This window comes from Onychostoma macrolepis, chromosome 21, assembly GCF_012432095.1.
Source record: "Onychostoma macrolepis isolate SWU-2019 chromosome 21, ASM1243209v1, whole genome shotgun sequence".
Taxonomy (NCBI): Eukaryota; Metazoa; Chordata; class Actinopteri; order Cypriniformes; family Cyprinidae; genus Onychostoma; species Onychostoma macrolepis.
In genome coordinates this window covers 18,636,649-18,696,860 of record NC_081175.1, presented here as the reverse complement: position 1 = coordinate 18,696,860, position 60,212 = coordinate 18,636,649, and the positions used below count along the sequence as shown (strand labels likewise).

Here is a 60,212-nt window from a genome sequence, read left to right as displayed (position 1 = left end):
CCGCAGAAGTGTGAATCTTGCCGATTTCCCCCTGCTGCCAACCTGTAAATTACAGCTATCGGGAGTAATTAGACCCGATAAAACCCTTCCAAGCTTCACCCCCCGCGTACCACCCTGACTCACTCGCTCTCTCTCTCTCACTCGTACTCTCTCTCTCTTGGCCTGCCAGTGACACGAGATAGGGGGATTTGAGAGGCACAAGGTTGCTGGCATTGACCGATCCCACCGTTAACCTGTCTCTGACACCTTCTCCCCTTATTACTCTGGCACTGCCATCCTCAACAGGCTGTAAGGGACAGACAGTAGACCAGACACAAGAAAAATACATCTCCAAAAAACCTGCACCTGCAACTCTTTGCAGGTACATTTAATACAGCAGAAAAAGTACAATTTTGCAATCTTTTATCAAGATGATTGTGCAAGAGCACAATTTTTTATGAGCACTTGAAGTGATGCCATTTGGCAAGTCAAGCTGTGTCATTTTTGGCAAGCTGACTGAGCGGAATACGGTGAATGTCACATTGCAGTCGTACTGTCCGTGCTAATAAAATATTGTCCCCCAAAGTGTTCAACTCACTTAGAACCTGTTCCAAATACCAAACTAAGCCTTTTCAATCCTTTTCCGAGTCTACACTTTACATATGCACTTGACAACCATCTTAACTGCCTAAATACACATTAAGTGTGCCATCTCGGACTGAATTTCAGAGGCTGGTACCACTTATTACAGGTAAGTGTCTTGTAATAATTTGAGGAAGTATTGCTGACAAGCTCAGATAACCAGTTGTTTTTGCATGCAGGAAAAACTGAAGAAAAGAAAAACAAGAACATGATACCCTGAGAAGATGCCTGCATGTGGGTTGGCAGTCAGTTTTTGCCCTCTCCATGTCCTCCTCATAAGTCCCGATGCACATCAATGCCTTCTGCTGCCAGGCCCAGCCATAAAGAAAACAGAGTTCATGGCCCTTTAAGTAACTCACCTAGTGCTAAAGGTCACACAGCCAGGTCTTGTCATCCCCACCCTCTCTGTCTCCCTGCTCCCTCTTCCTCCTCCTGCTCTGCCATCCCTCAGTGCCCACTTCCTGACCATCAGAGCCAATCGCCAACCGCCCTTGCCTCCTCCGCCACCAATGCGGAGCAGCAATCTGTCACCCAGGCACTGGAGGACGCCACCCTGCTGGCCCCCTTCCGTACACCGCCGTAATGGCTTCTGGCATCCCACGAAAGAAAAGTAATGGACAAAAAAGAAGAGAGAGTTGTGGGGATGGAAATAGATGGAGAAGTCTAAAGGGGCAGTTAGTTTAGAATCACTTTTCACTTTCGAACTGCCCCTAGCTGCACTCCCCGTGCACCTCCTCTCCATAAAACCCTTGCTCATCCACTCCACGCCACCCTGCTTTGGCCCCGTCGCTTTGCACGATACTTCAGTGAATAAATGAGTCGTTTTAATCCGACTGACAAGCTGGCATTACCCAACCCTGCCCTCCATCTGTACTGGCCGCCAGCTCAGCGGCAGGCCCTGGGCAGCTCCATGTGCCAATCCAACACACACACAGCTTATCCTGGCGGCCGCTTCAGGGACAGACGGGATAGAGCTCCATGCGGCTACTACCCATCCACACCAAAGAGCTATTTATATAAGAAAAGGATTAACTGTCACAATCTTTGATGGACAGCAACATGGATTGAAAAGGGGCTTGTTAATTATTCATTGATTTCTGGTGGTCCGGCATGTGGAATCTTTCTTGCTTCCTGCGTAGTCACATTGTGTGAAGTTAAGCAGTCAAATTTCAGGGAACTTGTTTAAGGAAGGGTCATCTTATGGCATTCATAGGGTTAAAATATGAGTAAGTGTTTACTTAGTTTGACACATTAGATAAGGTTTAAGAGGCTCTTACCATGGCATTCTTGTTGCTCAGTTGTTGGAGAATGTCGCTATAGCAAACAAGAAGATTGTAGGTTTGATTCTCAAGGAACACACAAATTAATTAATTGTGTTTCTCAAATTGTACGGTAAACCTGAAATGTACAGCTATTGGGGCATACAATATGTAGCACGCTTCTCAGGATAGTGAATTACTTAGTACTTTAATCAGTAGTAAAACTACAAACTTTGATATTATTAATGGGATACTTCTTTCAATAATGTTGTTCCAAACCTGTAAGACCTTCGTTCATCTTCGGAACACAAATTAAGATATTTTTGATGAAATCCGAGAGCTTTCTGACCCTGCCTAGACAGCAACATAACTGACAGGTTCAAGGCCCAGAAAGGTAGTAAGGACATCGTTAAAATAGTCCATCTGACATTAGTCGATTAACCGTAATTTTCTGAAGCTACGAGAATACATTTTGTGCGCAAAGAAAACTAAAATAACGACTTCATTCAACAATTTCTTCTCTTCTGTGTCAGTCTTCACCGTGCGTTCAGAAGACCACAACGTATGCGTGTGATGCTGCTGACGCAGGATTTGTCATAAAAATATAAACATTTATGTTTGTCTGTCAATCAGAATCAAGTTTTTAACAGTGCTCACATACTTATCTCACACGTCTAACATACAATTGACCATCCTTCTTCGTTAAGTCTGATCCCAGAAGCCTTGAAATGATAATTAAGCATTTCAAGGTCCTGTTTCAGATATTATAAAGTATAGATTATCATCCTTATGTTACGCGGCATTTAGCAGACCAAGCTTGATCCAAGTGAAAAAGAGTGTAACCCAGATTTTAGAGAATCACACATTCTCTTGCCTCCACTCAGGGGTTAATTCTGCTCTGTTGTCCTTGGCACACTGTGGGCATACTGCAGCATGGCATAGTTCTCTCGCTCGCTCTCTGCCTCTATCCTCTCTATCCTCTCCCAGCAGTGGGGGGTGGACAGAAACACTGGCAAATGAAGGCGCTGAAACCCTCTGCTCCATTTCCTCTCTGCTCTCCACTTGTCTCTCTGTTTGCTTTGCTCCCTCTTCTCTCTTGGCCAGGTGGCACCTCTTAAACATGGCCCAGGAACGTTTGAGTGGCCGATTAAGCATGGGGCTTTTCTCCCGTGTAGCTGTAATGAGTCAGGTGAGAAAGGGTGTACTCAATGTCAACCATCACGTCATCAAATTTCTGTTTTTACGCTGACCTAGGACCAGTGAAAGAGATGAAAATGAAACCTCTGTGATCATTTACCCGCTCTCATGTTGGCTCCCAACCTCTTTCATTTGAATAGGAGAAGTTTATCTTAAAGTGCTCTTTTCCATACAACAAAAGCATATAGAGCAAAATATATTGGTATAATATTCCCTTCCACCGTTCGAATCTCAATCATTTTTCTGGTTATACAAATACGATGTGTCACGGTTACATTGGAAGGAACCTGGAGCAATGCATCTTCGCATATTTTCAGCAAACAACATCTTAAATTTGGTTTTGTTCCTTACACAAAACTGTACATGCACACAAAAATGAAATTGTAAATGACGACAGAATCTTCATTTTTTTCTGCAAACTAGTTTCTCAACGAGGAAACACAAAACTGTGGATCAGCGCCGTTTCCAGCATTACCACTCCAATGTGAGACTTCCTGCCGAGCCAATGATGGCTTAGCGTCACAACAGGAGATCATGACTGTTTGAGTAGCCAGTGCTAAACCGCAGCTGGTGACTTTCTGCCTTTTGATGATGGGTGTTCACATCAGAAGGGCTTGTAAACAGAAGGGAGTGTTTAACAGCCTTTTGTTGAAAAGCTGATCTATCCTTATTTGCACGGCTGTAACAGTACTGTGCCGCAAACTGTTCGCTAAACTGTCTGTTGTTTGTTCTTCTGCGAGGCGCTCGTAATAAATCTCAGTAGGGGTTGACGACACTCATATTTAACAGCCACGGCGTTGATGAAGCTTTTGGGGCTTGAAGTTTTAAAAAAAAAATTTTTTTGAAGTACAGCTATAGAAGTTGTTTTCCTTTATAGTGGCATCCAATCAACTCCCAGAGACCAAAAACGCATCAATTGATTATTTAGGTTACGGCCTGACTATGACAGCTGTGTAGCAGCGGAGCCCAAATAGAAATAAATCATTGACTTTTTTTTTCTCAATTAAGTAGGTTAATAACTGAAAATGGTGTGTAATGTTTTATTTAACTTTGGGGCAGGGACAGTGAAAAGGGCCAGCACATGTTGTGGAGGGCTGAGGGAGGCGCAGCGAGCTTCATTCGCTCTGGGGTGCAGGCAGAGCTAAGGACTCAGAGAATGATACCCGCCCCTTAGGCCATTCCATATTAAACAAGTGCTTTGTAAGTGTGCCGTCATTACTATTCATCACAAATAAATACTTAAGCACAGAGAGCTTAGTGCCCCGCTGTTATACAGTTCTCCATTATTACTGCGGCCCGGCCGTCTGGCTGCCTGCTCGGCTGCACTGTGCCCAGACTCTTCCTGTGTCCTTCAGCCTTCTGGAGTGAGAGAGAGAGAGCACAAGCGAGAGAGAGGGTGACATATATGCCTGTCCAGCCTGCCTGCCAGTGCCCTTTAAGCAGGTAAGCTGCCAAGTTATGTGTCTCATGGGCTTTGCTGTCCACAAACTGTGCTCTCATACCCCCTTCTCTCTTTTTCTTTCACTCGCTCTCTGTCTTTCCTGCTTGCTTTCTCTCATGCATACACATCTCAAATCTCCTTTTCCTTTCTCTTTATTCGCCTCCCTGTCATAGCCAGGTAAATACAAACTCTGCAGAAGAAAATGCACAAGCACCATGAGGGGAGGTAATGTCACCTGCAGTATTCAGATTACTGGATAATTGCTGAAGCCTGTGCAGTGTACTGATTTGGTCCCACTTTATATTAGGTGGCCTTAACTAATATGCACTTACATTTAAATTAATAATTTTGAACAATGCACTTATTGTGTACATACATGTTACACTTATATTTTTTAAAAGACCTATATGTAATTACATCTGTAATTAATTTCTGTAATTACATTTATAATTACACTGTTGACCCATCCCTTACACCTTAACCCACCCTTACACCTACCCATACCACCAAACCTGTCCCTAACCTTACCCGTATCCCACCTCAATAGCAGCAAAAGTGTTTTGCAATACAATGTGAACACAATAAGTACATTGTACTTATTTTTTGATGCAAGTACATAGTAGTTAAGGCCACCTATTATAAAGTGTGACCCTGATATTACTATGGGTAAAGAGTGTTCTAAAGCCCACTTAACTGTAGTAAAATCACTGAAACTGACTACAGTGGCTAATTGCTTTTATAAAACGCCAAATTGTGTTGTTTATTGGCTGTGTCCATCTGCCTTGCTCCCTATTCAGGTAAAGTTGTGATTAAACAGTGGCGACACGGACATACAAGTGAAATGGTTTAGCAAAAAATGGCCTTCTTCTATCCATTGGTTTTTGATTGGATGGAGACAAATCTGAATGCAGACTTGAAGTCAATTCTAAGAAAAGGCCAGGATTAAGTGGACTAAATGATTGGAGAAATCCAGCATACGTTACCAGGGAGAAGTCAGTTGTTTAACTCAATCAAGTTTTTGAAGAACAATTACAAGGTCATAAATGTTTTTTTTTGTTTGTTTGTTTTTTCAAATTAAATATGAATAGATGAATTGTTCACAAAAAGATCAACAACGGGAATTTATAAAATATAATTTTTTATTTCATTCCTACTATAATAATTATTTGCATTAAATATTTTTATATGAAGGAACTTGAAAAAAAAAAAAAAAAAACAGGCTTTCAAGGCACCATAATGTCTAATGATCTTAAAACAAATTCAAATGATCTTTAAAGATATCCAGGCAAATATTGAGTGACTTAAATGCTTATTTCCCAGTAGAAAATGAGCTGTAAGTTGAATAAAGGAACATTTATTAATGAATAGATGCAAGCACCATTTCGATTATTTTAACCAACTGCTTAACTGCATAGGATTGTGGGATGGTTAGTGAAGAATGTTCTCTTCAAAATACAACCAGATGAAGACAAGATGAAGATCTTAGTAGACAAGATGTTATGCAAACATTGCATTGCATTGCCTTCCTACCCTTGTAAACTGCCTCCAAATGCAGCATTTTTTTTAGCTTTTGAACAGTCATAGATTAAGCAGTCAGTGTTGTCCAATTACAGTCAATTTACAATGACTTTAAAAGCAGCTCATTCAATAACAATGTATCCGTTTTATAATAATCGTAACTTTTACATTTGGTTCCCCCAAATCTTGAACATTTGGTTACATCTTTGACAAGCATGCACACAAAGACTAGGCACGGCGCCGGAGTAGGCCAAACTCCAATCCCTCTTTGCTATGGATTTTTTGGAAGGTGATTTAGCTCATTCTCTTTGCATCCGTCCCAGGCACAGTACGCTGGGCTGGGTTGGCCGTGCTGCCGGCTGGCTGGCAGAGTTTGGCGCGCGGACTGCGCTCTGGATGTGTGCTGATGAATTGCAGGCGCGATGCGGGCCGGCAGCCGGCGAGGAGAACCACCAAGCGGCCGTCAGGCCCCATCAGCGTCTACCTCTGTGAAGGGGAAATTGTGGAGACAGCGCTGACAACTTAATTTAACACCGAGCTAGAGTGAGACTGCGCACTGGATAATTGATAATGCTGCCACACACACACACACACAAATAGACGCAAACACTGCAAAGCATCCTATCAAAGTGACAGTGAAGAGAACCAATCCTTTGCTAAAACTAACCCGTGATTTGTAATCAGTATTTCTGCCATCCAAAATAATTGAACAGATCATTTAACAGGCAAAACAGAAAGTGTAACAGAAAATCTAGTTACTGTTTCAGATAAAATACTATTAAACTTTCAAATCTTCATTATTTCATCCTCAAACGTGCATTTATCAGCCCAGTACTTTGTAAACATGACTTTGATTCATGGCAGAGTGATAAAAAAAACCTGCATGCCCTTCTCCCAGAAGTTCGTAAGGTCAGCCAATCAGATTGGAACTGCCGATTTTGACCATCTCTTGCCATTTTTGTGTCCAGTTTGCATCAGATGGTCAGTGAACAGACTGTGGGAGGTCCACAGCTGGGAAACCGAAACAGTTTATATTTTATATTTGTTTAACAGTCGATTTTATCCAAAGTAGCACATTCAAGGTAGGCTGTCCGTCTTATCAAAAGAGTAAAAAAAAAACATGCATCAGTTTAATTCTTCAGCTGTAGTGCTTTAAACACACATCATGTTTACGTCTGTATTCGTCAATGAAATCAAAATTCAGAAGCCTGTACTCATATACCTATGTTTTTTAAAACAGCGATTTCTTTTCTCTTGTGTGCGATGGATACGATAAATTCGCAGGTGGAGATGGAGTGCAAGCATTTCCCGTGGGCCTAACACATATATACTGTTCTGAAATATTACATCAGTTTTTGTAGATAAGCAGAGCGGAGTGTGAAGGCTTTGAACAGACCTACTCTGGTCCCTCCTCACACTTCAGGCAGCGCACAGCACTGAGAACTAAATAAAACCCGGGCCTAGCGAATCCCTTCAGCGAGTCAGGCAGCCATAATCCCCTTTTAATTTCCTTTTGGAGCCTTCGCCAGGGCTCCGTCTAAAGCCGGCTGTCCGTGATGACACAGTGGCCCTGGTGACAGTGCAGGGCTATGGGGGTCTTTACGGGGATCCAGGCGAGGAATATACAATAACCAAGCGAGGTCTTTTCAGCCTTTATACGGCCTGCTTTCTGTTTGCCCAGCACTCCGAGGGGGATTTTCTATGTCATACACACATACAAACACACTCTCTCCCTTCTACCCCTTTTACACACACACATGAACGCACACTTCCGTCTGTGCACAAGGCCTTGCACACACACACGCTTCTTTGGAAGCAGACCCAAGGTAAAGTTTCTCTGTATAAAGCTATTTATATCTTAATTTATACAGGTTGGCTGTGATGTATGGGTCACATGGCCCGCTCCGCTCAATCCCTCTCAATCCCACAATGCCCAGTGTAATATTTCCTCTTGAACAGCAATTTATTTTTCTCCTGTAGAGGAGTTATTTAAAAGAAAAGGTCTCATCATTAAAATGTATGCTTTTGCAGCACGGCTGAGCTAAAGGGCAGCCGGTGAACGCAGAACACTCCCTGGTCGCCGACTGAAACGAGACGGGAAGAGTCCACGTAGACCAACACACCCTGAAAAAAGAACTCGAGAAGAGAGAGAGAGAGAGCACATCTTTGTAACATATTTGCCCAAAAGGTGGGTTCAGACCAACAAAATGGAGAGGGTTAACATTATCCCAGGAGATGAATGGATTTCTCCTGACATTTACCGTTGAATGGGGTACCGTATATCTCCCACATGTAATATTACTGAATGTGAAGTTATCTGATATAGTCAGATATACGGTCTTTTTTTAAGCATCTAGTTGCTGTGCTTTATAATAAAGGGAGTTCTTTCCATAAAATGTCATTGGAGGCTCTGTGTCGTATGTAACCCTCTCATCACCTGAAGACGTTCTCCTGCTTGAGTCTGGCGTTTTTATCCCATCCACCAGCTGAAGTAATTAAAGGGTTATTAGTAAACAGATACTCATGCTCACTTACCACTGCCAACTGTCTCATACCATCTGCTGCTGTGTGTGTGTGTGTGTGTTTGTGCACTTGCCTTTAGGAATAGCTGGAGGAGCAGGCGTCTGTGTTCACTGTGTAGGTATCACACCGTTCTAATACACTAATATCTATCTATCTATCTGTCTATCTATCTATCTATCTATCTATCTGTCTGTCTGTCTGTCTGTCTGTCTGTCTGTCTATCTATCTATCTATCTATCTATCTATCTATCTATCTATCTATCTATCTATCTATCTCTATCTATCTATCTGTCTGTCTGTCTGTCTGTCTGTCTGTCTGTCTGTCTGTCTGTCTGTCTGTCTGTCTCTGTCTGTCTGTCTGTCTGTCTGTCTGTCTGTCTGTCTGTCTGTCTATCTATCTATCTATCTATCATCTATCTATCTATCTATCGTTCTATCTATCGTTCTATCTATCTATCTATCTATCTATCTATCTATCTATCTATCTATCTATCTATCTATCTATCTATCTATCTATCTATCTATCTATCTATCTATCTATCTATCTCTATCTATCTATCTATCTATCTATCTATCTATCTATCTATCTATCTATCTATCTATCTATCTATCTATCTATCTATCTATCTATCTATCTATCTATCTATCTATCTATCTATCTGTCTATCTATCTATCTATCTATCTATCTGTCATTCATCTATTATCTATTGTTCATTAATTTGTTAGTTCCATCCATCCATGTATTATCTATTTACTGTATGTCAGATCCATCCTTTCATCTATCTGTTGTTAATTCATTTGTTAGTTCCATCCACCCACCCATCCATTCTATCTATCTATCTATCTATCTATCTATCTATCTATCTATCTATCTATCTATCTATCTATCTATCGTTCTCTCTTCTGTTATTCATGTACAGTATTATCTGTTGTTCATTAATTTGTTAGTTCCATCCATCCATCCATCTATCCATGTCAGATCCATCCATCATATCCGTTGTTAATTCATTCATTAGTTCCATCCATCCATCGTTCTGTTGTTCTATCTATCATTCTGTCGTTCTTTCTTTCTATCTATTGTTCTATCATTCCATCTATCATTCTATCCTTCTATCTTCTATCATTCATTTATGTATTATCTCTCTATTTATGTCAGACCCATCCATCTATGTTATGTGTGTGCGTTTATATGTATGTGTGTGTTTGTGTTTGTGTTTATGTGTGTGTGTGTGTGTGTGTGTGTATGTGTTTACTTATGCTTTGGTTCTGGCACTGTGTTGATTCCAAGGCAACCATTACTTTTTTATTGCATTTTCAGGCAACTGCATTTTCTCGCTTTGCCTGTATTCTCCACCTTGCCTCTCCACCCCCTCCCCTCTCCCCTCTCCATCCTCGCTGTTTTTTTTTTTTTTCTGTAATATTGAAGGGATTAACCCTGCTGGCCCCTTGGTGGTTACTGTTTCATTTTATTCTTATTAAAATCTTAAGAGCCTTCTTTAATATTCCTGTATGATACTACCTCAATAATCTAGCTCTCTTCCTCTTTCCCTTTGTGTGTTTTTATGCCTGTGTGTACTGGTGAGTGTGTGTGTTTCTTTTTCTGCCTGCTATATGTGTTCACAAGTGCACAGCTGTCGATAACCAGTGAGCAGCGTATAATAGATATGATGATTATGAACATGTGCTTGAATTTGTTCACATTTATTTGCATGCCAGTGATTGTATTTTATAGTAATCATAATTAACTTAATTCACAATCCTTCCCATACACTACGCCTGACACATGTAATGATTTAGCTTTTTTTTTTTTTGCAGGCCTTTAGCTCACCCGTTTTGCTGTAATACTCCATGCTGAGTGGCAAACAGCTATCTACAGAAGACTGCATTGATTTTGTGACACCTCAGGTTTGAGTAGAGTAGCGAACATGAATACTGTTGTCACAGCAAAGCTTGCTGGATCATTCTCTCATTTCTGCATCAGTTTCCATGACCTGAGGCAGCTTATGTAGCAATGTGTGTTCTTCTAGCACAAATCATAGAGAGTCTGAAGGTGCGCTGAGAGTTTTTGTCATCTACTAACTGTCATCTGTCAGTTACTGCTAATTTCTCCTCTATTTAAAAAAAAAAAACTGCAGAAGTTTAAAATTACATGGAATTTATTATCGCATGTCCATTTTTTAATTATTTTACAAAAGTAAAATGTTATTTTATTTATATTTATATATTATATTTATATTATATTATTTATATTTTTTTTATTATACTGCTTTCTTAGACATGAAGCCTATTCCTCGGCACACCTGTTTTGGTTTGGAAAATAAAGTTAGTTTCATTTTGGTTTTCTTTCAAGTGTTTTTTTTCATTTCTTGCATTTATCATACACTTGTAACTGAGTTTTTTTTTTGTGTGCTAATTTTTATTCCATGTCAGTATGTATGACTTCTGAGTGTTGTATTTAAAAATAAGAGAAGCTCCTTTTATTTAAATTAGTTCAAAAAGCTTCGCTCAAGAACACAGTAATGTACAGTCCTCCCACCCTTACATATTTTAGTGCTTGTAAAAGACAAGAATATTTCTCCTCTCTATTCACTGGCAAACAGAAACCAATTCCTCCACCCCCTCTGCATCTACCGCACAGAGGTCGAATTGTCAAAATGACTCTTTTTATTACAGTTCATAAACACAGATTCCCCCAGTGGCCCCGGGAAATTTCACATAAACTTTGATCAAACAGACGTCAGCTTTCTTGGTTTTAAGCACCTGTCATAACGTGTGAAAATAGGCCCGCTCAATCACAAGCAAAGAAAACAGTGGGAAAATAGAGCAAATGCCACAGCGTTACCGTTATATCAAGTCATTATTGTCCAGAATACCCAGGGAATGGATCTCATATGATACAATAAGTTTCTCTTTCATTGATTTTTTTTTTCTCTGAATCTCTTGTATGAATTCTTCCTCCCTGGTAAACTTTGTGGCTTAAAGTTAATGAGTCAGAATTCACTGGTGCATTTATGAGCCTTGAAAAATGCCTGAAAATAGACAGTGGAGAGGAGTGTGAGGAAAAAGGTCTCATGTCCCTCAAACTCCCGTGGCTGTATCTCTCATAGTTAATGCTTCGTTCCTTCAATTTAAATATAAGGAGTCAAAGCATGAAGCCATTATTGGTCATAGGTCCATGCAGAATCTGCACAATTTTTTCTGTGCCTTTTTAGTGCTTCTGTAAATCTAAATAATAATTAGTAGTAATAATTAGTTCACCAGAAAGTTTGCCAAAAATTGTTGTTGGAGTGTTCATGAGAGCTCAACAGAGAGGTATCAATTAGAGTTGTACGCCCTTTAGAATTGAACTGAGAATGTCTTTTCAAATCTAATTCGCTTCCCGAATTTAAATTTTTAAATTGAGGTAGAAAAGAGAATGCAGAATTGCAATTCAAATTTGAATATAAGGAAGTATTTTATCATGAATGCATGATTAAAGTTTGACAAGGCTAAAAAAAGTTTAAAATTTAAACACCTCTTCTCCCAGAATGCCTTACCTGCACTGGATTGTGATTCATTTAACTCCTCCTCTTGTCATTCCAGTCCAACGTCCTGCACTGAAAAAAGTGATAAGTTGACTTAACTTAAAAAAATTGAGGAAACCTGTTGCCTTAAAATTTTTAAGTAAATGATAATTAAAAAAAAAAAAAGTTAATTGAATTGTCAAGTTCACTTAACTTTAAAAAAAAAAAATTAGTATGTACTTAATAATTTTAAGGCAACAGGTTGCCTCAATTTTTTTAAGTTAAGTCAACTTTCACTTTTTACAGTGTGTGGGGTGTGGTCAGTTTCATTCAAATTCCAACTTATGAAATGATTCAGTTCACACTGAGTTTTTGAATTGCAAATGGTCCAAATACATGAATGAAGCTTTCGTTTGAGATGAATCCGCTGAACTGGTTCATAAAATTGAATGATTGGTGCAGGATCTGGTTCTTGATCCTGTTACTGCAGTTGACTGGAGAGGAAAATGATCAATGAAGACTTCCTTGTGGACCAGTCATAGTCAGTGCTAATATACTTCCAGAACATTTCTGGTTTTGGGTTATGTCTTTAGGTTTGGGTGAGAAAGAATGGCAGAATGAAAACATTTTATACAAATTATTCACACTTCTAATAGTCTTGAAAAGCATTACTTTAGTACTGTCCTAGTCTACTTTATATAGACAGTGCCCAAAATGACACACTGATAACTGCAAACAATGAGTGTGTGTGTGGGTAACCTTAGAATCATAGAGATAGTGGTGTGGCTGGCAGCTGTAGGTAGGGATATCAGAGAGCACCCTGCTCTCCTTTCGGCCTTTTTGTCTGAACGTCGGGTCTATTCCCTGACTCAGAGGCCTCATGGGCGTCCTCAGTGGCTCTTTAAGATAGCAGTAATTACTGAGGACCCACAGCAGCGCTTTTGATGCGTATTATTCAAGTGTTGGTTTGCTTCTTCATATGAGTAAGGGAACAGGCGTGGGGTTTTTCCTAACCTATCATACCGCTCAGTCTTGTCTCTCCAGATCTTCTATCTTGTGGTCTATCTTACCCCTACGCTCCTTACTTTCGTGACTCAAGTCTTCCTTTCACTGCTTTTCTATTGTTTTCACTATCAGTTGCCACTCCATTCTTTCTCTCTTCCAGGGATTAACAGTGCCATATCTTGCCCTCATCACTGGCTTTATTTCATTCATGTCTCTGCTTGTATCTTACTCAGGTGCTTTTTCTAGATTGTCAATGCTAACATGAAGAGATGTGGGAATACTAGATGTGAGCAGGGATCTGACGATATCATGTATTGATATCAGGGTTAAATTATGACAGTATTGTGATTTGTTTAGTTTATAGTTAAAGTAAACTGATACATTCTGATCTTTTATTCACATATCTCTGCACTGGACCTTAAAAAATTATCTTATGCTCATCAAGGCTGCATTTATTTGATCACAGATACAGTAAAAATACATAAATTAGCATGTAAAATGACTGTTTTCTGTGTTAATATATATTGAAATGTAATTTGTTTCTGTGACAGCAATGCTGAATTTTCAGCATCATTACTCCAGTCTTCATTGTCACGATCCTTCAGAAAATATTCTAATATGCTGATTTGCCGCTCAAGAAACATTTCTTATTATTAACAATGTTGAAAACAATTAGGATGTGTAATATTTTTACAGACGCTGGTACATTCTATATAAAAATCACAAGAATGGCATGATTTTTAAATCGAAATATTTCGTAACAATGTAAATTGTTTTGCAGTCACTTTTAATTAATTTAATGTGTCTCTTACTCATCCCAGACCATCAATGTTTTATAGTATTGTCCTTTTTCACGACCCTTAGTATCTACACCGGAAGAACTTGAGATTGACAAATGTTCTGAAATAAACATCACCTCGGAATGACTACTAAACACAGACCAGCTCAAGACTGATCTTCAGAAACGGTAAAACTGATGAATGCAAATCAATGCAACATATTTAGAAAACAGAATAGTGAAATACTGATATATTTGAACTGCTTAAAAATGCATAAGGCAATCAAAAGATGATTTAAATTAGTAGGCCGGAGCCCAGAATATACAAGAATGTACCAGATATGTAGAGAATAAAATTCACATCCATCACTTAATGCATAAATATGGATATTTGTAAATAAAATCATTTTATTTCAGACAGATGGGGACAATGAAGTGGGTGAAATGGCTGTGCAGCGCGTCAAAAATAGAAACGGGGCGTCCGTCAACTGTCGCAATGCACTGCAACGTCCGCGTCCAGTGTAGACAGCTTCGAGAGCTGATCTAGTTTTGTAGACACAGTGTAGACAAGGTGTCAGCCAATTAACTATTTCTTCTTGTGTATATTTTATAAAGCTTTCACAGGATTTAAATTCAAGAATGAATGACAATCTTATAAGTGACAGGCTTTTTGTTGTGTGTTTATGTGTGCATCCTAATATGTTTGTATTGTGCGTGTGAAAGCATGTGTGTGTGTAGTATGTGTCGGCATGAACAGGTGTGTTGGTGTGAATTATAAAGGATGCTCAGCACACCCTCAGTGTTGTGGGAGGTTGAACACTCAGTCTTGGCACACTCAGGTCAGTGGAGATCTGCCTCTGTGCTGGATCAAAGAGAGCTGAGCCTGTGTCACACTCTCCAGCCATGATACTAATGCCACAGTCCTGGCAAACACAATGCTCCTCTCCCATCTCCCATCTCCCACTGTTTCTCTGTTTATTCTCTCTCTCTCTACCTCAACACCTGACATGTAATAAATAGACCAGAGTTTTCCATTGTTACTAGAAGGAAATGATTGAAAGAAAAAATGTCATTCAGAGAATTTGCATCATTTATTTTTGACTAAATATCTAGTTGGACCTGTCATGATTTTTTTTTACTAGCCTTATGAATAAAGATTCATTTTTTTATATTTTTTTTATTTATTGTTTTTGTCAGATTTTTTATTTTCAATAATGGTAAATGTAAAATAATATATAAAATGTATTATATTATAAACAATATCATTTTGTTGACATATGTATATGATATAAAATACAAATTGTAATATAGAATTAATATAATTGATAATAAATAAAATATAATTATAATGATATTAATATATATTATATTTTAAATATTATTATATATTAATATATATATATATATATATATATTACACAATAAACACAATAAAAACATAACATAAAAACATGATTTTTGACATTTTTAAAAACCGAATTATCTGTTTTTGCAAATAAACTCTTCACACACACACACACACACACACACGCACATATATATACTGTTTTTCATGTTTTTATTGTGTTAGTTAGCTGTATTTTTTAGTTATTTTTTTAACCTAATCAAAATATACAGTTATATATTATATACAGTTATTTTTACTGTTTAATGCAATACGCAGTTCTCTTTTGAGAATGACAATTTATAATCTAATATAATCATCTGAATTATTATCATAATAGTTATAAGATAACTGAACAATTTAAAAGTTTAAATGGACTGTAGCTCAAACTATCTCTATTCTTAACCTATTCGAGTTTCTCTGTATATCTCTTTGTACCCATAATGTTTTTCACCACTCTCAGCATAAAATGGATGAGGAATGTGAAACACATCAGATGCATTAGCCGTTGTTCTGTGTTCCCGATACAGATCAAATCAATAACAAGTCTGAAGTCAGAGAGTCAGTCTCGGGCCCTTTCAAGTGTCTGTTTTTCTTCTGCTGGGGTTTGAGAGGCTCTTGTTTTATGTCATGTCTTGTGCCGAAGTCTGTGGGACTCCAAAGGGCCTCTCACCTGTGTGAGGAGAAGCTGTGAACCCATCAAACCGACAGGGAGCTTTGTGAAGACAGGCATGAAGCAGACTGCACCCACAGCACACGTCACGGCCCGTTAGGAGAAGCCGAACGCACTAAAGAGGTTAAACTGCCGCGCCTGGCAGAGGCAATTTTATTGATAACCATTTGAAGCCTTTTTTTCCTGCCCGTCTCCGAGCCTTACGTGCCATCACGCTTTTCCGTCTTTATTCCGTTTGCCACTCTCAACTGACTTCAAATGTGGGAAGCCTCTCCCTCCGACAGAAAAGAAGCTGCCGTTGCCTCTTTCCCGCTGTCTCAGCCGTGAAGAGCTGCAGTCTGATCTGGCAGACAATCGTCGGCAAATTCCCACATCTCTCTGATGTATGTAAATATTTATAATATCAGGTTCTCTGATGATCAAATGCACGTTGGTTAATAGTGAACTTACGCTAGTGGCTTCCCCCAATTGTCAGACAGAATGTTCCTACAGTTTTTTTTTTTTGTAACCGTGTTTGACTTGTTGGAAAGGGGGAGTCATTGTCAGTGTTAGCCTGGTTAATCTGCTTTCCTTTCCATCTTTTTCTCTCCCAGCTGCTCGGGCGCTCCATCATTTCCTCGTTAGCCCCTGGTCCCTGCCCTGGCCTGAAGTCATCGCTCAGTTAGGCAGCTGGCAGGCCAGCCCTGAGGGTCCCCAGTGGTGAGTGAGGAGTCAAGGGTTGGTCACTGGATGTACTGTCCATTCCTTCTAGTGCCCTGTCCAATTAGGAGCTATTTGAAACAAATAAATAACACTCTCAATGCACCACTGCTCTTCCTCCATGCAGTCCAAAGGTCTTTGGGTTGTAAGTCTTCAAAGTAATTTGTTATGAAAAGCATGCTTTTATTATTATTATTATTATTATTATTTATTAATTTTTTTGTAAAAGAGGTAAATTAATACAAATTGACTGGAAGAGCAGATGCAGTGTCTGTGAGACTCTTCCCTGTGGGCTTTCTCACAGACTGCCAGGGCAGCCCTGAAGTCCCTGAACAAGTATTAAACAACCCCTGACTCAACATCTTCATCACACCTCTCATTGCATTTCTGCATTCCTTTTCTTTCATTTGAAATAGATTAAATATTTATTTTATTAATGATCTAATTTAATACATAATATACTGTAAATAGTTGATATATATCTGTCTTATATATCATAATTTAATTTCTAACAAAAAATATGTATAAATATATTTGTAATAATTGTTAGTTATGAATGTATATAATAATTATTATTATTATAAAATATACATTATACGATATATATATATATAATTTCACATATAATGTATATTTTTAAAAAAATAAAAATTGGCCCTTATGACTGGTTTTGGTCCAGGGTCACATATGTGTAAATGTATTTGTAATAATTGTTCACAATAAATGTATCCAGTAATAATTATTGTTAACATATTAATTATACTTAAGTGTAAAATTATATATTTTAATCATAAGATTATTAAGGATCTAATTTTATAATACATAATATACTGTATATCATTTAACCAAATAACAACAAATTATTTATATATATATATGTGTGTGTGTGTGTGTGTATTTTACAACAAACAATAATTTCTAATTAACTTACAATAATTACAAACAGTATGTATAAGTGTGTATATATATATATATATATATATATATATATATAATATTTGTTAATTATACATGTATATTATATGTAATATATAATATATAATAATAATATTATCTATATATATATTAAATTAATTGACATTATAGTTTTTCAATATATATTTTTTGTTTGTTTGTTTTGTTTTTGTTTGTTTAAACATGTTTCACATATATTTAAAATAAAGACTGTCATTGAAATTTCAGGTTCATCTCCCCAGGAAGTGTCTTTCTCACAGTCCTTACAACCGTATATTCTACACAATAACACAAAAGACAAAAAACAAAACAAATAAAAACACATTGCCCACCCCTCCCTTTGCCCCCTTCCCCCTCACAAACCCAAAATGCATTCTCCTGCCAGGCTTCACACGGAAGGGTGTTAAAAATACATGTATACCCTTCCTCATCCTTTATTCATACCCATTCCTTCCTTTATGTTTATGAGACTCAGGGGCTTGCGGGGTCCAGTGTTCTGACCCAGGGGTGCGCAGAGGTTCTCCAGAAAGTTCCTCTTTCTCAAACCTAATCCACTTTAAATGAGCCCAAACACTGAAGAACTACTTCATATGTACATACCGGATGTTGGAATTGTGACAGCGTTGCAGCAGTCAAAAGTCCACAAGGATTTATTAGTAAAGAGAACAACAATATTCATTACTGTTATTATTAATATTCTTATCCATAATATAATTTTTTGACAAATGACATAAATATGAAGCAAAGTTCTGCTTGTGCGGATTATGTAGGTCTACAGGGTTGTATTTCTCCCAGCCATTGGGTGTCAGTATAGAGAGGGATGTTGTTAGTGCCCCTCTGTAAGGCCTGGGGGTGGAAGGGTTGGATGTTGTTAGTGCTGTCTACATCCTCCGGGGTAGCGAACGCTCCCATGGGACAGTTCTCTGCTTGTTCACTCATCTGTGTGATGGAACAGCGCGAGCAGGGGGTTACCGACGGCTCTACGACGGTTCGCCCTTATTGATTAGATAATCAGCCTGTCACCTAATACCAGTGTTCTTTACATTATCCCCTGCTGGGACGAACATGACTGTTATTGCTGACTGCAGGGGATCCCTGCAACAAGCACCTTTTATGTCCACTATTCTTTTCTGTGTGGACTCTTTGCTCTTTTTCCCGCTTCTTCCTCTGCTGGACTGCGGGAAGAGTGTTTTCATTATTTGCCAAGATTGGTATGTCAATCCTTTTGCCCCTGACCCAAGTTTAGAAATGCTTTGGGTTTTATTGGAGGAATGATTACTGAGTTATCTCGCTACCTCACTCTGAGGCCTTTATACCTCCACCCTTCGTATACCTTCAGGCAAGGATTGGATTTGATACCCAGGACAGTACCTTGGGATCCGCTCGCTGTCTACTTTCTGTCTCTTTCTATTGTTTCGCTGCCCCCCCCCCCCATTTCCTAAATGTGTCTGTGTGTGTTGCTGATTCAGATCTTTTTTACACTTTGTTTTTTTTTTTTTTTTATTCCAACAGTGTTTTCCAGCATTTCCCCTCGTCTCTCCAGCCAACTAAGTTTATGCAGAGGACAATTGTGAGTAGGGTAACACAGCGACAGTGTCCCAACCACCTTCCCCTGGGGGTCACGGGTGTCGTGACCCTGCAGCAGGTGCCACTGATCTCGTTGCCCATCGCTGTCCCAGTTTCCCAGATTTCTGTCCACACCTGCGCTAGGGTGAAGATTTTCCATTTAGTGTGATCAGAATGATTATTATTCTTAGGAAACTGATTATTTTGATTAAGTGATTTAGGTTTTTTTTTTTAATCCTAAATAATACTAAATGTAAATGAATGAAAATAAAATTTATTTCGGAGCTTTATGTAGGTATGTTTTAATTGTAACACCGAGTTAATATTATTCCAGCCATAAATCAATACCTTTTCCACATTTCTGTATCTTAATATTTAATATTAATTTGAATCTAATTTAATGCTTTAGATCTTTAACTATCCATGCTATTTCTCTGCTCAAATAATGTACATATTTTATGTATTATCTCTGTTTTGGTAAATGGTTATTTTACCCTAACAATGTATATTTTATTATTATTAAATTGTATTATATTACTTTTTTACATTTAAATACATTTAAATGAAGTGTGAAGCAGGTTTGTTTCAAAGAAATAGAGAGAAAGGACATAATGAACGTGCAGATGTTTCTGTTCCTTGCACTGAATTTCATTTGAAGCAACGTGACAAAAAATGGCAATCGTCAGAAAAACATGGGAAAAAGACAGTCGTCCAAATCACGATGCAAATTGCACTTTGATTGACTCTTAATTTCATCTGAAGGCTGTTTTGTTTGGTTTTTATTCTGAGTCAATGAGCTTAATCAGAGTCACTGATCCTGCGGCTCTAAGCTCTCCGTGTTGTGTTTTTGTTTGTCGGGAGATCAGCGAGACTCTATCCGCACTTCATTAACCCTGAGCCGGGGACAATCCTCGGTAAGAGCCGAGGGATTTACCACTATCCTTTCACATGCAAAAATCTCTGCGTCTATTAACAAGACCGAGGAGCTTTTCTTGCAATCAGCTGCGCACTTCGCAAGAATAACCCTTTTCATAAAGATTGAGGGGGGTCATCAGCCTCCTTTGGATCATGTGTAGATCCATGTGATAATTTAAATGTTTGATCTGAATTGATATGTCTTTTTTTTCTTTTCTTTTCTTTTCACTTGTGCATGTGTTTTAAAGAAAAGCGAACATTTCTTAAATTGCTTTTAATGCCTTGGTGAACATTTTTTATTGCGTGTATTTCAATTGTTATTTTATTAGCATTATTGCCATAGTTTTCCATTTTTATGCTTTAGATATATTGTGTGCAAAACAAGCATGCAAATTAATTATTTTGAAATTGTACTTAAAAAATAATAAAGAATATATATATATATATCTTCTTCTTTTTTTGCGCATTTCCCCGCCTCAATAACATGCCATTAATTTTTGAAACGTTCTTAAAATGCTTTCTCTCTCTCTTCTTAGTGATTCATGGACAGGAGCCCAGCGATGAGACGCAGGATGACATGTGCTATATGCGAAAGTTTGCAGCAGGAGCCCGACTGATCACATGTTATCGACGTTCAATTAAAAGCTATTAAGGTCTTTTGTCTGCTCGTTAATATCCCATTCAGCCGCCCTGTCAGAGCGGTCCCTAAACCCTGAGCTTTACGGACCGGTCTCATGGTTGGGTTAAAGTCAGTCTTAGACTCACGGAGGGGGGATGAAGGGGGGTCCCGTCATGCCGCTGACCAGATGTCCCCTTGCTGATCCGAGCCGCAGTCAGCGCTGCCCGGTGACCAGCTGTTGGGGCCGTTTGGCAAAGAGCAGCAAACCAACACTCTCAAGAAAGGGTATGGAAACAATCCATTTCCAAATGGGATCATTTAGGGCACTTAAACAATTACACACTTAGGTGACCATTAATATTTCATCCACATATTGTTTATGAAAACTAAATGAAAAGACTCCGCTTGCTTAGTGATGCATGAGGCTGTTTTAAGAGTGCAAAAAAGCCTGTCACTTTACTCTTGTAGACAAGACAAGTGTTGAGTGTGTGTGTGTGTGTGTGTGTGTGCGTGCGCGCGCGTGTGAGAGAACGAGATCAGTACCCACAACCAACGTCCAATCTCTCAGTATTTCCCTTTTATCGTGCTGCCAATAAAATGAACATCGTTTTAAATTGTATTGAGACCGGCTCATATGATTCATGATCAAAATGATATTTAAAATGTGACCTATTAATAAGAGGTAGTCGCGTTAAACTTTAAGATATGAAGGTAGAATTAAGTTCCCAAATCTCCAGGCGTTTCTGAAAGGTTAGGGAGGTGAATGTTCACTTCCTTGGGTGCGACATTCTTATTAACTTTTTTTTTTTCGTAGGTTCGACAAATTAAATCCACGATGCTAACCAAATAGTGTGGGGTTTGAGCAAAGTGTCTGACAGTCATGTTTAAAATTATTCAAACACATTTGCCAGTTATAGAGTTCTGTGAGCTCGAATTTTATGATATTGCTATCACAGCGTTTGTTTACGTTTATTTTCATAAGCAAACTTTTACTTTTCATGAAATTTCTAGATACCTTTTCAAAGCAGTGACTTGACGTAACCGGTGTAACTAATATGCGTATTTTATTGGTTTTTCTATGTTGAAACTTTGTCCTTCGTAACTTTTAAAAACGAAACCTTTTAGGACAATTTAGCCTGCGTTTATGGATAATAAACCATGAATTATTTTAACGACTCGTTTTTTCCCCCCACACCGTGTTGACCTATTTATTTGACAAAATAAATAAAATATGACATTTATCTTTTCAATTATACAAATAATAAAATTATAATTTAGTGTTGGCCCACTTATCGCGTTACCAGAAATTCACAATGTGTATTATTTTCGTGCAATTACTCCTGAATTAGAATTATCATTCAGGTAGTTACATACAAAACAAAAATGTTTATAGTAGGCTATCCATGTCAAATTGACTCTGGTTCTGGTTCTTGTTGCAAAGCACAGGATTGTCAAGTTTCTTAATTCATACATTTGCGTGTCAATGTTCAGGTCTGGCACGCGCGTTATGCACCTGCATATCTTTTATATTGGCTGTTGGTTTAGTGTAATTGAATTGTCTATGAGAACACGAGTGTGTATTTGTTTAGGCTACCTCCACATTCTCAGTCAGTGGTAAATTAATGAAAGATCTTTATTAGCACATTTATAAAAGTAATTCTCCTTGCTCAAAGACCACCCTCCCCCGCACATCCAGCAGTTTTAAGAGTTTTCAAGAAGTTCACACCGCTAAGCACACGGGGGCACGAACGAAAATCATTTGGAATTACGAGAATCATTACTTCACAAATCATTATTCTCAATATACAGCTTCACCAGAAAGAATGACAAGATATTTCAACGGCTTTATACAGAGTTATTGCACAATGCCTGGGTGAACACTTTGCATGTCATCTCCTTTCAGACGTCTTATTGATCACAAGTGATCTGAAACGAGGACTTGGCGTTTTCCCGTCAACATCAAAGTGATACTACTGGCAGTTGTGCAGGAATATAGAAACGAAAAAAGCAGCACAAAAATAATCGATTGATAATCGATTAATAATCCATCCCGTCCAATCCACCTGCTTGTTCTGTTTAGGCGTAGCACTCCGTGCCATTCAACTGTTTGTCAAATAGAAAAGTGACACTTCTTCATTTAAGTAGCTTTTTCATTTTGTAGAGACGTGTCGGGTTTTAATGTGCTGCTCACGTCAGTCTCACCTGTTAAAGTAAGGCTTGGAAATATGATACAAAAAGAGAAAATTCGAGATTTGTCTTTCGACATAAAACAAAATATTCTTATTTACACCTCTTGTCCTTTGTACATTTTAGAGGGTCACTACAAAGCCCACGATTTATGACCTGGATTTCATCTCAGGATAATTAAATATGAATCTACCATTTAAATATTCTTTGCGTCAGGGATGCACCAACAATTCACATTTGTAATATTGACTAGTTCAAATAATAATAATAATAATAGTCATTTGTGAAACGAAATGTCCCTGTAGTATCATGTCCCGTTATTACTGCGTTCATAACGGTCTGTATTTGTTTTCTCCAGATTTAACATTTAGGATAAACCAAAAAATATAAACATAAGTTAAAAAACATAAGTAAAATAAATAATTAAATAAAGTTTAAAAATGTCTCTAATCACTTTTTGTGTGTCAGTTTGTTTTTGTGGCTTCGTAAAATTTCTCGAATATTTTGTCACCAGTAAAATAGTTTTTTGATGGTGGAGTTCAAAGCTGCCATGTATTGTAACGAGTCCGAATCGTGCCGTTCATCGTGGTGGTGTCGGTCTGGGTAACACACCGGAGAGGGGGGGCAGAGGCGGCGGCTCGTTGGCGCCCTGGAGACCGTGCAGAAGAATCCGGGGAACGAGAGGACGCTGCAGCGCCGGCGGGGGCGCCGAAGGTCCCCTGTATAAGTAGAGCGCTGCTCCAGGGTCCAGATTCGACACCAGGCTTTGAGGGTAGAAATACGGCGAAGGGAACATCCTTTGCAGCGCAGAATAATTTCCAGCCTCCGCTAACAATTCCAGTCCGACCGCCGTTTGCCTCTTCCACTTTGTCCTTTTTTCCAAGACGAAAAAGAGTGATGTTAGTAGGCTATATAAAAATCAAATTGAAATTATTCTACGACTAGCGTTTTATCTTCTGGTAGAAGCTGTGACAAAAAGAAAACAAAAACACACAGAGTAGCCTACGTGTATTGTCTTGCATGCTTGTTCCCAAGCGAAACATAAACCCAAACCCAAAGAAATCCTCTGTTTCTAAGTATCACACAATTTAATAATAATATGATTTACGTTAAAATAGAACATCGTTAGAGCTTTGTCACTTACATCAAAAAGATTAATTCGCCTATAGGGGAACGAGCAATGGAAAAATAGTATTTTGATATTTAATTCACATTAATTGTGCAAATAATATAAACAAGATATAACGTAAAAAGCAGGCAGCAAATGTCACAAATATTTCAGTAATTCATTTTATTTCATGGACGCATGCAACATTCGTGGATAAAATACTGTATATTAATTTCAAATCTTTTAACTTGCTGCGAATACAACTGGGAAATATGCCAATAAACTACTTGTAGAAGTTCAATATATCTATTTTGATTTTTGATAAATTCCTTTTTATTTTTTATTGCGTCTTATTTTTGTTCCATTTTGTAGTTCTTTTTTAAGCTATAAAATAAGAATGATGTGAATCTTTAAAAATGAAAAGCTAAATAATTTATGTTTAAACCACATTTATTTAAACGATATTTATTCTGTAGCATTTCCTTCACTTTTACCGATGCAACCACATCACCATGGCATGTATTATTGTCTTTGGCAGGAGACTTATAAATCAAAGGAAAATAACATGGTAGGCCTATAATACTCCCAAGTAGGCTACTTTTTCTTTTAATACGGTAAAAATAAACGAATGCCAGCACGGCAAAATGAACTTATAAAATGACATGGATATCAGAATAATTACTATTTCATTTCTGCAATTTCCCCCCCCTTATTTAATGTTGCTGGGATGTACTCAAGCATTTGTTTCCAGCTGACCACATGCTCACCTCCTGTTCTGGTACCAGGTTTTGACCTGCGTGTCGGTCAGGTTGAGAGAGGCTGCCAGCTCCATCCTGTCCTGCACACTCAGATACTTCTGACGCTCAAAACTGCGCTCCAGCTGGGCGAGCTGATGGTCAGTGAAGGCGGTCCGCGCTTTCCGTGGCTTCTTCAGACGAACCTGCGGGCTGTCTCTGCTGCTCGAGATCTCCCTGTCGCCCTCCTCTTTCACTGAAACATCACATTGAACGAAAGGGCACTGATTAGCATGAGTTAGTTAGCCCAAGTGTTTCAGCACACCCTGCTTTGGCAAGTTATCACATGTTCTGGTGTCAAAGGTTTCCACATATCCTCTGATGGTCCCGCGCGTGCTTGTAATTCTGTCATGCATTTTTCAGATTTTATTTTCAGAATGTGAATACACGATGGTTGTGATATTTAATTCACCCTTCTCTCCCTATCTAAACCAAACTCTTTTCTCTCTGAAGCCAGAAAGAGAGGGACACGACGCGAGAGACCTTGCCAGTCGAGTAGTTGAGTCGTCTCTCAAGGAGCACAATAATCCGGCTAATTGAGCCACAAGGGATGGAAACCTTTCAACCGAGACCGGAGAAACTTCACAGGGCCGGGGATAAGAGCGAAATAAAGAGCGGACCGACCCTGTGCGTTACAAATCTGATTAGCACTGGGACAAATTGCATCAAATCCCTGAAATATAAGGGGGTAGAAAGGCAAAAATCAAAGCGGCTCACACACTCTTTACAAGCGCTCTGGAGATGGAATGGCTTTGATTTGGAAGGCATTAATTTTGATCACCGCGCCTATAGACTTGCCAAGCTAGTAATGTCATGATGTGAGAGTAGAAGTATATTTGGATTCATAGCTGAAGGTAGGCGAATAGTTGAGACCCATCTTGCCCTACTTCGACAAAGAGCAAGATTTTGGTGATACAAAATTATCAGAATCAGCAACGACGATAGCAGTCTTCAGTAGGCCAAACACATGGATACCAACAACCATAAACACGTGCATATGATACTATGTCTTTCTTTGTAATAATAATAACAAATTGTTATAAAAATAACATTCATTTTCTTATTTAATAAGGGCATATTCCCACATTTATCAATCGTCATTGACCTTTGTGTGTTAGCATCGTGAAATCAACCTAATGTTATGTCACAGGAAGCGATCTTTCACTGTTTTTTCCCCTCAGATGTAATTTCACCTGGACAAATCCTTAATGAATCTTGCTGATGATGTTTATCTGTTCAACTTCCTTTGCCCTGCACCTAACAATAAGCTTTAAATTAATAAGCAAGTTAAAATGTAGCTACAATATAGTGAATAGTTCACGTAAACAAAAATGAGCAATTCTTGCACGATTTTTGCACTAACGACAAAAGCATTTATTGATTTAAAAATATTTAACATGTATTTTACGAGAGTTAATTGTAAAATGTTTTGGATTATAAAATGATTATTCCATGTGCATTAGCCTATTTCTATCTATCTACCTATCTAGTCATATCACATAATCGGTTGTCCTTTATATAAACAATGCCAATAAATGAACGAAATGAATGAACAATAAAGCATGAAAACCGCATTTTTGCAGTTTCATTATAATTCTAGTTTAAGCTTTTTATTTTCTATCCCCAAATTATAGGGTAGCCTATCAGAAAGCCAACCTGCTTAAACTCTATGCTATATAAATGTGTCAAGTTGTAGTTTATGTGCAATTATTTTAAAATATCATTAAAAGCGAAGTGATATTTTTACCTTTGTATTCACTGTCTGACGATGAGTTACTGTGGATCTTTTCAATGAAGTCGTCTGCGATTTTAGATGCCAGTCTCCCTGCCTCCTGAGTCGGCTGGCCGTTACTGGAGTAAGGAGCACACGCCGCTAAGGGTTTACAGTCAGCCAGAATATCTCTTATTAAGAATGATGAAGTGACAGTCCGAGGTTGCGATCCAGCGGAGATCGGCCCGTGCTGCAAATGGGACGCGAGCCCGAGCGGGTGACCCTGTCTCTGCGCCGCATCCTCACCGCACTCCCGCCGCGGGGATGGAGGAGAGGAACAACCGCTCTCTAAGTCTGACCTGGGGCTGAACTCCAGCGGGGACCGGCATTCTCCTACCAAACTGTCCCCCTTCGCGATGACTGGGCTTCCGGGCCTGTGGGATAGCAGGGAGTCGATTCCAAAACTGGAGCCGTTGGTGGACGCTTCCATCTCCACACTGCTGCTTGCGTGAAGCCTCTGTTCAGATTATCATCTGTATTCAAGCAAGTTCTGCGTGAATGGCGCTCGATTTAATAGCGATCTATCCAGGAGGAAAATCCAAAGCAGAATCGGAAATGAGAAATATTCATCCCCTGTCTGAGAAAAAAAAAAAAAACTTTCTTCTTCCTTGAGGACTTTTAGTTTAAGTTTAAAAAGGAAAAGGAGGTTTCTTGAGGAGGTTCTGTATGAAGTACACACAGACCCTGCCTCCAAAAAAAATGTTTTTTTTTTTTCTTTAGCTCCTCACTCACTCCTCAAAAAAATCGATACAGCCTAAATATACTCTCGGCTGGCAAATTTAATTAATTTTTTTTTCAATCCCGGTATTTCTCGAAGACGCGGGACGCATCGATGGTAGCTTTGAATTATTTATCAAATTATTTCAAAAAGCTGTTCTGAAGTAACAGTGTTAGTGTAAAACCACAAGGTAGCCTACTTAGAGGGCGCGCGCATTTCAGCACCACGGACAGAAGCGAAGCGGCTTCAGCTCGAGCCTCGCGTCTATTGAGCAGCTGAAATTTTCATCAGTTCAAAGGTAGTTCGCTGTGGCGAGCAGAGTCGAATCCGGAAGGAAAAGACAAGTGCATTCTGTGCCGGTGCAGGTGATGCAATGCGAAAGCGTTGGACGGTAGAGCGCTGAAAAAATGCTGTGAGAAGACAGAAGCGCAAATGAGGTAATGCAGGTTAAATAGACACATTGGGGAACGGAAAGTCAGATAAAGCCTAACAAATGAACTTGTGCACAACTCAGTGGCTAGGTTTTTAAGGGCACCCCTTCCACGTGAGTCCCCAGCGACTCGCTTCCATTGGTTAGGAGGTGTTTTGGGGTGTTGACTGGCTTGCTAAGAGGAAACCGGACCCCCCCACGCCCAATAAACCCCTCCCCACAGGTCGCCCACTTTGATTAAAAGAGACACTGAATTCATTAGGAGACTCGGATCCAACTGTTTACAGGCAATTTTCACACTGTTTGCTTTCATTACATCATTGATGAGCCTTATAATGGGGTTATTATGAGGAGTGGGGAGGTGTTTTCTCTCCTCTTCTCCTAGCGCGCGTTCAGTCACGTCTTGACCACTTTCTCACAATTCGGCCATTTTTCTCAAATAATTCCCTTATAGTTTCTCCCGTTGAATTTAAGCATTGATTTTGATAGATTTCATTTTAATTACAATATTTTGGCGCGCAGTTAGCTACACTTCTAGTAGGCTATAAAGTTCTGTCATTTATTTTATAAAAAGGGTCAATGATGTGACGTTTATTTTAATTCAAAATATATTAGTCATTTAATTCATACTCAAAATGACACACCTGTGCTATAATTAACATAATTTAAGTTTCTGTATTTAGGTCATTTGATTTTTTTTTTTTGTATTATTATTTAAATTTATTTTCTTTTTGAGGGACTTTAAGTATCAAACATTTTATTGGTGAACGCAATTAAAAAGATGAAATTCTGAGAACGAAAAAAAAAATGTTGACATACGCAGTGGACTATGTCGCAGTAATATATGTGGTAATATATACAATATTACCTTTATATATATATATATATATATATATATATATTAAATATTTGTCCGCCAAATCAAAGGCAGCTTGGCATAATCAACATACAGGAAGCCCTTTTGGTGTCATGTGACATGAAAATCATAAAATAGAGAGGGCCCCTTTAGACCCTCATGACTGTTTCATTATATTTTATTAAGTTACAAAATTTACATAGACCTTTATAATGAACAGAAACTTTTTATTATGGATTTAAATCTTGAAATTTGTCATTTAAAACGGCATAATATAGAAATGTTTTTTTTTTTGTTTGTTTTTTTTAAACATGCTTATGAAAAGAATGATTACGTTGTTTACACTCGAGTGTACTGAAGATGCAAGAAAGTATTTTAGTATTTTTTACACACTTGAAACATATAGTATATACTCGTATATATCGCCTAAACAATAAGCTGAACAGTATTCTTGTTTAAACTGTAGTGACACTACTATCAACAATGTACAAACCAAAGAAACAACAATAATTCTAGTAATAATAATGACTGGTAATATATATATATATAATATATATATATATACTTATTGGCTAATAAGCCATTATTACTTTTATGATTAATCATCAAGATCAGAGTAAAAGTTTTATTTGTGCTTATATATCTTAAATTACAAGGCAGTCTGTTGCATTGACGCTTGATACTTTAGTGTTCTTTTCTATTTCCAAAGCACAAAACGCGATTATCGAACAACCATGTCGTTTAGTTCATAACAAGTATCTAATCGTAATGTATGCAATGTTAATGAGCAATAATGAGGGCGACTGCTCTTTCTGAAAGCCCAGCGTGACACAAAACTCTAACATGCATGAAAAACTATTGTCCTGCCTTTCACGTCTTTCTCTAAAACAGTTAGCCCCTCGTGTTTTTTCGACAGGTCCCAATAATCGAGCCCCCCATCAGAACAGCAGATTGGAAGCGCTATTCGGCCGCAGACAACGGCAGGTTAGTGAATCCGCTCTCCGCTCCCAAGGGGTGTCAACGCGGCTGCAAGCTGTCACAATGAGGCGGGGTGCAAGCGCACTCACTTTAGTTTAGAGACACATATAAGGATGCCCACTGCGTGTGATGGGGATTTTTCTTTTCTTTTTTTTTAGTCTCTGTGGCAGGCCATGACAGGGGTTATCTATGGCATGTTTTGAGCTTTATTTGTAAGATAAACAAAACTCAGACCTCTTAGTACAGTGACAACAGGTGCACTAAAGCTTAATGATTAAAGAAAATCAGTTTAAACCTAAAATGTTAAATGAAATTAATCTATTATCAAATAACCCATATAATTAACAAATTGCTTAATGGCTGCTTTTTTAAGGCTATACTGCACTGCATTGGTTTTCCTTCAATTGTCCAAACAGTCAAAAGTCTTAATGGCTCAAGCAATCTTTTCATTGAAAGACACAGCACACGTCCTCCGATTTACTTGCAAAGTCAATCCAAATTTATTTATTTATTACATGTCATTAAATAAAATTGATTCAAATGACTTTTTATGGTCAGGCCACGTGTAAGCTTGTATAAGTAATGGGTATAATTATTAAGTAAATAATTATAAACACATAAATAGTAATAACATAAATACACTCTTAAAAGGTGCTTCACAATTCCATAGAAGAAAGAGATGGTTCTTTAAAGAACCTTTGACTGAATGATTCTTTGTGGAACCAAACATGGTTCTTCTATGGCATCGCTTGAAGAACCTTTTAAGCATCTTTATTTTTAAGAGTGTATACAATATAAAAATCTACACATTTCATATATATATATGCATGCAATGTTAAGACTTTGAACTTTTAAAAGCAAGATTCTGGAAGAAGTCGTACCGACACCTTATAACACTGATTAAGCTTTAGTGATTGACATTGGCCATACAAAATCCCGGAATGATTCAGCCACAGTAAATGCCACAATGTTACACAAGTTGGCAGTGCACAGAATGAACAATTAATGCAGAGGACAGAAAATCAGGAGCTTGACACACCAAATGGAGATGCACAGAAACGCCCTCTAAAAATCTGTCACTCAGACACTTGTATTTAACGTACATCCTCTGATTGTTTGAAGATTTGAGGGAGAGGCAGAGGAGATGAGTGGCAAGAGGCTTCAAAGTCGTTTGATCTCGCCTCACCTCGGGTGAAAACAATGTTTTGAATTTCATTTATTTATTCTGTTCCATGTTTGTTAAATATATATTTGGATATGTTCAGGAAAGTGGTACGACGTTCCTGGATAAACTTTGGCATCGCTGTCATTTCGAAACATTGAGTAAAACACGCCTTGCGATAAAAAAGAGACATGTAGAAGGAAAGAAATGTTGACTTAAGTCAACAAACAAACATTGTTGGGAAAAAAACGGGCACACCCTGGACCAGTCAGCGATGCAAATGATGCACCTTAAAGCCATCAGGTGCGAGATTTGACAGAAAATAATGAGAACCGCTGAATCTTTTATAAGGTTAACACTCACATTTCCCAGTCAGCTGTCACACAAGAAAGACTTTAGCGCATTCACGCTGGAGAAATATACCTTTATTGGCTCATTAAAGCTGACAGGGGGCTCGGGACCGCCAGCACTCAGGCTCGGGACCGCCGGTGCGCCACCCCGTTTTGTGTCAGTAATTTGCAGAGGAGATATACCTACCTTGAAAAAAGCGAAGGGGAAAATTATGAAGGAAGCAAGAATGAGAGAGCGAAATGGCAGAAGCCGGTGGGGCGAGTGCCGAAAGATGGGGGTGCCAGAGGGTGGGGGGGTTTACGGAAGGGCCTTGGGGGAGGGTGGAAAGATCGCTAGCACGCCAGGAGTCTGATTTTCTCCTAATTGGAAGCATTGGGCATTGTCAACTGAGGATTTTCAGTCGCTCACTGACAGGTAGAGTCGTCAGGATGATAGCCCACTTGTCAGCGCAAAACACCAATAAAAACAAACCACTTTTGATTTAATTGGAGGCCTAGCCGTAGTGGGCTAGGACTGAACGGGTTGGGGGTGGTGGATCGCTTCAGGGAAAAACCGGTGTGTGTGTGTATGTGTGAGTGTGTGTATCGAAGGGATGTTTGACAAAGAAATCATCACTTTGTGTAAAACCACCCGGAGCAGTGGCTCACATCGTCGGACAGAGGAGAGCAGGTCGTCGTTATTCTGTGTGTGTGCGGGAGCGCGGGTGGTCACTTCCCATGGTGCTGAGGTTACAGGAAACACAGAGTTTGATTTGGTCTCTGGAGGCCAACAGGCTGTTCAGCACTCATCACTTCGAGTGTTTCTTCTCAAAAATGCACGCTCAGAGAGATATTGATATGGTGATTCCTCAGAGAACCAAGCAGAAGAAGAGCTGACCCTACCCAACTTCTGCTACAACCACCTCACCGAGTACAAAAAAAAAACCCTTTCTGCCTCTCATCTCTGCAGGTGGAATCACATTCTACACCACCGACCTGAAATCACCGTATTCAGCAATCTGATGTGAAAATTTTAATGTGAAAATGTTGTATTTGTTTGCTATACAGGGTTTAAACAAACAATTGGACATTTTGAGTGCTGTTTTCTTTTAATGGAGTGGATATTTCGTAGCTATTTAATCCACGCTGAAACAGATGAGAGAATATGGACAAATCTAAGCTTTGTTGGCGATTAAACTTGAAAGCATCGCATTAAAATGTACAATATCTAAAAAAGACCAAAGAAAGAACTACTTACAAATTGACCCCTGACCTCTGACACTATCCTTCCTCCATGTCCAAGTTCATCAGCAGCCCAGCGACTTATGACTCTAGACAGAGTTCAAGGAAGACATCTGCCAAGACACAGAGAGAAATTGTGGTGAAGAGCAAACAAAGAGGCACATATATGCAAAAATTCAAAATCTCATTTTTCACACAAATGTTTATGCTTATGCAATTTTTTAAAAATCTTTTGATTATTTAAAGGGATAGTTCACCCAAAAATGAAAATTCTGTCAAACCCGTATGAACGTTTATCTTTGCATGTTGAAGACTGACACGGAAGAGAAGAAATTCTTGAATAAAGTCATTATTTTTGTTATCTTTGTGAACAAAATTATTCTCGTAGCTTCATAAAATTACGGTTGAACCACTAATGTCACATGGACTATGGCCTTGAACGTGTCAGTTGCATTGCTGTCTACACTCTCAGAAATAAAGGTACAAAAGCTGTCACTGGGGTGGTACCTTTTCAAAAGGGTCCATTTTGGTACCTTAAAGGTACATATTAGTACTTAAAGTGTGCCTATTTGAACCTAATAGGTACAAAAGTGTACCTTTTGAAAAGGTACCGCCCCAGTGACAGCTTTTGTACCTTTATTTCTGAGAGTGTATGCAGGCTCAGAAAGTTCTCGGATTTCATCAAAAATATCTTAATTTGTGTTCCGAAGATGAGGGTGAGTAATTAATGACAGAATTTTTGGGTGGAAAAAGAACCACAAATCTCTCAAAAGATTTTTTTTTCAGGAAAATCTTTAAAAAAAATGCATAAGCATAAACATTATCAATGGATCAGAATAAAACAATGTTACGACTCAAAAGTTTTCGAAAAACGCCTCTTATGCTCACCAGGGCTGCATTTATTCAATCAAAAATACAGTAAAAACAGCGATATTGTAAAATATTATTACAATTTGAAACGTCTGTTTTCTAATACGGTATATTTTGTAACAAAACGTATTCCAAAGCTGAATTTTCAGAAGCCATTTCTCTAGTCTTCAGGTTCACATGATCCTTCAGAAATTATTCTAATATGCTGATTTGGTGCACGAGAAATTTTTCTTATTATTATCAATGTTGCAAAGAGTTGTGCTGCTGTTTGTGGAAACAAATATACTTTTTTCTAGAATTTTTGCAGCATTTATTTGAAACAGAATTCTTTGGTACTAAAGTCAAAGTTTTTACTGCTACATTTGATCAATTTAAGGCATTCTTGCTGGAAAAAAAGTTAAATTTCTTAAAAAACCTTTTGAAATATAGTGTATATATTAATCATTTTAGGCATTAGAATAGTCCACAAATGCTTTAGCTTAACTTGTTGCTTTTTCTTTGGGAAATCATAATCATAATTACTCATAATCACTATGCCTGTTTGCCATTGTGGCCAGCTCTTTTTTTTTTAAGGCTAAGTAAATGTGGAGTAGGGACAGAGCCAAGGTGGTTTTTCATTAAGGGTTCAGAGTTCAATGTTAGCCCATTGCACAGCCATTACAGAATAATGGGGTTGGTGGGCATTGCTGTGGCTGGTGGTCCCATCCAGCTGCCACTGGGAGACACACACAAGCTGTTGGACAGAGGTAAAGATGCCCCATATACCCTGGCCTCCAGGGGGTGTCAGAGTGCACTGCCCCTCATCCTTATCCCCTCTGTCAGGGCATTTGGGAGGGTTTTCACAAGCCGATAAATCATTGTTAAATGTTATCATGAAGCCATTGGGGAAACTGGAAGGAAACAGGAGTGACATGTAGGCGTTCATGAAGGTGGTCTGGTAAGCCTGCCAAAGACACAGGGAAGTGGTCGGAGTTAATGCAGACCTATTTAACATTTATATGGAGCTCATTTCCAGTCAGCATTAGGTTTGTGCGTAATTGTGACTTTGACAGCTCTCGGTCATTGAACATGACACATGTTCATGAAGATGACATGATGGTTGTACGAATGGCCTGTCTTGTTATCATAATGATGTATTTCGGTACTAATGCACAGTGCATCATCCACATGCCAAAGTCCTCAAATTTAATCCGGTTTATATCTTATCTGATGCGCAGGTCAGAACATCATAATTATCACACCTGTCATTGTTAGGACTGGTTCCCAGAGCCCCTCACCAGTACACCCACCCCCAGCCGTGACTTTTATTGCTTCATTAGTGCACGCCACATGTTTTAGAGCACACTCGCCTTTCACTCACCAAGCAGAGATGATCACTGTGATCTAGAGGGTGGGAACAGAGACCAGTCTCTCCTCAGCAGCATCTTTACCTTGAAATAAACAAAAGCACTTAATTAAAATTACATTGCTGATTAACATATATAAACAAGACAGTGTTAAAGATCAGCTTAATGTGGATAATATTGAAGGACTTCCATCCTTTTCCTGGTTATTACATGCAAATATATGAAATAGGAAAATCAGAATGCCAGCATTTATTTTTAGCATTTTATATTTAATTATTATGTAATAATAAATTTAATATACACACATATATATATATATATATATATATATATATATATATATATATATATATATATATATTTTTTTTTTTTTTAAATTAGACTATATTAACTATATAGAATTTATAATTTTACTTAAAAATACACTACTGTTCAAAAGTGCCCTTTATTTGAACTTACTGTTTATTTTCTATTCATCATTAATCCCTAAAAAATAATATCATGGGCCACAAAAATATTAAGCAGCTGTTTTAGGCATAACTGTTTTCAACTGTGGTGATAATAATAATAATAATAATCAGCATATTAGAATGATTTCTGAACGGTCATATGACACTGACATCTGGAGTAATGGATGCTGAAAAATCAGCTTTGCCATCACAGGAATAAATTACATTTTAAAAAAAAGTGTTATTTTTAATTGTAATAATATTTCATAGTATTAAATTCTTTACTATATTTTTCACTGCATAAATGCAACCTTGGTGAGCATAAGCAACGTCTTTAAAAAACAACTTTTGAATGTTAGTGTGTATACACACACACACACACACACACACACACATACATATAGCACTCAAATCAATATTTAAAACAGAATGCATCCATAATATTTCTAATTTACACCATAACTGAGCCTGCCCTATAGAAACTTATTCCACGTACATATCCGAAAAAAATGATTTAGATCAGTACACAGTATACTTGCAAAAATTATTTAGATCAGTAGTATGCTTTAAAAAAAAAACTGTAGCAACTATTTATCTTTGTACTTGTTTATACAACAATTTAAAGCAACAGACCATCGATGGGGTGAAATGTGACAACTTTTCTGAACTGTACAGGTATTTGTAGATTTTCACACTCTATGTGTGTGTGTGTGTGTGCATACATGTGAAAGAAACAGCGCGAGACAGAGGTAGAGGGGTGTGGGGTGCCGAGAATAAGACCCCAGCAAATGCTCATTAGAGTTGACCTTGGCACCAGGAGCATGCGTTTGATGGATCGGGTACAGGGCCAAACAAGCCCCCGGGGAGCCATGATCTTATCTCTTATTGTACACACACCTCCCTCCTACTGACCCTATCCCTGAGCACTCACACTGCTCTCCTCTCCACGCATCACAGGCAGAATAAATCTGTGCTTGACAGAGAGAGAGAAAGAGAGAGAAACAGTGTCAAGGCATGGAGGGGAAAAGAAGATGGAGGCGAGACAGAGAGAAAAACACACAGAGGCCCTGAAAAACCAATAGCTCGCTGAGGTGTCATTAACCACACAAGTCAGCTGTACTTCTTCAGTCGAGACGTCGCTTCCCAGAGCCAAGGAGACGGTAGGCCGCAAGGCGGAGATTGGGAAGAGGGCGGAGGAGAATTGAGGAACAGAGCAAAATATGGAAAGAGCTGATGAGTCTTCATTGCAATGAGTCTTTAGTCCTGTGGGACATGAAGGGGATTTTGTTCCCAGAGCTTCAGCCATCCCTCTGTTCTTCCTCTCCTGTCGCAGCGCTCAAATTCTTCCCCTGTAACTTGTAGGCAGGGGACAGGCATGAGGCAATCAATACCTGCAGGAAAGAAAAATCTAGCAAGCACTATTCACATGGGCTTCTCCCACAGCCACTCACAGAGATCTTTTATTCCTTTCTACTGTACCTGAAAGAGATGGAGCTCCTATGGGTTTCTGATGGAACAGGAGAGGAAAACGACTCTTTTAAGCATTTCATCTCAGATGAGCCACAACCTGAGAGTGTGAGCTTAAAAAAAAACGAGTAATGGTCCGCGGTGGACTGCCGAGACCAGAATGGAAGAGGAGGCTTATGATGGCTATAAGCATTCATAACGTGATGCTTTCAGTGCTTCTTTGATGAAAGTGGATTCTCCTGGAAAACAAAGTTTGATACGATTATCTTCAACAAGCACTGTGATGATCACTGTGAAGCTCGCTATTGCTAAAAAGTTTTTGAAAAGAAAACAAATATTTTTTATTCACCAAAAAGGTATTGAAATTGTTAAATGGATCAAAAGTGATAGTAGACAATATTTCAAATACATGCTTTTATTTAATTTTTTATTTTTTATATACTTTTATTGATCAACAAATCATGAAAAAAGTATCAGGATTTCCACAAACATATTAAGCAACTGTCACTACTGATTATAATAAATGTTTCTTGAGCAACAAATCAGCATATTAAAATGATTTCTGAAGGACACTGGAGTAATGATGCTGAAAATTCAGCTTTTCCATCACAGAAATAAATTACATTTTAAAATATATCAAAATAGAAAACAGTTATTTTCATTTCTAATAATGTTTCACAATAAAATGTACACGATTGTGTAAATTCAAACATTAAAAATAAATCAATTGCTTGATTTATGATGATGATTCAATCCATTTTTGATACTTTATCAAATCATGAAATATTTTGCCACAGCGTACTATAATTACATTCAATTTGGTATGTTTTATGCAGTACTTATTTTCAAACACGTGCTAAAAAAATTATCTATTGTTTCCTGTAAAATATCTAATAATCATCAAAACAAATTTGACAAATTTGAACTTCAAAATTGCTTGAAAGAATATATTTTTAGGGAATTTATCTTGAAAATATATATTTTTCTTGTTTTAGGATAAACCTCATATTTAAAAAAATAAAAATCATAAATATATTTAATCATGTAGCGTAATTGATAAAATACTGAATAAGTATATGATTTATTGCTGTGTATCTGGAGTGGCAATTTACACAATTTTACATCATGACCAGCTGCTCCACTGAACATAGATCGGGGATCTGATTTGATGGATTTATTTTTTATAATAATTATAAATTCTGTAAGTGATGCACTAAATCGATACGTCGCAGTGCATTTTTATCTCTTGACAGATGTTCATTATGAATACATGTCTGAGGTTATTATTTTAGAGTTATTTATCTAACATGCCGAATGCTTTTTAGTTTGGGGCAGGTCGGATGGGTGAGCTGGACCATTAAAGCAGTTCTCTGAGCAGACGGAGAGAGACACACAGATGCCAAGCCCAGGTTATCACACTGATGGAGTGAGCCAGCTGCTGGCCTGAGGTCAGTGACTCCTCTGAGAGCTGTGAGGAACGTCATTGAAAAATGTATTTTCTTTGTTTATGTGGCACTGACCATTTTACACATGGGCTATATCACCGTTTAGTCTTAAACGCCTTTTCAAGTCAAGCAAATGAACAAAAATACGCAAATATTTTCACGCTCGTTTGACACATGGTGTGAAAAGGACAAAATTGGCTTCCCAGAGGAAAGATGAATCCACCCCCCTGTCCTAAGTCGCTGTCTCTCAGTCTTCTCCTGTCTGCTTCTTAACAACTGGGTGGGCTTGATGTCTTATCTCTGATATTTCTCCACTCTGGGCTCATTTCTGACAGCTGGGGATGGATACACAGCAAGAATGTTGCTGTAATTGCATCTGGTTGCGTCATGAAAAAGTAATAATGCACTGTCAAGGACGTCAAGGTGTCAGCGTTCAGCGGAACTGATAAGTTGTCGGCGGACGTGAAAGTAAAGCCCCTTTCCAGAGCCAAGCCACCGGTGGGCTGCGGTAAGTTACGAGGAGGGAATTTAGCCTGAAGGACATTTGCCAATTACCCATCTCTTTGTTTAATTGGAGGAGAGGTGGCACCGATGCAGAAATGCTTGTTTAAAAAAAAAAAGCATTGTGAATCACAATGCCAGAATTCCTGCAGGCTGCTACGAAACTGTATGGTTTCCTTCAGTAGGGCTGCATTTAGTCAGAGGCAAAAAGCAGAGATGAATTGACTTGAGAAGTGAAATTATATACATAAAAACCCATAGATCAATAGAAACAAGTTAGGCACTAGTGTACCAGTCACAAAACACTTATCAAGGTGAAGAGATTTCTGATTGCAGTACTGTTTTGTGTATTGACCCTAGTCAGGGTAGAGCCATATTTCATTTTTGGAAAGAATGAAAATGAGGCTGTGAGGGATAGAAGTACAGTGCATTCAATGGATTGTTCTGTTGTTTAACAACATGCCAACTGTTCAGCTGATGAAACACCTTTCCAAAAACTTTCAGTAGACAAAACCTCCATGAAAGAATTTTGAAAGTTGTGAGTTTTATAAAAATGGCATGTGATCTAGAAGAGTATACACAGTACATGCAATTGTAAAGTCTGTAAGTCTATACCTCGCATCTGTCCAAAATTCAATAAAGCGTCAAAATTTTGCGGTCAACATTGTGTATGTGTCAAAACACTGCAAGAATTAGTTATCACTAGGAAAAAAGCAAAAACAAAAACGAAGTGTATCCAGTTTACCTCAAAATGAAAACCGTCAGTGAGCTGAACTTGAGAATCAAATCAGTCCAATTCACGAACAAATCATTCAGAATGATAACTGGATCAGGTGTGGCTCATTAAAACAATTTGGTTATGAATGAAGCATTGCTGCTTTTTCTCGGACCACTATCATAATACTTTTACAGTGCTTTTGCATCATTTTGGAGCTTGACAGCTTCAGTCTTATTCACTTTCATAATATTGAAATAAGTAGCCAGTATGTTCTTCACAAACTCATGTTTTGTGCTCTCCGTCAGTTTGGAACAGATAGAATTTACATTTTTGGCTGACTATCCCTTTAATATGCTGCTAGCCTAGTTCCTGTGCTACTTCATTTGATAAATCTATTCTACAGCACAGAGCTGGATTTAGACTAGAGTAAAGCAATTTTGCGTATGTTAGGATTCTACCTGCATTGCTAAAAAGACCAGCTTAGCCTACCACCATGAATTTCCAAGCAGGTTTATACTGGTCTAACGGATTGACCAGCATGTACACTGCCATTCAAAAGTCTGGGGTCAGTACGATTTTTTCTTTTAATCAGCATGGATGCATTAAATTGACCAAAAGTGACAGGAAAGACATTTATAATTCACAAAAGATTTCCGAAAAATGCTGTTCTTTTGACCTTTCTATTTATCACATTATATAAAAATATTAAGCAGCACAAATGTTTTCAACACTGATAATACGAAATGTTTCTTGAGCACTAAATCAGCATATTAGAATGATTTCTGAAGAAACTTGTGACACTGAAGGCTGCTGAAATTCAGCTTTGCGTTTTGAAATATTAAAATGGCAAACAATTATTTTGAATTGTAATAATATTTACAACATTACTGTATTTTTGATCAAATAAATGCAGTCTTGGTGAGAATAAGAGATTTCTTTGAAAAATATATTACCAAATTTTACCAACCCCAGACTTTTGAACAGCAATGGAGTTTTGTTGATTTAATTAGATAAAAACCTTAGGCAGGATACCAGCACACTGGCATCCACAACATATGCTTTTTTTAATCACTCACAAAATGTTTAGACCGAATTTCATTCCTCCTCAGTTCACCTGCTCTCAAACTCCAGATTTACTCGCAATAGGCCCAATGCGCATTCCATCCGAAAGTTAAACAGATTCTGCAAAAGAAGAAAAGAAATAAGGGCAGAAGGGCTGCAGGCTTTAAAAAAGAGATTATTTGGGCCAAAAGCCCATAGATTGATCCTATTGTATTTTAATAATGTGTCTATGGACTCACTTAGACATGCAAAGAGAGAGAGAGTCACCAGGATTGACTCCTCATAAGGAATCAATGTTTGGAGAATGAAAGCCAGGGGGCAAAGTTCCCTTTAGTTCCCAGAGTTGTAAAAGAAAGCGTTAATCAATTCTCACACCATTATCATGTCGACTGCTCATCTCCCTTCTCTCTTAACCCATCACTCAATCGTCTCACCACCTTCTTCCCTTTCTTCCGCTTGTGTACATTTGGGATTGTTCGGGCGTTTGAGATTAGCTGACCTTATGGTCACTAGGGTGGTTTCAGACGCGCACACACTGGCAAACAAAAGCATACACTTTTTCTCCCACTTTCTCTCTCCCTTTGCATGCTCCCAAGCAAACAGTAACGTGACCCTGATGGTTTTCGCTTCAGGGCTTTCTGCTGCCCCTGTGTGGCAGAGTTCATCCCGGACTCTCTCAATAAACTCACAAAGGCCTCAGTGTCCCACGAAACACGCTGCCACTCCCCCCCGGCGGCTCAAGAAAGGTCCGTGCGCACATCCACGGTCCCCATAAGGCCCTGTGTAATTAAGTGCATATGCTCGTTAGCAACCTGTCCTTCTCTGTATTCCCTCAACTTTGCATATACCTCTCTCTATATATCCCCCATCCCCCCTCCTTTCCCCGTGGTTTGTCAGATGAAGTGATTGCTTCTCTCTCCCACCCCCTCAGTGGTATTTAGCTATTCTCATTTGCATGTACATGCCCTTGCTGTGCGGCCGGCGAGCCGCTGAGATTGATCAACAACACAGCGGCATGTTTTATTACATGTCAGTCGGAGGCAGGAACCAGACGCAATGGGCACATACACGCGCACACACATGTGCAGAACTAGGTACATGTGCAATGTAAACAGTCCATCTTCATGAACACGTACACACACAGACACAAGCGGACATGTAAATCTGAAGTGTGCATACGTTTGAAGGGATATTGTTGAAAAAATGTCATTCTGTAATCATTTACTCACCCTCATGCTGTTCCAAATCTGTAGGATTTTTTTTTTTTTCCTTCTGTGGAACACAAAAAAATCTCACAATGATGTTTTGGACCCCATTGACTTCCATTGAACAGACAAAACCTGTTTGATCAAATATATTCTATGTTCAACAGAATTTTTGAGTGAACTGTCACTTTAAAATTATCAGATTTTAGGCCTTTTGTTTATTTTGGCCATCTACACCCTGAATATTTCTATCAAAAAAGCAGTCAAGGTCACAAACACCTGTCTTTTACGTTTGCATTGTCTGGACGTGAACGTTCGCATCATTCCACATCCACTCTAAGGATCCGCATCCAATTCAGTGTAGCTGACTCAATAATTTGCAATCTGCCCGGATAAACCGTCGAATAAACCCACAAATGGTGCCCTGAGATTCTTATTGAGTTTCTTTTCCTGAAGAAACTGTTTTTTAAGACTTTGGCAGAGCCGACTCTGCCGTTTTCTCGGCTTGCATGCCTGATAGATATTAATATGCGCAAATGGTGGATGCAGTACAAAACGCTGGTAATGAAGTGAAGAGCTTTGGGCTCTTGTGGAGCTTAAGAGCAGGCGTGGGGGAGCCAGCACATGGTTAGCCATATGCCTCTGAGCAGTTAGCAGCCTCCTCTGGGAGGCCTTGGGGAGCGCTTGCTTGCTTTCCGTTCCTCTTATATTTTTAGAGTCACGCTTTTGCTCTGATTCAGTCCCCTTAAATGTATGAGCTGCCCTTCAACCTGATTTTACACCATGGTTCGGGTCTAATTAGTGAGTGCTGGAAAATGGGTACATGAGTGGTTAAAGTAGCCTCCAATAGTGAGGGGTTAGCAGCTTTGTTAGCTTTCTAGACTAGATGTGGGCTGAAAGGGAGCAAGAGGTCATGATCAGGAGATGTTTTTTTTGTTCTGCCTACAGCAGGTGCTCTGTAGCACTCTGTGTGGTCTACAGCACTGGTTTTGTGTTGGGACACAGGTTTTACATTTGGCATCATATAGAGACCCAACACAACATCACATCATTAATGTACAAAATAAATATGATATTTTCTTTTAGCTTGCATTATTTTGTTAATGGTGAGCAGGTTACACAATCTGTCCTGCTCAGCCAAAAAATACATTTGTGCCCAAATAATGCAAAATGTGCCAAAATGTTTAGCATTTATATACACACACATTTAAAAACAGATATGTGTGTGTGTATTTATAAATGTATGTGTGTGTGTGTGTGTGTGTGTGTGTGCGTGCGTGTGTATGCACCATTTGTGTGAATTTAAATGTAATATTATGTAATCTTAATTAAAAAGTGTAATAAAAGCTTGCAATTATACAACACAATGTAAATGTTTCTTTAGGACAGCTATAAGTTTAGAAAGATGCCATATGACGCAAAACATTAATTAGCCAATGCATTGTAACTGATGTACAGGATCAACTGACCCAACTGATCAAGATCCACAAACTGGCCCAAAAGTCTCTCAGACTGGTTCCGGGTCACTGAGTCATCCTTACTGTCTAGCCCTGCCAGAATCAGACCTGTGACACATTTTTGGGTCACAACCCACCAGTTGAGAACCACTGCTTTATGAAGTACAGTACATGATTGACAGTGAAACAGAGAAAGCAAGTGAGTCACTCACTGAAGACTCTGCTTGTCACAAAGACATCTGGATGGAAAGATCTGTTGTTCTTTAGAGAGGGAGAGAAAGGAAGGAGGGAGGAAGCGAGAGGGATTGTTCTCTTTTAGATCTCATTGTAGCCCACCAGCCTGGCTGAATCTCTGCAGTCCCCGAGGAGAGAGTGCGAGTAATCCGGGCTCTGCCTTCTCCTTACACAAACGCCAGGATCAGCGCTCCTCGCACAAGTAATTAGAAGATAATGGGCAGTAATGCGGCCCGATCTGTCCCCATTATCTCCTGGCACTGCCAGCACAGCGCCATCTGGTGCCTGATCTGGACACAGCAGATCTTTAAAATAGAGCCTGGCATTAACTTAATCCAACCACACCTTTCGTTTATTCATAAACCCTTTGAGGTCTGTGTGTGCGTGAGTAGACAAAACATAATTAAAGAAGATGGTCCTGCTGGCTGCAAATTTGTATGCGTGTGTTTACCAGAGAACAATAATTAAAGGATAAACCTATTAGATGCATTTTATGTGCGTGTGCAATTAAGTATGTTTTGCGTCATTTCATTTAGTGACTAAAGGGAGCCAAGCAAGATTTAGGTTTCTTTTGATTGTTTTAAAATAGTTGGCAGTATATAAGTGACAATAATGTATCCCATGTCCCGATTAACAGTCTGGCAAGTGCCAAGCTTAATAATTCCCTGCATTTAATAAATCACTGTGTCGATTAATGTCAGACTGCCTTTGCTTTGGAAACATCCAAAACGTCCATTACATGCTTAAACTAACAAAGAAATCTCTTAAAGATTTACTAATAACTTAATGAATAACTATCCTTCTTTTATCATTTATACAAAATATAAGCATTCACTTCAACACTGTACAAACATATATTTTACTGTACAAAAAAAAAAAAAAAAAAGCTCGTTAAATTGGAGTCCAACTACGAAATTGGTGCTTAATTAATTGTTAATTAATTGAATATTGTTATGCTTTCAGAAAAGTAATGGTTAAAAGTAACAGGGTTAACAGAGCTATAGTTTAATATGACATGATTATACAAAATGATAACAGGGTTGATATTTTAATAGCATGCCCTACTGACAAGATAAAAAAAGAAAGATAAAATTATAAAAAAAAAAATAATCTTTATTTGTCCCTGAAGAGTTTTTGATGATGCCAGGTTTTTATTATTATTATTATTATTATTAATAAATATTGATAGTTAATTATTTTAAAAGGGGAAAACTATAATGATGCACATTTGGGGAAACAACTTCAACTAAACTCTAAAAGAAAAGATAAAATTCTAACTTGAATTTCAATATATTTTGCTTTTATCAAATAGATTATATACAAATACTTATTATAAGTACAGCATATATAAATACAGAAAGGACACATTGGAAACAGGGTTGAGGACAGTTCAAAAAAGGCTTCATGTCAAAAGAGAAAAAAACAACAACAAACAAATTATGCAACTAGATGTGTTCAAAAAAATCTATATGACACGTACTAAAACTTGGCATCACCAATTAATTTCTAAAGTAATTTTAACACACATGTATACAACGGACACAAATAGCACTCGTTTAGTAGAATGACCCAGCATTTGGGATTGTATATCCGAGTCTACTCTGAGATAAATATATCCAGTGGCTGGTCTGGGCATTGATGTTTAGCCCACACCTGAGGCACCCTCTCCCCTTACTGCCAGGTCAGGTGTCCGTTTCTGCACCCAGAGCTGCTGAATGCCAACATGCGTGTCTACGCTTACACAAAAACTGGCAGTGCTTTTAAAACCGGATACACAGATCCTTATCCTTCAGCCGTTCCTTCCTAGACATGTTTATTCATTTATCATGTTTGGTCTTTCAGTGTTTTCTAGGTATTACAGGGCTAATGACATTGTTCATTTGTTTATATCTCACGCGCATGAATGAAATACCACAGGCAGACTAAACTTCAACTTCACGGTGACCCCTCCCATTACTGATCTATAATAAAACAGATGATATGCAAATATAAACATAAACACCACAAATCAACACAAACTCGCACTGTTTTCCGCCGTATCTCCCTCCCACCCTCTGTCTCTCCGTTCCACTAATTTGCTCTTGCAGCAAACCTGTCTCTTTATTGAGATGCTAACTCCCTTTATGAGCACCTAATCCTGTAGCACGGGGGATAATTTATAGGGCATTTACATGAGGAAGGCCAGCTAATTGGGAGCATGTGTCTGAGTAAGCCTGTACGACGCCCCTGCACTACAAATGAGCTTCTGCCTGCTCTGACATCATCTCTCTGCATCTTAATATCATTTACCTTCTTAAACTTCCCTCCGTGCTATCATATATTTCACCTGCCTCTATAAACTGCATTGTTAGCGCTTTCCATGCCATCGCGAGGTTGAAACCCAAGCGTATCTCCTGGAGTCAGTTAGTTTGGTCCTTCTAGACTGCACTGATGTAGCGGACAGGTTGCCAGCTGACCTAGTTGCGAAGTGCGCGTTTGTTTATGCCACCGTGCTTATTTTCTCTCTCTGACCCCAAAAGGTGGTCCGAAATGATTCACCGCTGGACAAAAGAAGAATAAGGGGGGCGAACGCTGTGTTCAGGATTGAATAATCTTCAGGTAGCAGCCAAAGTCATGATTAGCCGTGATATACGGCCACTTTAACCGAACGGCGCGAGGCTCGGAAGCCCCCTCCCATTTGATTGAACACGTCCCCGCTCCTCACGCAGCTGTCACCTTTGGCTAAGTGCCACACGCAAGGCTGGAAAAGTCCGTCTGAGAGATGCGCCGCTACACCTCTCAAGGGTTGACCCCTGACCTCTGCGGCCGACGGGGGAAGTGTCCAGGTCGCCCTCCGCCGGCTAAGTGGCCCTTTATGTGCCGGCGATTTCACCTGACCTGTGACTCTCCTCCTCAGTCTCAACAGCGTCCTGCTCCGCTCTGAGAACCGGCCCAACCTCCTTCCTCATTTACATCAGCTCGTTTTTTATAGCTTCACGGTTATATATTGGGCTTTGTCTGGCTGTGCGTGTACCTGCACTGGTCCCAGCTGCTGCTCATTAATAACCTGGCCTGCTGCAGGCGCGGAGAGAGAAATGGACGAGCTACTTACCATCCCGATAAAACACTCAGACACTGTAAGCACAACGGAGCGGATAGTCCATAACACAAAAAGAAAGGAAGGTGGTTATTGTGATGTATGTATTAAACAGAAAGTCCTTCTCAGTGTTCTAGCCTGTCCTGTGGACAGTATAGGTGAAACCGAGTGTTCTAATGAGATGGCTTCTATTATAGGACGAGGAGAACGGCAGAGGGCCTGAAATCTGTTACTCCGATCGCTGCTTAGAGAGCCAGAGGGGAATTAAAAGCATGGAAAAAGGATTTCTTTAGCACGCCTCATCAAAAGGGAATTAGCACGCTCCAGGAGGGGTGGCAGGAGAAGGCGACACAATGAAGGGATAAAGGGGGAAACAGCAGGATGAGCTGGTGTTCCACCTCTCAAGATTAGGCCAGCTTAAAGATTGAAAACACTGAGCCTGAACACCTCTGACAATGTAGTTTCTGTAAACTTTGCACAGTTTTGGCTAGATTAGATTGGAGTATGGGCTAAGTCTTTTTAAACTGGGTATAACAGGGCTATAAGTTGACTTTTTGCCGAACTGGCTAAATTGAGAGAATTTATTTGGCATAAATATTTCATTCTGGCCATTAAACCTTTAAGTAAAATATTTTGTACAAATGACAAGTAATTATTTGCTTGTTTTTTCCTAATATTTGTGATAGTCAGCTCAGATGGTCACAGCAGAAATCAGTCAGTCTCACTTTCACTGTATGATTTTGTACCTCATATTTTCATCTGGGTGACTCAACGGGAGGAATATTCAATGTATGGGGTCATTAAACTACTACAACAAGCAAACAAAAGCAAAAAATAAAAAAATAATTATTTATTTTAATGATGCTAAATTTCCACTGAAATTGTGCAGTCTTTTTTCTTTGCTTTAGTGTCTGTTTTTGAATTAAACCATATAGTATGTTGCATTTATTTATAAAATTACCAACCAGTGAGGATCACTTCTTACCCATTTGGTGCTTGGCGAGTGTCAATTTTGGACCTTGTGCACAAGCAAATGATTGTTTGAAAAAAAAAGAAGTCATTTTTCTACTAAGTTACATCACATTCCATGATGTAATCTAACTTTTAGGCATGTTTACACCAGTGAAAGAATATTTCACTTTAAAACAGAATGAAATGTACTACAGCATCATAAAAAAAAAGCTTGAGCTAATTTTTTTTTCAGAATCGTCACTTGTCAATTCGACTTGAAATCAGCGACAATGTCTGCAATGTATGAAGTTGTCAAGCTAAGCGATCCCTTTGGCAGCAGGAGCCTAATTTCAGGGCTTAATTTCTCTCACAAATAAAGTTTTCTTTTTAAGTGCTGAGAGAGTTGAACCCTTCAGTGTAACGGGAGTGGGAATCGAAAACCAGAAGTTTAAAGCTGCTCCTGAGATCCGCCTCAGGCATCTCAATTCGACCTGAGGTGTTACATCACCAACAAAACCTTCGATTTCTCTCCCCACACACCTCTCCCGCTTTATTTTCCCCTCTTTTTGTAACTCAATGTGGCGCCTCTGTCTGATTTGATGAAGTGAGCTTTGAGGCATCCGGCGCAAGACGTGCAACAAGCAGCAAACAGCGTGTAAACTAATGTCAACAGAAGCCCTTGCCGCCACTCCTCACCTTCACACTGATGAAACACGCTGAAACTGCACCTAGACTAAACAGACAAGCTCTGCTATGTTTTGTGGTTCGTCTTCTTCTTCTTCGTGAGGTTACGGTCATAGTTTTGGTGGTGTTTTCAGGACTAAAGAGGAGTTATATTGAGACATTATTGCATTCGAAGCATCTGACTTGAGTTGTTTTTTACTTGTTGTGTGTAGTGACACATCACAAAGGTCTTTGGTGTGTCAAAGAAATCCACTCAAGAGTCAGCTCAGTGTGCTATATTTTCGCTTGCTCATTCAGAGCTACAAGACTACAAGATAGTGACTAGGAAGCCATTGGCTCCAAAAAATGAAACTTTTAGGAGCCAAATGACTTTACTTTAGAGAATCGCTTCTGTAAAGATGGTTGTTCAGAAGCGCTTTAGTTCATTGACTGCAAAGTTTTCTATTTAAGACAACTATTTTTCTAAATGTATTTAGAATACATTTAATACTGTACTCTTTTGATCCTGATCATATTTGTACCATATCATTGTCACTCTGTTTTGTTTTGAAAAAAGCGGACTGTCGCTAATAAGTTTCCCTTATAATCACTCAACCTTACAACTAGACCTCATTTTGATAAACATGAACTTAATTTAATTTAAATATTTGATTTTTATAAAATTTATTACATTTGTGAATATGTACGGTTTGTTACATGTTGTCATGAACAGTCAATAAACAGATTTCTATCATGACAACTCTTGGAGGGATTGGCATGGTAATGTACAATGTTAATGTGTTTGGTCTTGGCGGAATAGATCTGCTACTCTGCTGCTGAGGCAGAGCGAGTACTGAGACTTGCTACTACCAATACATCCACAACATGCTGCTGTGAGCATGTAAGTAATGCTGCTGCTGCACATAAAACATATATGAAATAACCCCCATATATAGCATACATGAATCACCCCGTAGCAGATCTATACAGGTGGAGCTGGGGGAGGTGGAGGGTTTCTGAAGCGCACTGCAACTGCTACAGCGAGCACTAGCCAAGCATTTGAATGTTGAGCAGCAAGCTCATTGGATGCTGATACAAAAAGATCCAATCAGCTGCGCCATGTGATATTGATGTCATTATGTCAGATTGTGTTTGACCTATCGGACTGCGCCTCTAGAGTTTCATGACAGATCTTTGGATTAAACTGATTTAATTTGACTAAAAATATTTGTGAATCAGTTCCTGGTTCATTTCAAATGAGACATTTCCTAGCCCTGTAGACAAATCGCAGTTTATTAACAGCTTTTTCACACTTCACAAGCAAGTGTTTCATGTATCTTTTCATTTAAAAAGAACCGGCTTATAAGAATAATTTGTTCATGAATCAGACAACACTGCTCGCTCTGTCCGTTATTGCATGCGGGGGAACTCTGGCGTGAACTTTAAGGATGCAAATAATTAGGTAATTAATTAAATAATAAGCTACCAAGATATTCAAAGGTTTTGCAGACTAATTACATCTTTAGAGCACGTGCCAATGTTTCTGTGAACAATGAATACAGCGCAATGCCCGTTTTAAGAACAAATTACTCTTTAATGACTAGATTTTAAATTATCATCGCAAATGTTTATTTTTTTGTCGTATTTGCATTTGCGACCATTTATTCACAGTCTGGAGTCCTGTTATCTGAACCGAAGCTTCTGCTCAGGCTAAAATGAGGCTAAAATCCTGCTATTGATATAAATGTGTTTTTAATTGTTTGTACTTGCAGAATGTTACATGCATGCTGCATTAGTTATTCCCACTGGATATATTTGCAGTTTTTTTTCCTCCACCCCCTTTTTTCTGTACTCCAGTAGATCAGTTTATCTTTCTCTCGTCCCCTGCTTTGCCCGGACCAGAACATGCAGTATTGTGTCTTAATCAGTGTTAGGCTAATTCCGACCTAGCAAAGTCGCATTCCTCAACTTGTCCGGCTACGCGTCCCCACGCACCCTCTCCCAATCCACGTGCCCCTACTACACACACAAACTGTGAGCGTCTTGTCACTGTACTTAATACCCAGGGGCCTCCACCCCTGCAAAGGTAACACACTGTGAAACAACAAACCCCATCAGTAACCAGCAAACTCTACTGTACGCCCGCCCCACCCCGCTCGTGTAGATTCATCTCGTCTCCTCGAGCCCAGCCCTGATCATCAGCGGTCTGCATTACGGTGATTTATCGCTTCCCATGCTGTGGAACGGCAATAGATCACGCAAGCGGCGGGGGGCCTGGGGAGGTAGAGCGGGAACATGGGACGCAGGGGCCTGCAGAAAAACCCACCTATGATGAAGTGCTCTGTAACAAACAGCAGCACCCGGTAGTCACTCTATCAGAGCAGCTATTCCACGCACCCTTAATGCAGCTTCATTACGCACGCCTCCGTTTTGTATGCCACTATGTTTTGTTGACCTGTGGTTTCTCGCACACTGTAAAATTTTAATATGCATACAAAATAAAGTATTGAAAGATGATGTTTGTTTCCGATGGTCTCTAGTCCATATTTTCCCTGTTTATTCAGAATACATTGTTTCTTTTTAATGCACAATATTGTGTTAATAGACTATGGGAAACTACTGTTTTCCATTTAGGCTTTCTGTGCTGCATTCATTGACTTGGAAACTCTGTGGGATTCTTGTGCCATTGTTCTGATGTTCTCTTTGGCCTTTGGCATCTAATGGCCAGTTTACACGAAGCATGATGCAATTAAACCACATAAAAGTATGTGCTAACATTTTTTTGCACACAAGTAGTCACACAGTGTACAAGGCTACGGAAGCTTGTTTCTGTCGGTGCATTCATGTTCTGCAGAAAATCATTATTTGAAAGTGTCTCCTGTGTGAGCTGTGCTTCATTCTTCAGTATACTATTGACAACAGACAATGGACCTTTTTTGCTGGCAAAATTTCACTGAACTTGCACCAAATAAAAAAAGGTACTTTATAGATCACATTGTGAGATATAAAGTCCAATAAAATTCCAATTCCAAGAAATAGTCACAATTATGGGAAATAAAGTCGAGAATACAATATATTTCAAATCTCACACTCTTGAGACAGAAATGAGCTTCCGTACAAAGCTGATTCTTGTTACTTTCTGAAAAAAGTCTGGCATCTGAACAAAAAATGAAAATTTGGTACTTACTATTTCTCCAGTAAGCGCACTTTCTTGTAAGTCACTTTGTTAAAGCACCTGCAAAAACACCAATACAATAAAAAACTGTAAAGTTCAAGACAAAAGCTGAATGTTTCTAAAATATAGTTGTAATTAAGGAAGGTTTAAAAGCATTACAGGTACTTCTAAGAACAATAACTCGTTTAGATTTATTAGAATAAGGTAAAGTTTAAATTTTTGGTTAAGAACAATATCGCATTTAAATACAAAATCAGTTTGTAAAGCCAACATATTTAAGAAAAGATAAACCTGTATAGCTGCTGGTAGACAGAAACCTCAATGGCACTCTCAGTGGACACCTGTTCTCTTACACTGAGATGGAGGAGTCTTCAGCCTTTTGACAAGCCGTAAACTCTGATTACAGATGGGATTAGATTATTTAAAATGCAATATGCGTATCCCATCACCGTATGGCCTGGCGAGCAAATCGTCCACCTTGCGTATGGACTGTAAATCGAGAATAAAGAGGGGACCCCACATCTGTGTCTCACAGGGACGGGATAAAAAAAGATCACGAGAGGCGAAAGATGGTAGAGACCTGTACGTACGACATGGCCATTGTTAGTATGGGCAGATGAGGCAGCTCAGCTAAATTGCTAACAATGAGTGGAGCAGAAATCCCCGTCTTACAGGGGGCCAAAGGCACACAACACTATTATCATAGTCATTTAAATAAAGTAATCTCATTTTCTGCATCAGCTAGAGGGGGCGACCGAATTCACTGACGTGAATGTGTACGGTGGCAGATGAAGTGGTAACAGCGTTGGGAAGGGAGGGTGGAGGTTTGGGGTTGAGGGTTATGTGGGATTAGTACTCTCGAACCATTCTGTAGACATTTCCATCTTGTGATACTGTTAAGGGGTGTTTCAATGTGTGTGTGTGTGTGTGTGTGTGTGTGTGTGAGCGAGTGGCGCTGGGGTGTGAAGGCGTAATATCAGATCTGACAACAAAAGGATAGTGGAGGTGAAAAAAAACCTAGACGCAAGCTGTTTCTATTCTTCTCGTCTTCCGGTCCAGTGGAAAAGTTGATGAAGTTTAAATGAAGCAGAATTAGGAGATCAAGCGGGCAGGCGCGTGCTGATACTATCCGTAAGCCCTCTCCCACAGGATTCCACGGAGCCAGGAATTGAGCGCAGGCCAGCTGACTTGGATGAAATGGAGAGAAAGAGCGGGGAAAGATGGCAACGGAGGGAGAGTGAGGGTGATGGAAGGATGAAGCATTCTCTAAATGTGATAATCTCCAATCACCTCTAACATCAATTCTGTCAAGGCCTCGGTTAATGAGCTCACGGCTGCTCGAGCGTCGCCCTCCCTCATCTCTCTGATTCCCCCACCCTTGCTATCATCACTGTTATTCTTTTCATTTAATCCTCCTCTCTTCAGCTGATTTGAGCAGGAGGGATGGGAGAAGCCTATTACGCAGGCCTTACTGCTCTCGTCTATCTAAATGCTAACGACGCGAGCACCTTACGGAGGGAGAGAAATGCGTTCGGAAGAACGGGGGCTAATCTGATGATGACTTGAGCACTCTTCCGTTGCATTTTAGCAAATTATTTGTGGGGATGGAGGGAAGGCGGCGTGTTTTCTGACACTTCCTCTTGGAGGTCACTGGCCCTCATCAACACGCTTGTTTCCACTCGAGATACTCCGGCCCTTCTGCGATGGCCGAATCGAGCGGCTTCGTTTTTCAACTAGTTCTCACCCTCTCATATTCAGCTCTCTTTTAATATCCACTGCTTAGATATTGATGGAAAAATCACGAGTGTCTTTTATGCATCTCGTCGTTTCTGCATGGACTTAGATGGGTTGAACTGATTGGCTGTGGCTGGTGTAGTGGATTGGAAAGCTTGGGGTAAAAGCTCTGGGTCACCTTGCAACCAAAGCTGTTTTTTTGTTTTTTTCATTCAGGAGCCACTGTGTTGGGAAACAGCATACATATGGCGTTATTAAGGTTTTTGACTCAACTTTTTATTGAATCATACACTTTGAAGGATTACGAGTGAGTAGATGACATGAGAACTGTATATCACAGAATAAAAAGTACACAAACAGCCTTCCATGTTACTTGTATACTTAAAACGCAAAAACAATCAAGGCCTCTGTCTGATCCTAAAAATGTAATTTTTTCAAGCCTGAGGACAATAAATGCATCTAAAACCCACTGAAAATTACGACTCCTCCCTCATAGCCTCGTGGGATAGTAAAGTGTCCATTGGGTTCACACTTTAGAGTATTGGCAGAAATCTCTTTTTTTTTTTTGCCCAACTTTTGGCATTTATTTATCTAGTGAAGTAGGCATAAAGTTACATATTACCATGGATTATGTCAAAAAATTAATTAATTTGGTAGCACCATTAGTACTTTGTAAGTGGTAAGTGCAAATTCTATAGCCATAAATAGTAAATGCTATATTATTAATCTCTAAAGCAATTAATATTCTGGAAGCAAATACACCATATAAAGCTGTAGCAAAAATATTGTCATTAAAATCTAATTATATATAAGAAATTATTATTATTTCAAACATTAGTCTTGTTTTATTTATAAAGCCACTTTACCAAGCTCAAAGTCACTACATAGAGACACAAAAGCATAACAATTTCTATTTTCTGCTTTGATTTAATCTTTTATATATATATATATATATATATATATTTTTTTTTTTTTTTTTGCTTTCATTTAAGACCAAAATTGAATGAAAAAGGGAGGCTGTCAGTTATTTTCTGTCCTCTCATAGCATACTGATTATGACTGTTATTTTGTCCATTTTTTTCAGCACACCACAACAAAGTCCTGTAGAGGAAAACACATGTCCTTTGCCATCCTTTATTGCTTTATTGCAAGTTCGGCTGTCCCCAGTGCACAATTCCTCCTCTCCACTGATTCTCCTGTATCAAGGCTGCGTTTGATTTCACACAGGCCAATGAAACAGCAGTCGGTAAGATAGCGACTGAACTATCAATCTTTGTAATGCAATCGGTGGATGGTGCACCGTGTGTAAATGTTTGCACAGGCATTCATCCAGACCTGGCGTCAAACCCATTCCATTGAAAAGAGGATCTATCCAGGGCAGCCAGGTCCCTCTCTCTCTTTCTCTATTCTTTTTCCCTTTCTCTCTCTCTCTCTTTCACCAGCAGCATGGTATTGAGCCTGATGAGCGTATTGTCTTTTACAGCTCTGTGCATTTTTCATATAGGTTTTGCTTTTATGTTTCATCTTCGCCAGCTCAAGGGAGAACAGCTGTGTGGGCCCTGGATCTTCTACAACTGACAGAGAACTCATTTCACTGGAAGAGACGGGTCAGGATGTAGAGGGTTTTTTTTTTACCTTGCTACCTGCGGGATCTGATACAATCGGATCTCTCTGCCTTCGAAAAACCTCAACCAGCACCATGCACACAGCCAGATAACTAGAAAAATAAACAGAAAAGCTGATCTGTGTCAACAGAGACTATGAATTTGTGCAATATTTTACAATGTGTTGGGTCCAGATTCAGACAGCATACATTTTGAGCAAGGCAATTTAGAATATATCTAGAAAAAATGCATCTATCTAAAGTATGTACCTATAAGGCATGGAAAAAGAACAGTGAGCAAATACATAAAAGAATACTTAATTGTTTAAACTGCAATGATAAATGCTTTAAATGACCAGTTTTCCTATTTTAAAACACAAAATAAATAAACCTTAAATAATTGTAAATTGAAATAATTGTAAAAATGTTAAATATATATATAAATTAAAAATAAAACATTATATATATATAAATTAAAAATAAAACTATATATATATATATATATATACACAGACACACACACACACACACACAATATTATCTAAGGCTAAGTGTACATTCTTTTATGACAGTTTCCTTTTACTTCAGCTGCAATCAAACATACAGGAACACTTACATGTAACATAACTGTACTGAAAGCTGCATATTTTAGTAATTATGAAACCACAATAATTGCAGATCACCTTTTTGCACCTTTTCCTATCCAGTACCTTCAATGTAAGTCACAAATGACCAAAAGATCAAACAAGTCTCATTTGTTTGAGGAGTAATACCTCCCTCTTGTGTGTTAACAGTGCAATTGCAGTTAGAATGGTGCATTTGTGATGCTTGTTCATTCATGTTAGTTTACCTGTCCATCCATTTGTGAATATTCGCTGTTGCAGAACACACGAAGAGTGATGATGCAACCAGGCTTTGTTTACATCAACATCATGGGCCTGAATAATTTTCCTGCTTCCTGAAAAAAACATGAAAAAAGTACTTAAGAAACAACATAGCATTTTGTACTACATAGGAACAATGTGAATGGCGTGATTCGGCATGAATCTGTTGTCTCCAGCGAAACGTGTTCATGCACCAGAATTGATTCGCTCACATTTATAGACCTCAGAACCTTGGAGGGATTCTGTCAGCAATCATTAAGTTGGTACAAGACAAAAACAGAGAAGATCGCATGAGAGAATGTGCGATTTACTGAAGAAGAAAGAGAAAGAGAGAGCTCAAGTGAGAAACTGAGAGCAGCAATGCATCAGGCGTGTTTTGTAACTCATCCTCTGTGACTTCAAGAAAAATCTTTAGCTCTGAAGGAAAAGGTCAAATCTGAGGTAGCCGCTGGTGAGGGGAAGAGCATTTTTTCACACATGAGAAGGCAGCGTAAGGCCCTAACAGGCTGCTAGCAGTCAGTGATGTGCACTTCTCCCAGCTTGGTGCTTTGTCAATGTGCTGTGACTAAGCCAGGGGGGTCCCATATCCTCTCTCCTTAGCCTAATTAAAAGAGGATTAGCCGCCATGGAGTCCTAGACCACTCCAGCGAGCAGCGCATCCGTTCCCCTTACTTTCTCAGGATAATCGCACCTCTAGGAACGACAGGAATGGTGAGAGGGGCTGTCTGGATTGACGCCCAGAAAACGAAGGGCGTGAGAGGAATGACTGTAAGCTTCGGTCACTTTGACCATGAGAACAGGAACGCAACTGCTCGTCCACACGCTGCTCCGTCTCCTCAAAGGCCTGCATGCATAGTTTAAAAGGGGAATTTACTATTTGGCACAACATGCAATGTACTTAAGAGCAAATGAACACCCGTTTGTTTTATAGACGTGTTTTTCTAACAGAACAGAAGCAACATGCAGAATGCTCATCTAGAAAAAGACAAAGGGACAGTGATTTTGATTTCAAATTTAAAATAGAATCAAATGAAAGATTTTGAATAAAAATAAAAAGGGTTTGCCTGTACAGTTGAGATTATATGTGTACTCACGGCTTAAATCATTATGCTTTGGTCATTTTTTCACTGTACATTTCACATTTTTCCTTCACAATGGAGTGGAACAACAAAACATTACTATACTGAACAAAAATCATAAGGTATGATGAAAAATGAAATGTACTTTGTATATATGGTGTGCCCAGTATAAATAATATGATAAATTGATTAATAAATAATCATTCATCAATTATTAATCATCATTAATTAATCAATCAATCAAAAGACTCTCATTTAAGCTTTTTTGAACTTTCTATTCATCAAGGAATACTGAAAAGCACAAAAAATATTAGGCAACATTGATCATAAGAAATGTTCTTGAGCAGAAAAACATATTAGAATGATTTCTGAAGGATCATGTGACACTGAAGATGGAGTAATGGCTGCTTCAAATTTAGCTTTGCCATCACAGGAATAAATTACATTTTTAAATATATTAAAATAGAAAACAGTATTACTGTAATGTTTAATCAAATAAATGCAGTCCTAGTGAGCATAACAGACTTTAAAAAATGTTGTTGTTTTTTTAAATACTGTTAAGAAAACTGATAAATATTGAAATAAATTGCAAAACAGTATGAAAATTGAAAATGAATGATCTTAATATGCGATTATGAAGTTATGCATAATTGCATTTTTAATTTATTGCCTTTTCTATTATTAATCACCCTAATATATAAATAAAATGTTATTACAAAAAATATTTTTATTGTGAAATTTTTGAGTAATTTCATTTATTATTATTTGATTTCATATGTTATTGTTTAATTAATATATATCAATTTTGCAGTTGATTTACTGATTTTTGTAACGATTACTTTTGTGGCAAAAAAAAAAAAGCCCCAATATTCCCTTGAAATTTATTTTCTTGATCATCTACTCTTAAGCATTAGACATTAGCAGATATTATATATGGTTTTCCTAAATATCACCACAAGAAAAGCCTAGAAACATAAAGAGTAAATAATGACAGTATTTTAATTTTTCCAGTGAAATATTTCTTTAACACACTTCAAATCTTTTATATACTTAGAAAATAATCTTCGCTCTGCCATTTTATTGCTCTATTACTATTACATATACATCACTTTATTTTTGTTACTTAATCTTGCAGCTCAGTATCTAGTGTCTCCTGAATTGCTTCTGTTTGAGTTGTTTGGAATAAAAGCGTCTGCTAAACGAATGAATGACAATGTTCAACACCACTCCATTGCACTAGAGGGCGACAATTATATTGTCTCAGTTTTCTTTTTCAAGACACACAAAGCACCTTCCAGCAGGGGGCGCAAGGGTTGCTTAAGTTAAAAAATCAACCGCTTCTTTGAGCTCTGACTGATTCACATTAAAATCTCATAATAATTGTGTGTGTGTGTGTGTGTGTGTGTGTTATACATGGAATCGATATACTGAGGATAGCAAATAATTTCCAGCTTGAACATGGTATTCAAGCGGATATCCATCCTTTTAGATTTTATAAAATGATTTTTTTTAACTGCCCTTACCCCAATAATCACAAACGGCTGTGACTGGTCCATCCTGAAGAGAGCTGAGAAAAGTAACAGATATGCAATAACAAAAGCTGCCTTTGTGGTGTTTTAGCAGCAACCTTGACAATAATTTACACCTGGATATTGTCACTGAAATGAACTCACCGTTGTTTTGAAGATGTCTATGCGCGCGACCGCTTGGGTGGCTTTTTGGCGCGATTTAATTGTGATTGGTTTAGGCTCTGATTGGTGGAAATCTCCCAGTAGCAGTTGTGCAGTTGGTGCAGTTGTCACTGCAGAACAAACCATCTCGAAATCTCTGCAGAGTTAAAGGTGATGTAGTTTCCACCAGAAACCTACTAACACTATTATTTAAGTTGAAATAATGTGAACTGGTGGCTTCAACAAAAGCATGTGCCATCGATTAACGACCTCTAAAGGATTTAAAGGTCTTCTTATTTTTCTGTGGACCTCTGGTGGGTTTTATTCCACTTTTGTTGCCATTTCCAATTGCAAGCTTATAATTTTCCCTTCCATTCTGCTTAATAAAACTGTAATAGAAGGACTGTTCAATATAAATGCTTCTTTAGCGATTTTATCAGATTTTTCGTTAGGTAGCCCTCCGAAAAAAACAATAGAAGCCCAATAGAAACCATCACAGAATGGTTTCCATTAAAATACCATTATAAACCATTAGCTTTTTCCAGTAAAACCATTACAAAATTCCTTTTTGTAGTGTGTTTTGGCCATTTTTCCAATAGGATTTAACATCCCACCAATAGAATCCATCACATACCAGTAGACACCATTATAGTTTCCATTAAAACCAATACAATTCCCATTATAACCATTAAAACCATTACATTTTCTATTGTGTTTTGGACAGGGTTCTATTGTTTTTTCAGCAGGGAGGCTATATCAACATGTGCTGGTAGTACCCATACAAAATTAACTCCAGCTTGTCTTAATCTATATTAATATATTCAGTGTTTCTATGAAAATATCACATCTAACTGATAAGTGATGCCGTTGAATTTGAACAAATCACAACCTTACTTGGCATCATCACTTCTTCTAACCAAGATCTGAATTGCCACTAATTCTGCAGTGTATTGAAGTCCCATCTGTTAACCTTTCATTCTTCCCTAATTTAAATTCTGGAATATAAAATACTGCTTCTGTATGACTATCACTGGGTTTTGTGATCCATCTGTATATATTGGAAGAAATGTTCTGATATATTATTTGATATTAATCCCATTCTGTTCTTTTTGAATACTATCATTGATGAAAATGTTATGTTAGTGACATTTCTGTAGCCCATTCACTTGCTTTCCATGCAAAACCTATATTCATAGTCTCCCAACTCTCCCCAATTATTGCTTTTGTAGGGTGATCTGATTTATGCCCTTATAAATTAATTCAGTAAGCCACAGATCATTTCAGTCGTCATAGTGCATCTAAAGATCTGCCTGGTTGAAAACCAAACTGATAATTAGCCAATAATCCTATGCTCTCTAAAACATAATATAGATGAATAACGTTAATTTTCTCCATCACTTTACAGAGGTTAGAGGTCAGAGAAATCGGCCTATAATTTCCTGCTACTAAAGAATCTTTCCCTTGGGAATAATAACAAACTTGCTTCCAGGATAAGGGCAGTTGTCCTTCCACCATTTTTATTAAAAATATCCAGTATTTTTTAAGTAGCCTATTACTTTATCCATATGTTTAATCATAATATAGCAATTTCTTTTTTTGAAGCAGTGCTTTTAACTCTCATTAGCACTCTTTTTAGTCCCCACATTTTAAAAGTAGCATTTACAGCAGTTTGACTATTAGTTTTGTTTTTTTATCTCAATTTTGCTTTAAAATTTCTTCCCTTCTTCTCTTATAGTTTTTTTCTGTGTGCTTTTTGAAAGGTGTAACCTAATCTAAAAGCTCAGCTGTTTCCCCTTCCCCTAGAATATCCTGATTTCTATAAACACCAACCATCTTTTTAAGGACTCTCCATTCTCCCAAATGAGTTTCTCTTCTTATTGTAAAGCAAAATGATTGCCAATATTTCCTTTTAGCTTGCTTAATTATCCTCCTTGCCTGTTTCCTTTAATGAAGTTGTTGGTATTAATGTTTTATGAATGTCTTATTTCTTCCTTTAACTGCTTGATGCAATCTTCATTCCACAAATCTTCATCCTACGTTTTCCTTCTGACTTAGGTAGAGATTCCTCAGATGCTTTTATAATAAAATAATTGAATTTAACCTATCACAACATAAATCTATATCATCATCCAAACTAAAATTCAATACCATCAATGCATGACTGCATTGTTTGTTTGTTTTATCTTATCTTCTTTATAAATTTTGCATTCTTATTGGAAAATAATCACTCCCTATACTGAGTGATCTAAAACGAACTATTGTCAGATCTAAAGTTGATAAATTTCTTATATTGGCACTGGTTCCTTTACATCATTTAAACATACTAAACCTTTTTCCTCCGTATAAACTCTTCAACTACCCCTCCATTAATAGGCATCTGTACAGTGTACAT

The 60,212-nt window shown here is 38.4% G+C and overlaps 1 protein-coding gene and 1 long non-coding RNA gene across 5 annotated transcripts; one reads left to right on the top strand and one right to left on the bottom strand.

Moving 5' to 3' along the window:
• Positions 1 to 15,674: 15,674 nt before the first annotated feature.
• On the top strand, positions 15,675 to 22,148 carry LOC131529162 (uncharacterized). Its single transcript, XR_009268014.1, has 3 exons — positions 15,675 to 16,286; positions 16,497 to 16,602; positions 19,069 to 22,148. It is a non-coding gene; the product is annotated as an uncharacterized LOC131529162 (long non-coding RNA).
• Positions 22,149 to 22,271: 123 nt separating this feature from the next.
• On the bottom strand, positions 22,272 to 57,817 carry barhl1b (BarH-like homeobox 1b). Of its 4 annotated transcripts, XM_058758715.1 has the most exons (10): positions 41,319 to 41,361; positions 40,779 to 40,868; positions 40,104 to 40,209; positions 36,376 to 36,602; positions 36,017 to 36,287; positions 34,462 to 34,531; positions 32,248 to 32,344; positions 26,493 to 27,644; positions 24,719 to 24,941; positions 22,272 to 23,715 (listed from the first exon to the last, which is right to left on the bottom strand). In XM_058758715.1, the coding sequence occupies exons 8-10, from the start codon at positions 26,944 to 26,946 to the stop codon at positions 23,424 to 23,426; spliced, it is 969 nt and encodes a 322-aa protein (XP_058614698.1). In that variant the 5' UTR covers positions 26,947 to 27,644; positions 32,248 to 32,344; positions 34,462 to 34,531; positions 36,017 to 36,287; positions 36,376 to 36,602; positions 40,104 to 40,209; positions 40,779 to 40,868; positions 41,319 to 41,361; the 3' UTR covers positions 22,272 to 23,423. The 4 variants fall into 4 exon arrangements, with proteins under 4 accessions (XP_058614698.1, XP_058614699.1, XP_058614701.1 ...); XM_058758716.1 differs by lacking the exon at positions 36,017 to 36,287; XM_058758718.1 differs by lacking the exons at positions 36,017 to 36,287; positions 36,376 to 36,602; positions 40,104 to 40,209; positions 40,779 to 40,868; positions 41,319 to 41,361 and adding exons at positions 54,220 to 54,301; positions 55,038 to 55,145; positions 57,674 to 57,817.
• Between the last annotated feature and the right edge of the window lie 2,395 nt (positions 57,818 to 60,212).

Coding starts and splice junctions, on each gene's coding strand:
- barhl1b (XM_058758718.1), bottom strand. CDS start 26,946: ATGGAAGCGTCCACCAACGGCTCCAGTTTTGGAATCGACTCCCTGCTA. Junction 24,942..26,492: donor GTCAGACAGTGAATACAAAG/GTAAAAATATCA, acceptor GTGATGTTTCAG/TGAAAGAGGAGGGCGACAGG. Junction 23,716..24,718: donor ACCTGGTACCAGAACAGGAG/GTGAGCATGTGG, acceptor CTTGGAAAAAAG/GACAAAGTGGAAGAGGCAAA.